General features: G+C 38.2%; 1 long non-coding RNA gene and 1 other non-coding gene across 2 annotated transcripts; both read right to left on the reverse strand.

Moving 5' to 3' along the window:
• Nucleotides 1–3,462: 3,462 nt before the first annotated feature.
• On the reverse strand, nt 3,463–31,719 carry LOC131280296 (uncharacterized). Its single transcript, XR_009187802.1, has 3 exons — nt 31,655–31,719; nt 5,308–5,454; nt 3,463–3,516 (listed from the first exon to the last, which is right to left on the reverse strand). It is a non-coding gene; the product is annotated as an uncharacterized lncRNA (long non-coding RNA).
• A 37,922-nt stretch (nt 31,720–69,641) lies between these two features.
• On the reverse strand, nt 69,642–69,775 carry LOC111761634 (small nucleolar RNA SNORA72). Its single transcript, XR_002794938.1, has one exon. It is a non-coding gene; the product is annotated as a small nucleolar RNA SNORA72 (small nucleolar RNA).
• Nucleotides 69,776–72,089: the final 2,314 nt, after the last annotated feature.

A 72,089-nucleotide genomic window follows, 5' to 3' on the forward strand; every position in this document is an offset into this window, starting at 1 on the left:
TTATACCAGTGTTGTTGTGTGCTTTCCATGTGCACTGGGAAAATAATGAAAATAGTCACTCAACGCCCTTGCTTTCATGAAGCTTACCTTGCATTCTGTGTCAATTGATTTCTCTTCTAACACATAGTAAAAAAAATATTAATTGTCATCAATGAATTTACAAACCAGTCAAAAAAGTAAAATATATCTGGGACCAAGTACAAATAAATAGGCGTATTTGTAAAATAACTTACTGTAAAACAAAATGTGCTAAGGGAAAAATGTAACAACAAGATGATAGAAGGGTAGAAATAACTGAGAAAGACTTCCTGTAGGAAATTAACTTTCCTCCTCCCCTCCCAGTCCCCTGCCCAAATCACTCTATACCTCCAAGCTCCAGGCAGATTGTTTTCATTTTTCAGGACTCACCATACATCCTGCCTTGCTACTGCAAGGTTTCCTTTCCTCCCTTTTTTTTTTTTTGTAACTTATTTGTCAAAGTTTTGTTCACTTTTTAAGGTCTAGTTCAAAAGTTCCCAAGACTGATATAATTATGGTTTAGGAGACTTCACCTGGAATCTGGGGCCTCCCGAGGATGTAAGGGACACTATGAAATATGAAGGAAAAGTCAGTTTATAATAATTTGGCAAATTTTTCATTCCTATGAAATCAAGATACTCTGTAAGAGAAACTGATCTGATATCTAAAATTCATTCACTAATTCAACAAAATTTTATTGAGCAACAACTGTTCTATTTTTCTAAGTAAAGATACATCACTGAAGAAGATGAATGCCCTACTCTTTGATGCTTTATTTATGGAGGGAAATCATAGACTACTTATATATATATATATATATACACACACACATACATATATCTAAAACTTAACATCAATAAATGTATAATGTAAATTTTTTGTAAGTATTAAATATTTTAAAAGATAATGGAATTGTGCCTGAGGGGAGTATATACATATGGTTGACTTACCAGGATCTATATCAGCTTGTAGTGACAAACAGCAGCAATGTATGGTTTGGAGAACAAACTTTGGCTCAAAGGTTGGTACTCTGATTATTATGAATATCCTATCTATGTTATCATTGATTGGCTTAAAAACAAGCATGTGAGACAAGTTTGCTGCAGACTTCTTAATGAGAAAGCTTTTCTCATTAAGAAAAAAGCCATGAGAAATCAATAGGTTATTAACAAGGAACCCTGTAGCTCAGATTGCTCCTGGAGCCATTTTACAACCAGAAGGGAAATAGCCTTTAGGAGGAAGCAGATTCTGTGGATGTTGGAGTGGAGAAAATGAAAGAACTTGTTGAGCTGCTAAGTCAATCACTGAAAACCTACCCATCCTCAGGACTTCCTCTTGTATGCAAAATAAATTTTCTTGCTATTTAAACAAATTTGAACCACATTTTCTTTTACTGATTCCTGAAAACAAATGATACAAAAGAGGATTGTCAGGGAAGACTTACTTGAAAAAGTGACATTTGAAATGAAATCTAAATGATAAGGAAGAGCTGATTGGCTGAAGATCTGGAGTCAATACAAAGACTAAGGAAGGAATAACTGTCTGGTTACTGCGGGAACTAAGGAAAGCTAGTAAGTCTGAAGAAGAGGAAAAAAGAGGATAATGATATAAGAAAATATTGAAAGAGTCATATGATGCAGGGTTTGGTAGACCAAGTAAGGGTCTTAGCCAAAATTTACAGAATCATAATATCTCTTCTTTGAAAGGTATAGCAGCAACAGAAGCCTTAGATATGCATTCTCTCTGAAGTTATAGATCCTCCAAATCATACATGGAAAACAGCATCTTCCAGTATTTTGTAACCACTTCAGCCTTCCCGAAACTGAGATCCACATCTTAGTTTTGAAGATCCTCATTTATCTGAGTTTGATGTAACACAGAGTTCTAAGGCTCCTTCTTGGGGTTATAAACACCCATAGGCAAAACTATGGGCCAAAAAAATCTGGGATTTTTAAGAATCTATTGAAAGACAAATTGAAAGTACGAAGAGAAAAGTCAATAGGCAGATTTCTGGGCATATAAACAATTCTATCTGAAGGTGATCTTCAAATATCCAGAGGTAACTGGAGAATGAGAGAGAATATTAAACTGTCATTACTTATCTTAATAGTTTATGTTTTATTATTGCCTCTAGATCCTTAACAATTTAGTTTCCTGGCTAGTGAAGCAAATCCCATGCAATGGGCTGACTGAAATAGGAATACATTGGCTTATAGTTTTGAGGCTAGGAGAAGTCCAAAACCAAGGTGTCATCTAGGTGATCCTTTCCCCAGAAGGCTCAGCATTCTGGGTCTGGCCTCCAGGGATCCTTGGTCCTTGGCTTTTCTGTCACTTGATAATGTACACGGTAGCCTCTCCTGGCTTTTCCTTTCCCTTCCAGGTTCTGCTGATTTTCAACTTCTCAGTGCTCCCTCTAACTTTCTCTCTGCTTATAAAGGACTCCAATAATCTGGATTAAAGCCCATTTGGGCCACACCTTAACCGAAGTAACATCTTGAAGATATCTTATTTACAATGAGTCCACACCCACAGGAATGGATTATATTTAAGAACATGTGTTTTGGGGGTACATAGCTCCCAGCCCCCACATTTTACATATGGTAAAATAATTGCTCCCTACTTTGTATAACCAGAATAACACAGACGTGTATTTATTTTGTTTTAAAACTAATGTTTATTTATGTATGAGTTTGTATTCTTCAATAGATTGTAAGTTCATGGATGATACAGACAATTTAGAATTCTCTTTTGCTTTCCCTCACCATCTGACAGTTCTTTCAATGTAGCGGCACAATATATTTTTGATAAGTTAATGGTTCCTTAATTGTTATTTGGCACCAAAGGACAGAAATGTGAAGATTTAATTTTTCAATAATTATATCATACAGAAAGCACATACTAGGTAAATACAATCTAGCAGTTGCTGATATTTTATATCAAGGAAGGATTCCCTTTGGGTTTTTTTAATAATTACACTTAAAGTTACCTACCATGGAGAGTTAATTGACAGTTTCAGAAACTGATAGTTCTTTCCTTTCATTTCATAGAAACAATTGTTTTACATTGAAAAGATCTGTCTAAAAATGTACCCCCCTCTCAGTATCCTTCAGATTTGTTTCCTTAAGGAATTATCCTGGTATCCAAAATTTTGTTTTCATGTCCTTCCTATGTGTTTCCAGAGCAACCTGGTTTATATGGCTTGGCATGTTGACTCAGTCTTACTCTGTTAGATATACACAATATATGCTTGGTTGATTAAGAAAAGTTGATAATATCCAACTTCATTCTCACCTCCAAGATCTTATCAGGGAATTAATAAAACAATGTCTGCATTTTGCCTTTGATACAATAAATAACTATATATACATATTGTTGACATTTGTAAAGTAGCATTTATTATGTCAAGAGCATTCACATATATTATTTCACTTCATTCTTGAATTTCTCTCTCCAAATCTAGTGATCATTTCCGCATTCTTTTTCCTTTTTATCTCCAGCCTGAGGCAAAGGAAACTGAAACTCAGAATGATAAATCTGTAGGGCATCAGGAACAAATATTCATTTAAAAATACTCACTGGTGTTCAATGTACTTTATTCACTAAATGTAAGAAATTCTTGAGTGCAAGGGGGATTATTGATGAATGATAGTCTGGTAAGCCTCCTACCATAGTGTCTAATGTGTACTATACATCCACTCAAAGGCTAATTGAATTCAAAGGATGAGAACCATCCTTTAGAAAGAGTTTCAAAAGTAATTCTAGATATAAAAGAAAAACTAGTTTATTCTCCAGGCAAATCAAAACTTCACTTTCTCATCTATTTCTTTTCTTCAACTCTTTTGCTTAATCAAGGTTTTACTTGGGGCAAAATCATACTAATTAAAATCAGGTTCTCTTGCAACTCTAACATTTTTAGTTTCTCTTTTGTTTCCTCATCAATACCTGTAAAGTGTGCTGTATTTTACAATTCAAAATATGGAATATATTACAATGTTTATGCTTCTATTTTTTGGATGTTTTAACGAGCAAATTTGATTTGTCTTCAAGCTTTTGACAGAAAATGTTGTAGTTGCTGAGTGAATCTTGGGTCAACCACAATTAGTTTGCACAATTAATTTTCTAGGCTTTATATCTGTCAAAGTGAAACTGCAAGTGACTTAATGTCTTGGGAGAATGTCAGTGTTACAATTATCATTCTAGTAGGTAAATTAACTGCCTTCCCTCATTTCCAACTGGTTAAAATCAAAGATTCTGTATCTACTTTTGAATATGACCCATTTTTAGAGAGGAAAATTACTAAATTTTTGGTGTTTCAATTGACTCATAATGGGTATATTTAAGTTTATGCTCCCTTTTATTTAAAATATTGCTTTTTCTTTACAAACAATACACTTTTAAAAATCCTTCACTGAATGTACATGTACAGGTTTAGATTTTTGTTATTATTGAGTTATTTGACATTTAATTAAATGGAATGAAAACATTTCTGTCCTAAGCTAACGGAGATAAAATATTGCTGTCATTTATTTCTTGACTAATTACATATTTGCTGTAACACAAAGAGAATTTGCCTTTAAGTGTCTGTAATTCCATGTTAATAGGCAGTTAGAAAGCAAATGGAACTGAACACATGATTCAAATAATGACTTGTGGATTTGGATCCTATGTTGAATCAATTTCTGGAATCCCTTCTAAAATTCGAGACAATTCTGGAAAAGGTCATTTGTGATCTAAATGATAAAAAATAGTAAGGCATGCAGAAACATTTCACACATTTTAAACACAGTTTAAATGTTTTATTGTTAGTTTAGTTTGTGTTTGCGTGGGGGGGGGGGGGAGAGTACATGTGTAGGGTATACTTGGGTTCCTGAGGAACACAAAAGTTGCTAACATTATTTTCACTTCGGCTGGAGCTCTTTAGCTCTAAAGTCAGCCTAAAGGCCAGGGATTGCTAGTATGCTCATTACCAGTGGTTTTCAATAAAGTAGCCATTTGTTTCCTTCAATGCCAGAGAGGTTGACATTGTTGCTGTCAGACATGATATCAAGAAAGCTATATTCTCTGCCTACCCTAAAACATCTCACTGTCTAAGGACAGAAAGCTCCCTGGCTGCCTTTCACCCTTCAAAATGACAGTTGCATGTCACATGAGAACTCAATCAAGTATAGACAGACAAGGAAAGGAAGGCTGTAACAACCTCTCTATCACAGGGAACTTTGGGGACCATATAGCACAATTTTTCATTTTACAGATGGAAACCCTGAGGACCAGGGTGGTGCAAGTTCTTACCCAAGACTCCAGAGATGACTAGTGGAATAGAAACCGTGTCTTCTGACTCCAAAATTTGTTGTTACTGTCAGATCCTCTTTGTGCCATTCATGTGCTCTTCTGTATAGGGCTGGCTTCTTTGCTAGCTGGGCTTCCACTGGTTTAGGCCTACGGGAGGCACCGGTAGAAGATGAGACATTGGAGAAAGGAAAAGAGGGTACTAGCAATCTTCATGAGTGACAATGCCATATTTCATCTTCCACTCATGAAAATGCTAATGAAAATCAGGATTTAAACTTTAGAATAAGGATGGAAAACTCCAAAGCTTTTAGGAGCTGGTAGATCACATAAATGAGTAAGGCAATACCAGTGGACACCATCTAAAAAAGTCAGTCTATCACACAACTGCAAACAATTGTTGCCATGTGAAAAAACTGACATATCATGCCAACTCCTCTGATATTTTAACTGAAATAAGATATCAAGAATTGAATGTAAAATGTCCTTATTTTTAAGTGATAGGGAACATTTAATTTTTTTATTCTATGTGGTCCAAACACAACCTAACTGTGCAATAAATCTGGCAAGCAACTTTAGAGCACCAGCTCACCTGGGGAAGAAACCTGTGCCTAAGTATTCACAGTGAGGTGGAGGGTTAAAGCAATCATCTGGGTAATTCCTCTCCTCCCATGCCCCCCCCACCCCAAATACAATACTAGGATATTTCAATAATCAAATTATTTTATTAAGGTATCTCTGCCCAGTTGCTTAAATATTCTACTTTATTGGTGTATTAAACAAAGAACAGGAGAGGATTGTGGGGTAATGGCAGAGTGGGAAGCTCCAGGATTCAGTCCTTTCACTGGAACAACTATTGAAAATCAGAAACTTTCTTAAACAAATATTTAGAAACTCCATAGGCCAGTAGAACACTGAAGAGCATCCAGGGAACAGCAAGAGGAAGAGGCTGGTAAATTATGGTATGGACCAGTGAACTGCTCTCTCTACATGGTGGTTACCAGCCTCCTTTCCCCTCTCTCATGGCAGTCTACTTTGGGGTCCAGCCCCAAGCTACTTCACTGGTAACAGAAAGGTTTGTAAAAATCCTCTTCCCCAAGGTCAGGGATGGGTATAGTCAATTGTTGTTCAGGACTTTTGATTACTATCTTCAAATATCTGGAGGCCCAGGTCTGAGGATGCCCACAACCATTTCAACTCACCCTAGGCAGAGGTTGTGGCAGAGGAGACTCAAAGATACTATGCTTCCTCAGGGCTGGGAGGGACAGTTAGCTGAAGGGCAGTGCCTACTGGGAAGACCAGAAAGCTCAGCTTTGGGGAGCCATGGAAGAAGCTCTCCTTGCCATTTCAGATGCCCCCTGCAGAGCACTTTGATGGCAGTCTGTGACCCTGTCAAGGATCCCTGGTCCTTTATCAGCTGGGAAAAATAGACTTGGGAAAGTGCTCTCCAGTGTTCTCCTTCTCCCAGAACTTGCCATCCAGGCAAAGGCAGTTTGAGAAAAACAAAAGACTGTAAGAAACTATAGAGATGGATAATCTGGGACAAAGCCTTGCCAGCTTCAAACACCTGGGAGAGGGAGGTCCATCTCTTGGAAAACAGAGGGGACAACCAAACTGTTGTAAATAGGGGAGCCCCAAAGTAACTAACAAGTAAAAATCTAGAACAAGACACAGGCACTTAAAGAAAGGGAAATGCCTGAACACTGCATACAACTTGGTAGCACTTCCTGATAGTAGGACTGAAGCTCAAGAAAATCTATCTTATCACCAGCTGGTTACAGAATCAAGACCCAAACATCTCAGGAAATAAATCCTACAGCTAATATTTTAAAAAATTAAAACAGGGTGCAAGAAGAGTAAAGACAAGGAAACTGGAAATAGTGGCCCATCAAAAGTAAGATGATAAAAATCCAGGAAATACCAATGGAGAATACCAGAAGGTAGACACATCAAACAAAGCCTTAAAAAAGTTTCTTAAAAATGCTCAAGAGGGAAGCAGACTTGGCCCAGTGGATAGGGCATCCGTCTACCACATGGGAGGTCCATGGTTCAAACCCCGGGTCTCCTTGACCCATGTGGAGCTGGCCCATGCACAGTGCTGATGCGTGCAAGGAGTGCCATGCCACCCAGGGGTGCCCCCCGCATAAGGGAGCCCCATGCGCAAGGAGTGCGCCCCATAAGGAGAGCCGCCCAGTGTGAAAGAAAGTGCAGCCTGCCCAGGAATGGCACCGCACACACGGAGAGCTGACACAACAAGATGATGCAACAAAAAAAGACAGAGATTCCCATGCCACTGACAACAACAGAAGCAACAAAAAAGAACACGCAGCAAATGGACACAGAGAACAGACAACTGGGATGTGTGTGGGGGGAGAGAGAAATAAATAAAATAAATCTTTAAAAAAAATGCTGAAGAAGAAAACAGAAAGCACAAAGAAAGAACTAAAGGATATCAGGAAAACAGTGAATAAGGACTATGAGAATGTTAGTAAAGAAACAAATTTTAAAAAGGAACCAAACAGAACTACTGAGTTGAAGACCCCAAAATCTGAAATGAAAATTCTCAAGAAGGTTTCAAGGGCAGATTGGAGCTGGCAGAAGAAATAACCAGTGAACTCAAAGACAAGATATTTGAAATGAGTCAGGCTGAGAAGCAGAAAGAAAAAAAACCATTATAAAAGTGAAAGTAGTCTGAAACTTCAATGGGACACCATCAGGCATATGAATATGTGCACAATGGGAATCCCAGAAGGAGAAATGGCAGAAGGAATAGTAAAAGAAATAATGAGAGAGAACTTCCCAAACTTAACACATCCAAGAAGCTCAGAGAACATCACACAGGATAAACATGAAGAAAAATATACTTAGTCATATTCTGGTCACATAATCAAAAGCAAAGGACAGGGAAGTGGCTGTGGCTCAATAAGTTGGGCTCCTGTCTACCATATGGGAGGCCCTGGGTTCACGTCCTAGGGCTTCCTTGTGAAGGCAGCCTTGCCCACATGCTACGGAACGCCGCCTGGCCCACAAGTGCCATGGAGAATCAACTCAGCAAGGTAATGCAACAACAACAAAAAAGGGAGACAAGCAAAAACACAGAAGAGTGCCCAGCGAATGGACACAGAGAGCAGACAGCACACAAAAAGCCACAAGGGTGGGGGTGGGGATTAAAAATTTTTTTAAATTAAAAATTTTTAAAAAAAGCAAAGGACAAAGAAAGAATTCTGAAAGTTGCAAGAGAAAAGTAACATGTTATGTATAAGGGAATCCTATTGGATTAAGTGTTGATTTCTCATCTGAAAACATTGGGGCAAGAAAGCAATGGGGTGGAAGGAGGGGCAAGATGGTGTCAGATTAAGTACATACTCATCTTCTCTCTTGCAAAAAAACAGCAGAGTAGAGGCAAGATTCTGCCAGAGTGAAATGTTTGGGCACCCACAGAGCAGGAGGCTTCAGGGCATTGATCAGGAGAGAGGTCGACAAAGAGATTAATTCTCAAGGTAAAACCGTGAGTTTCTGGCCTTTGAGTGGAACTGCCAGGCCTAAGTCCCACCCTGAAGGCAAAAAGCCAAGGTAAGCCCCAACTCCCAGCCAGGGGAGGCCTTATCAGAGAGTGGGAGGCTTCTGGCAAAGGGTGGAGAGGGGTTTCCATTCTGTGGGTTTGATTTGCCTGGACCCGCTTTTTGAGCTTTGAGGAGCATACCAGCTGGCTTGAGGTGGCACCAGGAAGAGGGGAGAAGTGAATCTGCTGAGGCAGCCTGATTTACCTAACAGCTTGGGATAGAGTAACTTGGCCTGGGAAAAGGCTGAGTCAGACAATTAACTAGTCCAGTACTGAAAACTCCCATAAGGGAGGCAGGAAGCAGGAAGTGCTTAATAAGCTTCCAAGAGACTATTTAGGGCTCCCTGGGAGGAGGGGGTGCTCTCAAAGAGGGTTGAGAGTCATTTTCTTCTGCAGTGAGTTAAGTCACCAGGGTCCCATTTGAATTTCAAAAGGGAACTCTCACACAGGCTGTTGTGTCCTGGCTGCCCTGGGGAAAAAAGCAATAAAAGTAGAAAGGGGGCAAGGACAGATTCCTAATCAGCAGGAATTTATCCAATTGCAAAGACTCAAACCTGCCCAGAGAAAGTGACTAGAAAGTTTTCTGAAAACTGACCCAAGGAGAAAGTTTAGCTCAGTTGAGGAGTTATCTGCCTTGAAAATAAAGGCCCCTAGTTTGATTCCTGGCTCCTCTTAGAGTAGAGATCCACCAGCATACTAAACATCCAGCTGATACTTTAGGACAGGGAAAACATAGACATTATTTTTGTATTAGATTCTCTTGGGTCTCTTAGTTTTCCTTTAAAAAAAGGAGGGGGTACTTTTGTCATAAAATTTAACTTAGTTTACTCACTAAAACATGCTTCAAAACCTGCAGATGGCTGCATAAGTAATTGACTGATGAACACCGGCAGCCTGAGAAGATCCACAGGGACCTAAGAGGGAAGACTGTTTTTCCTTAGATTTTGTCTGACTGCTTGCTTTTAGGGTTGTTTTTTGGTTTTCTTGTCTTTCTTTCCTCTCCCCCCCGACCCTGCCCCTTTTTAAAAAATTAGTTGCTGCTGGCTTCTTTCCTGTTTGCAGTGCTTCCTCTTCCATGATTTCCCCTTTAATGTGTATATTGATGTTGGCTACCAATGCTATCTCTTTTCCTTCCTACATCTTTCTAAATTCCACTTTCTGTTGTTGTTCTTACATTCTACCTCTCTTTGTTTAGAACTCAATTTTTCTGTTTTTTTATTTCTAACTCTTCTATTCTGTTTTCTTTATTTTGTTAACTGTTTTTCCTCTTGTCCTTTCTTTTCTCTTTCCTTCTCTCATCATTCTGGCCTTTTAATTCATTCTATATACTTCTCTATATTCAGTCTCCCATTTCATTGTGCGTACTCCACTTTTTAATTCCTATTACTCTACACTGCTTACATGAGTTAGATATTCATTTCCCTCTGTCTTATACAGTTCCTCTTCTAACTTTTACTATTATCATTACTATTACCCATTTTCTTTTCTTACTTCTTTTGCTTTTTCTGGCCCTAATCTTTTCCTTCAAGGGAACATAGACAACAACAAGGAAATAAAATAAGAAGAACAAAGTGTCAAAGAGAAAACTTAACACACACACAAACAGCAACTAAATAAAACCTTAGAGTAGAGAAAGAAGCCAATCAAGTGAATAAACCCATCAAGATAAAAAGATGACCAGACAGCAACAAAAAATTACAAACCATACCAAGAAACAGGAAGACAGGGCCCAGTCCAACGAACAAACTAAAAACCAGGAAGCTGTCCAAACAAATATCATTAACTAAATTAATGAAGTGATGGAAGAAATTAAGGATATCAAGAAAACACTAGAAGAACATACAGAAGAAATTGTGAAAATAAAAAGAAAACTGATATGATGGTGATGAATACCACAATCCAAGAAATCAAAAATACCTTTGCAGTTACATAACAGCAGATCTGAACAGGCAGAAGAAAGAATTAGGGATGTGAAAGATAGTACATCTGAAATTAAACAGTAGAACAGATAGATAAAAAGAAAAAATCCAACAGGGTCTTAGGAATTTGACTGACAACACAAAACACATAAAAATATGAATAATAGGTATCGCAGAGGGAGAAAAAAAGGAAAAGGGAACAGAAGGGGTGTTGGAGGAAATAACGGCTGAAAAGTTCCCAACCCTATTGAGGGAGATGGATGTACATGTCCAGGATGTGCAAACATTATAAATCCCAACAGGCCTATGCTAAGACATATACTTGTCAAACTGTCCAATACTCAAGGAAAAGAGAAAACCATGAAGGCAGCAAGAGAAAAGAGAACTATCATATACAAGGGAAGTTCAATAAGATTAAGTGCTGATTTCTCATCTGAAACCAAGGAGGCAAGAAGGCAGTAACATGACATAGTCAAGATACTAAAAGAAAAAAAAATTGCAGTCAAGAATTCTCTATCCAGCAAAGCTGGCTTTCAAAAGAGATGGAGAGTTCAAAGTATTCACAGATAAACAGAAACTGGTAGTACGCCAATAGAAACCTGCACTTCAAGAAATACTAAAGGGAGTTCTTCAAGTTGAAGGGAAAAAACAGGAGAGAGAGAGTTGGAGGAGAGTCTAAGAACAACTGGAAAGACAAAAAGAGAAATAAAAACAACATATGATGCACATAAACCTGAAGAAATTATCGCTAATGTAAGTAATCCCTTGAGAGTAATAACACTGAATGTTAATGGATAAAAGTCACCAATCAAGAGACACAGATTGGCAGAATGGATAAGGAAATATGACCCATCTATAAGCTACCTATATGAAACCCACCTTAGGGAAGCGGACTTGGCCTAGTGGTTAGGGCATCCGTCTACCACGTGTGAGGTCCACGGTTCAAACCCCGGGCCTCCTTGACCTGTGTGCAGCTGGCCCACATGCAGTGCTGATGCATGCAAGGAGTGCCCTGCCCCGCAGGAGTGTCCCCCATGTAGGGGAGCCCCATGTGCAAGGAGTGTGCCCCATAAGAAGAGCTGCCCAGTATGAAAGAAAGTGCAGTCTGCCCAGGAATGGTGCCGCACACACAGAGAGCTGACACAACAAGATGACGCAACAAAAAGAAACACAGATTCCCATGCCGCTGACAACAACAAAAGTGGACAAAGAAGAACATGCAGCAAATAGACACAGAGAACAGACAACTAGGGCAGGGGCAGGGGGAAGGAGAAAGAAATAAAATAAATAAAAAATCTGTAAAAAAAAAAAAGAAATCCACCTTAGTCACAGGAATTCAAGGAGGCTAAAAGTGAATGGCAGGAAAACAATCTTATAAGCAAACAATAACCAACAAAGGGTGGGAGTAGCTATACCAATATCAGACAAAATGCACTTTATTTGCAAAACTATTGTAAGAGACAAAGACAGACATTACAGATTAGTAAAAGGGCTAATCTTCCAAGAAGAAAGAACAATCATAAACATTTATGCACCTAACCAGGGTGCTTCAAAATACATGAGGCAAACACTGGAAAAATTAAGTGGAGAAATAGATGTCTCTACAATTATAGTGGGGGACTTTAATACACCATTATCACTATTAGACAGAATGTCTCAACAGAGAATCAATAAAAAAACAATGATTTAAATACTACATTAGAGGATCTGGACCTAATAGACCTATACAGAACACTACACCCAAATACAGCGGGATATACATTATTCGCAGGTACACATGGATCATTCTCCAAGATAGACCATATGCAAGGCCACAGAGAAAGTCTCAGTGAACTCAGAAAGACTGAAATCATACAAAGTAATTTCTCTGACTATAATGGAATAAAGCTGGAAGTCAGTAAGGGCCAGAGAATCAGATTAGGCACAAAGATGTGGAAGTTAAACAACAGACTCTTAGACAAACAATGGGTCAAGGAAGAAATTTCAAAAGAAATCAGTATCTTCCTTGAAACAACTGAAAATGACAGCGCAACATATCAAAACTTATGGGATGCAGCAAAAGCTGTTCTGAGAGGGACATTCATAGCCATAAATTCATATCTCAAAAAAGAAGGAGTGAAAATTGAAGAACTAATCACACATCTGGAGGAATTAGAAAAAGAACAACAAACTAACACCAAAGGAAGCAGAAAGAAAGAAATAACAAAGATCAGAGCAGAACTAAATGAAATAGAAAATAAGAAAGCACTAGAAAAAATGAAACTGAAAGCTGGTTCTTTGAGATGATCAATAAAATTAACAAACTCTTGGCTAGACTAACAAAGAAAAAAAGAAATAAGATGCAAATACACAAAATAAGAAATGAGGAAGGGGTTATCACCACTGACCCCCACAGAAATAAAGAGTATCATAAGAGGATACTTTGAAAAATTATATGTCAACAAGAATGACAATTTAGAGGAAATGGACAATTTAGAGGAAACACACAAGCAGTCCACATTAACGAAAGAAGAAATTGATGAACTCAACAGACTAATCACAAGTAAAGAGATAGAATCAGTCATTAAAAACCTCCCAACTAAGAACAGTCCAGGACCAGAAGGCTTCACAGGTGAATTCTACAAAACATTCCAGAAAGAACTAACACCTATCCTGCTAAAAATCTTCAAAAAAACTGAAGTAGAAGGAGCATTGCCTAATTCATTCTATGACGCCAACATTACCATAATACCAAAGCCAAACAAAGATGTCACAAGAAAGGAAAATTACAGACTACTCTCTAATGAACCTAGATGCTAAAATATTCAAAATAATACTTGCTAATCATATTCAATGACATAGAAAATGAATTATATACCAGGACCAAGTGGATTTCATCCCTGGTATGCAAGGATGGTTTGACATAAGAAAATCAATCAGTGTAATACACCACATAAACAGATTGAAAGAGAAAAATCATCTCTATAGATGCAGAAGAAGCATTTGACAAAATACAGCACCCTTTCCAGATAAAACACTGCAAAAGATAGGAATAAAAGGAAACTTTCTGTACATGGTAAAGAGTATATATGAAATTCTAAAAGCTTTCCCTCTAGGATCAGGAACAAGACAAGGTTGCCCACTATCACTGCTCCTATTTAACACTGTGTTAGAAGTACTTGCTCAAGCACTGAAGCAAGAAAAAGATATAAAAGATATCCAAATTGAAAAGGAAGAAGTAAAAATTTCACTATTTGCAGACATGATCCTATACATACAAAACCCTGATAAATCTACAACAAAGCTTCTAGAACTAATAAATGAGTTCAGTAAAGTCACAGGTTATTAGATCAATGTGCAAATATCAGTAGCATTTCTATATACCAATAATCAACAATCTGAGGAGGAAATCAAGGAAAAAATACCATTTACAATAGTAAATAAAAATAATCAAATACCTAGGAATAAATTTAACTAAAGATGTAAATGAATTATACACAGAAAACAACACAACACTGTTAATGGGAATCAAAGAGGACTTAAATAAATGGAAGAATATTCCCTGTTCATGGATAGGAAGACTAAATATCATTAAGATGTCTATCCTACCCAAACTAATTTACAGATTTAATGCAATACCTATAAAAGTCAATACAACATTTTTTTCTGAATTGGAAAAACTAACTATGAAATTTATTTGAAAGGGCATGAGGCCCTAAATAGCCAAATACATATTGAAAAAGAAAGATGAAATCAAAGGAAAAACACTCACGACTTTAAAACATACCTCAAAGCTACAGTGGTCAAAACTGCATGGTATTGGCACAAGGATAGACATACTGACCAATGGAACTGATTTAAGAGTTCTGACTAGATCCTTGCATATACAGTCATCTGGTATTTGACAAGGCCACCAAGCCACTCAACTGGGAGAGAATGACCTCTTTAACAAATGGTGCTTGAAGAATTGGATATCCATATCCAAAAGCAGAGAGAGGAACACCATCTCACACCTTACACAAAAATCAACTCAGGGTGGATCAAAGATCTAAATATAAGAGCCAAGAACTTAAAGACCTTGGACAATAATGTAGGGAAGCATCTACAGGGCCATTTAATAGGAAATGGCTTCATGACCTTCACACCCAAAGCAGGAGCAGCAGAAGAAAAAATAGATAATGGGGCTTCCTCAAAATTAAAACCTTTTGCACCTCAAAGAAGTTTGTCAAGAAAGTGAAAAGACAGCCTAGTCAATGGGAGAAAATGCTTGGTAACCATATATCTGATAGGAGCCTAATATCTAGCATATATAAAGAAAACCTATATCTCAAAAAGAAAAAGAAAAACAACTCATTTTAAAAACAGGCAAGGGATTTGAACAGACACTTCACCAAAGAAGAAATACAAATGGCTAAAGAGCACATGAAAAGATGCTCAATATCACTAGCTATTAGGGAAATGGAAATCAAAACTACAATGAGATACCATCTTATATCAACTAGACTGACAGCCATTAAAAAAACAGCAGACTGCAAGTTGGAGAGGATGTGGAGGAATGGGAAAACTCATCCACTGCTGGTCTATTAATAACCCCTGATATTGATGACTATGCTTGTGAGCCTTTTGCTCTTGAAATTGCAACTTAGCCTAGTGTTGTAGGGTGCCTAAAATTTGCCTCTTGAGAGCCTCCATGTTGCTGAATGTGACCTCTCTAAGCCAAACTCAGCATATAAATGCATTACCTTTCCCCCAATATTGGACATGACTTCCAGGGATTAGCCTCCCTTGCACCCAGGGATTACTACCAAGCACCAGGTGGTGATGCAACTGGAAAAAGACCTTGAATAAAAGGAGAAAATGATAAAGACAACTGAGTTTATATGGCTAAGGGACTTAAAAATGTGTCTGGAGGTCATCAGAGAGTTAACGCTTATGCACATCTCAGCAAGATCTCATAAGACAGCCAAAGTAGATACTACACCAAATAGTGGAGCCCCTGAGGGCTAAGAAGACACCCAGGTCCTGGCAGATAGCTCTGGAATTTGATGCCTTGCCAACTGGCCCTACTTTGGAGTCTGTGCTCCTGAGTGTGACAGAGTTGGACTCAGATGTGACTTCTCTACACATATCTCTTCTGTCCCTTTTATTTTTTATGTTTTACCTTTATTTTTTCCTTCTTTACTTTTAAATGTTACATTAAAAAAATATGAGGTCCCCATATACTCCCCCCCCCCACACTTCCACATCAACAACCTCTTCCATCATCGTGGCACATTCACTGCACCTGGTGAATACATTTTGGAGCACTGCTGCATCATATGGACATTGATCTACGTTGTAGTCTACGCTCTCCCCCATTCCACCCAGTGGGCCATGGCAGGGCACACAATGTCCAGCATCTGTCCCTGGTGCACCATCCAGGACAACTGCAAATCCTGAAAATGCATCCACACCATATCTCTTCTTCCCTCTCCCTACCATCAGCAGCTACCGTGGCCACTATCTCCACATCAATATTATAATTTCTTCCCTTACAAATCACAATAGTTCCCCAGCAGAACACCAGTCAATCCACTCCAGTCCATACTCTATTCCTCCATCCTGTGGACCCTGATAAAAATACAAAAAAAAGTTTTAAAAATGGAAAAGTAATGATAAATCTATACTTTTGGGTATATGATGAACAAAGATCTAAATGGTAATAAGTAGAAAAAATTGTGGGGGTATAGAGGGTATAGGAAAACTATATGTGATATTATTTAAGTTAGTATCAAACCAAACATGATTGTTATACATTTAGTATGTTAAATTTTAGCTCCATGGTAACAACCAGAAAATAGATTTAAAAATACATCCAAATGAATAGAGAATGTACTCACTATGGTACAATACAAAAAACAAGTAAATATAAAAGTAGGCATTAATGGAAGAATTTACGGACAAATAAGGTATAAGGCATACAAAGGCTAAAGAGCAAAATGACAGAAGTCCTACATCATCAGTAATGACTTTAAATGTAAATGGATTAACTCTCCAGTCAAAAGGCAAAGATTGGCAGAGACTCACCTTAAATGGGGAAAATATACAATATAAATCATCACCAAAAGAGAGCTGAAGTAGCTACACTAGTATCAGATAAACTAGACTTTGTCAAAAATAGTTACAAGGGACAAAGACATTCATTATATACTGATAAAGGAGATAATTCAACAAAAAAGATTTAACAATTATAAATATATATGCATCTAACAGCAGAGCTCCTGTATCAGTCAGGCAAAGGGTACTGATGCAAAGTACCAGAAATCAGTTGGCTTTTATAAAGGGTATTTATTTGGGGTAGAAGCTTAAAGTCACAAGGCCTTGAAGAGTCCAACTCAAGATACCATAAGAGGTACTTTCTCACCAAATGTCTGTTGCCACATGTTGAAACAAGATGGCTACTGATAGCTGTGATGGTTTTGTCATCCTCTTCCCTCTTAAGGCTCCATAGGTCCAGCTTCTTTCAATCTCAGTTGTAGGTTGGTATAAGGCTTGTCTATCTTCCTGGGGTTCATTTATTTCCAGGCTTAGCTGCTTGGTTCTCTTCAGAAGGTCAGCTATAAACTATCAGATGAATGACTCATATCTCTTCTTGGGGCCTCTGCTATGTCTATGGAGCTGTCTCTCTTCCTTTGTGTTGTTCTTCTCTGTACATCTACTTCTGTGTATTTCTTCTTCTACCTCCTTCTTGATTATCCACCTATATAGCTCACCAAGGGGACTGGGACTCAACTCTGCATGACTTAATGATATGGTCAAATCAAAGCCCTAATCTTGATTTAATCAAGTAAATGTAAAGCCTTTACATTTAAATCAATCAAAGGGTATCATGCCCAGAGGAACAGACTAGTTTACAAACATAATCTCTCTTTTTGGAATTCATAAATAATATCAAACTGCCACAGCTCCAAACTATATGAAATAAAAACTGACAGATTTGGAGATAGACAATTCTATATTAATAGTAGTTGACCTTAATGTACAATTTTTGATAATACATAGAGTATCTAGTCAGAAGGTCAATAAGGAAATACAAGACTTCAACAATACTCTAAACCAACTAGACCTAAGATATAAGTATAGGTATAGGTATAGGTATAGGTATAGGTATAGATATAGGTATAGGTATAGGTATAGGCATAGATACATAAAGAAAACTTCACCCAATGAAAACAGAATACACATTATTCTTGAGTGCACAGAGATCACAGGATAGACCATATGTTAGGTCACAAAACAAATCTCAATAATTTAAAGAATATTGAAATCATAAAATTTATATTCTCTGACCACAACAAAATGAAGAAATCAATAATAGAGGGGGAAATGGAAAAATCATAAATATGTTTATCTGTGAATATCTTATACTCTTAAGCATCCAATGATTAAAAAGGAAATCACATGTGAAATTAGGAGATGTATTGAGGCAAATGAAAATACAATATACCAAAACTTACGGGATGCAGTAAAGGCAGTGATGAGAGGGCAATTTATATGCTGACTTTTAAAAAAAAGAAAAACTTTAAATTGTAAACCTAAACCTAAGCTAGTAGAAGGAAAGAAATAAAGGATAAAGGAATATTCAGTAATTCATTTTATTATGACAACCTCACTCTCATACCAAATCCAGATAAAGATACCAACAGAAAAGAAAACTTAGACCAATATCTCTTATAAATATAGGTGCAAAAGTCCTCAACAAAATACTAGCAAACAAAATCTACATCATAGTAGAAAAACTATACACCATTATCAAGCGGGGTTTATCCCTGGTATGCAAGGGTGAAACAACAATTACAAAAATAACAATCAATGCCATATATCACATTAACACAAAGAAGTGAAAAACAACACATGAGCATATCAATTGATGAAAAAATATCATTCGATAAAATCCAGCATTCCTTCTTGATAAAAACACTTATAACACTAAGAATAGAAGGAAATTTCCCAACATGATAATGGACATATTTGAAGAACCCATAGCAAACATCATGCTCGATGGTGAAAGACTGAAAGCTTTCCCTCTAAGATCAGGAGCAAAACAAGGATGCTCACTGACACCATTGTTATTCAACTCTGTACTGGAAGTTCTTGCCTGAGCAATAAGGCAAGAATTGGAATTGAAGAAGTAAACTCTCCTATTTGCAGATGTCATGGTGCTATATACAGAAAACCATGAAAAACCCACAGCAAAGTTCCTAGTTCTAATAAATGAATTCATCATAGTGACAGGGTAGAAGATCAACAACCCCAAATCAGTAGTGTTTCCATACAGTATGCCAGTTTGAAGATTTTGAGGACCAGAGAAAATTGTGTCCTTGGGATTAATCCATTCCTGTGCATGTAAACTACTGTAGGTGGGTACTTTTGATTAAATTACTTCAGTTAAGGGCCTTTAATTAGATTGTATGACCCATGGTGGGTCTTATTCCTCTTACCAGAGTCCTTTATAAACAGGAATAAAAGCCACAGATACAGAAAAAAGCAGCAGAGACAGATAGGAATCCAGAAGCTAAAAGAGAAAGCCCTGGAAGCCAGAAGCTGAAATCAATATGACACAGAAGCTGAGAAGACACCTTATCCAGAAGCTGAAAGCAACGAGGCCCAGAGGAGAGGGGAGAAACAAGCAGATGTTGCCATGTACCTTATCACCTACAGCTGCAGCTTGTGAAGAAAACATCTCCTGATGATACTTTCATGGCCTAACTGTTAGCTTTTAGCCTAATAAATCATTATTGTAAAAGCAAATAAATTTCTGGTATAATGTCCCAGCATCTTTTAGCAAACTAAATATAGAAATTGGTACCAGAAGTGAGGTGTTGTTATGCAAATATCAAAAATATTGCAACATTTTTATAAATGCGTAAGGGGAACTTTCTGGAAGAACTGTGAGATGCTTGATAGAAAAGGTCTAGATTGCTTTGAAGAGACTGTTGGTAGAAATGTGGACACTAAAGATGCTTCCAATAAGGCCTTAGGCAGAAGTGATGAATGTGTTGTTGAAATCTGGGAGGAAGGTAATCACAGTAAAGTGGCATAGAACTTGGTGAAATTAACTCCAGATGTCAAATGGAAGGCAAAATTTGAAAGCTATTAGCTTAGATATTTAATTGAGATTTCCAAATTAAATGTGGACAATGCAGCTTAGGTTTTACTTGCAAGCTTTAAACAACATGTAAAAGGAAAGGGATAAGCTGAGAACTGGACACTGGGCACAAAGAAACAGAAATTGGTAGTTTCAGAAATTCTGAGCTTATAGAAAGTGAGTCCCCAGAGAACAGAGCCCCATGTAAGGATTTAACTGAACATGCAACCATCTAATCATTTCAGTGTAACTCAGGATTAGAAATGCAGTTATCCAGGAAGAATCTGTGAAAAGTCTTACTATCTCATAGGATTTCAAAGGCAGAAAGTGGGACAAAAGTGGGACACCATCCATGTGTGTGAAAAGGGTGAGTTTGCCCTGGTACTTGAAGAGAGTGGGTATTCCTCCCCAGTGTTCAGAGGGAGTGTTACCACCTCAGGCTTCAGAGAGGGTGGGACAAAATCCCCATGGATTGAGGAGACTTTGGTCATGAACTTAATGTTCTTAGGTGGTTGAGCCTGTGCTCCAGAGATTGGGCAGAGTGTGGCCACCACCTCAGTGTTCTAAGAGGGTGGGGCATGGTGTTAGGCCACCATCCTGATGATTGATGAGGGTGGAGTGAAGATCATATCCCCTGGGAGAGCCGTTGGACAGAGTGGGACTGCTGCTCCATTGGGTTCTGAGGATAAGAAATGATCATTCTATAGATAACTCTCAGAGCTTGAAATCTAAAGGAGTATGCCTTGCAGTTTTTTTAATGGTTTGGGACCTGTGATCCCTGTTTTCCTCCCAATTTATTCCTTTGGCAATGAGAATGTTTATACTGTGACCTTTGTACATTGTCCCTCCTTTGTACATTGGAAGCAGATAACTTATTTTCTAAGTTTTCCAGGTCCACAGCCTGAGGGGAATTTTGTCCCAAGACAGATGTACTTAAAACCTATTTTAATGGGATTTGTACTCAATACTGTTACTAAAATGATTTGAGGCTTTTTATAATATTGTGATAGAATGAATGCATTTTGCATATGGAAAGAACTTATAATTTGGGGGACCAGAGGGTGGAATGTAGTAGTTTGAGACTCTCATGGATCCCAAAAAGTTATGTTCTTAAATTAACCAGTTCTGGTGGGTATAAAACCTACTGTAGGGGGAACCTTTTAAATAGATTCAGTTAAGGGACCTTCCTTTTGATTAGTTCTCGTCAGTAAGGCATGACCCAGGGTGGGTCTTAATCCTCGTATTGGGGGTAATACAAAGAGAGAAGGCCACAGAGACATAGAAAAAGCCACAGATGCAGAGAAAACAGCCCTAGAGCAAGAAGCTGAAATCAGCAAAACTTGGGAGAAGGTGAAAGCTATACAGCCCAGAGGAAAAGGCAGAGACCATTAGGCACCATTATGTGTCTGATTGCTCATGGGCTCAGGTAGAAAGAATCTCTTGATGATGCCTTGATTTGGATACTTTCATAGCCTCAGAACAGTAAGTTTATAAGTGAATAAATCCTTTCTTGTAAAAAGTCAACCTGTTTCTGGTATATTGCCTTGGCAGCTTTTAGCAAACTGAAAGAACAATCAGTGAACAATTGGAAGAAGAAATGAAGAAATCAAGAAAAAAAATCCATTCACAATAGCAATTTAAAAAACCAGAAAACTAGCAATAAATCCAATCAAGGACATAAATGAATTGTGTACAGAAAGCTACAAAACATTGTTAAAATAAATCAAAGAAGACCTAAATAAATGGAAGAAAATTCCATGTTCATGGATTAGAAGATTAGATAGTGTTAAGATGTCAGTATGACCAAAAGATTCAACAAAATCCCAATGCAAATTTCTACCATCTTCTTTGTATAAATAGAAAAGCCAATCATCAAATATATATGGAAGGGTAATGGTCCCCAAATAGCCAAAGCTATCCTGAAAAAGAAGAACGAAGTTGAAGAACTTATACTTCCCAATTGTGAAACTTATTACAAAACCACAGTAATCAAAACAGCATTGTACTGGCACGAAGACAGATATATAGACCAAGGGAATTGAATTGAGAATTCAGAAATCAACCCTCACATTTACGGCCAAATGATTTTTTATAAGGGTGCAAAGGATTTTCGACTGTAAAATAATAGTTCTTCAACAAATGATGCTGGGAAAACTGGATCTTCATTTGAAAAACAAATTAAAGAGGACCTGAACCTCTCAGTGTATTAAAAAAATCAACTCAAAATGGATCAAAGACCTTAATAGCTAGAACTATCAAATTCCTAGAAGAAAATGTGGGAAAGCATCTTCAGGGCTTTGTGTTAGGCAATGATTTCTTAGACTTTATACCTAAAGCACAAGCAACAAAAGAAAAAATAGATAAATGGGACCTCATTAAAATTTAAAACTTTTATTCTTCTAAGGACTTTATCATGAAAATAAAATAACAACGTACACAATAAGAGAAAATTTGGAAACCACCTATTGATAAAGGATTTATATCCAGACTATATAAAGAAACCCATCAAGTTAACAAAAAGACAAACAACTCAATTTAAAAATGGAAAAATACTTTAACAGATATCTCCCCAAAGAAGATATACAAATAGCCATAAAGCAAATGAAAAGATGCTCAACATCCTCAGGCAACAGAGAAATACAAATCAAAAGCACAATGAAATATCATTTTACAACCATTAGAATGACTACTATTTAAAAAATGGAAAATTACAAACGTTAAAGAGGCTGTGGAGAAACAAAGACACTCATTCATTGCTGGTGGCAATGTAAAATGTTGCAGCTGCTGTGAAGGACAGTTTGGCAGTTCCTCAGAAAGTTAAGTATAGAACTACCATATGGCCCGGCAATTCCACAATAGATATACTCAAAAGAATTGAAAGCAGGAACTGGAACAGATATTTGCGCATCAATGTTCATAGCAGCATTATTCATAATTGCAAAAGATAGAAGCAACCCAAGCATCCAGCAACTGATAAATGGATAAATAAAATGTGGTATATACACATAATGGAATATTATTCAGTTGTTAAAAGGAATGGAGTTTCTGATACATATGACAACATGGATCAACCTTGAAGACATAATGTTGAATTAAATAAGTGAGATGCAAAAGGACAAATATTGTATGATCTCTCTGATATGAAATATTTAGCATAAGAAAACTCATAGAGTCAGAATCTAAAATATATTTCTCTATAGGAAATAGAGAGTTAAGGCTTAAAATGTGGAAAGCTTCTAATTGGGATGATGGAAAAGTTTTGGTAAAGGTTGGGGGTGATAGTAGCACAGCACTGTGGATGTAATTAACAGCACTGAATAATATATTTGAAAGTTGTTAAAAGGGGAAATGTCAGGTTATATATATATTACTAGAATGTTTTTTAAAACTCCATGAACTGCACCATGCAAACAATGAACCCCATGTTAAACCATGGGCTACAGTTAATCACACAATTATGAAAATGTGCTTTCATCATTATAGCAAATGTTTTGCACCAATACAAGGTCTTAATAATAGGGTGGTATATGGGAATCCTGTATATTTGCAGGATTGTTCTGCAAAACCACAAGTTCTCTAATAAAGAAAAAAGAAAAAAGGAAGTGCTTCAAAAGGTAAAAGAAAAAAACAAAAAAACAGAGACCAAGTATGAATGCAGAGTTTGTGGGAGTAAACAGAGCAGCATTTGATAAAGAACATGGAACTGAGTTGCTAAAAAAGCAGACAAATCCTGTTGTAAGTACATGGTATACCTTCAGTTATTATCTACAAATAAACCCTGGTAATAAGGTTTGGGGTCCCTCTTGGTTGCATGTTGATGATAAATTCTCTGTGGAACTGACTCTGACCCATTAAGCAAGCTTGCTCCTGCCATCATGGTTGTTAATTTGACAGGACACTGTCACATTAACTAGAACAAACATGTTTTCGCCCAGTCGGCCATCCGGAACCGACATGGCTGTTACTCTAACAACTAGATATTGATTGGACTCACTCACCCCTTCTGACCCTCCACTGGCAGGTGGAAACTGAGTTCGGGCTGATTGAGGATTTGCCTCTTTGGCACACATGGCCAGCACGTTAAGGATAGCCACAAATTTTAAACCATTTAGCTCCTTGTCATGTTTATCCTTTGGACTCTGTCTGGTTTTTCTTTGGTCAGTGGGGAATAGGCTCTAAATAAATCATTGTTTTCATTCATTTCATAGATCTGCACATTAATCTCGGAGGACTGTTGTTTTCAGCATTTACAACTTCAGGAAAACAAAACATCAAAGAGATTCTGTAAGAAGTCCTAAAGAGACTCAGAAAATAAAAGTCCCTAAAATTTTAAAAGGGAGAATGGAATCAGGCTCTCTTTTTAATCTGTGGAATGGAGAGACATCTCCTTAGTTTTCCAAGTGATAAACACATTTGCCTGGAAATAACATTAAATTGTATATAAATCAAACTCACTGGGAACAAAACTGATATTTAACAACCAAACCCCCACCCCTGCTTTTTTTTGGAGGTACCAGGGCCAGGGATTGAACCCTGGACCTTGTATGTGGGAACCCAGCACTCAACCACTGAGCTACACTGACTTCCTTAACCTAAGTTTTATTAATTGGTTCTTTTTTAACCTGCTTATCCCCTTTTCCTCTTGCCACTAATGTAACTAACATTTAGCAGAGTTGTTTTTCCCACAATAACTGGTTTACTATGGATATCATTTAACATGTGAAATTGCTGGGCTCTCATTTAGATACTCTATGTCAACCTGAGCTTCTATTTTGCCCTACTCTGTGTATTAAATTCCATATTAATCATGGAATCTCATGGTTGGAAGGGATCTCAAAGAACATTGATTAGATTGTTCATCAGAATCTTTTATCTGCTCTGGAATGTTCCAGGGAAGTAGGCATCTGGTCTTTGCTTGAACATCTCTAGTGATGGCAAACTCATAAAATTATTACCACTTCTAAGGAATTCTGTTTTTAAAATTATTGTTTTATTTAGCTAAAATATGTTGGCATAAAGCTTTCATTCATTGTAATTTTTCCTTTGGCCATATAGTATACTTCAGATCTCTTTTCTGCATGGAATATTTGAAAACAGTGATAGCATTCTTCTGTCTCCTCTAAGCTAAAGGTCTCAGTTCCTTTCAACTGTTTCTTTTAGAGTGGTTGAAAGCTGCCTGTTTTATATTTTTATTGGAGCATGTACATTTGTTTATGTATTACCTATGGCTGTTCCATGCTACAATGGCCTGAAATGGAAAGTATTTAATTATCTAGTCCTTTATTTTTAAAAAGTTTGCCTGCCCCTGACCTATACCTTGGCATGTCAGCATCCTTCATCATATTTATTCTTTCCCAGATGCCTTTCAGGTTTTACTATCTTTCTGAGACTGTGACTCCTAAAATTGGAGAGGCCTGTGTCACTTGCTCTTGATACACTCTATTAACTGGAGAGCATTTCCAACAGTGTTTAAAAAATCTTCCATCATACAGCACAAAGAAATCCTTAGTTAAACCATTGAGGTTAGCTTGATTTCTAGTGGATAATTTTAAATTTTTAATAGTTTTTCTCGAAGTCCTTTTTTTTTTTTAAAAAAAAGCCATTGCTATTTTAAATTGCACTTTTATTGATTATTGCATAGCATAGTTCTAGGCATTGTACGAAATGAAAATAAGACAATCTTCTCCCAAAAGAATTCACATCTGGTTGTATAGTGGAAACGTTTTTAAATCAACGTATTTGTTTCTTTTCTACCTCCCTTCACTAGAATATATGTTCCACATGGGCAGTAGGTTTTGCCTGCTTTGTTCTCTAGTGTTTTCCCAGTGGCAAACAGCAGGTGTTCAATAAATATTTGTTAAATGGTGGAAATATTTAGAGAGGAAGACAAAATATAATCAAGTATTAAATTATATGATGATGACTGTATGAAAAGTAGGCACTCTGCTTAGCACTAGATCACCATTGTCTAGACATAGAGCTGAATAGAAACTTTGTCATGTAATCAAACTTCCATCCTAAAAGTAGAAATCCCTTTTATAGAGTTCAGGTTAACACTTCTCACAGCTTCAGAATCCTCTAGTTCATTTACTAAAACAGAAATTCAATAAGTCAATACTGACTTATTGAATCAGAATCAGAATCTCTGGCCACTTATCAGTTGTGTACCCTCTTGGCCTCAATTTGTCTGATCTTTAAAATAGAGATGATAGTACTACCTTATATATTTCTTAGAATTAAATTTGCTAATATATGTATAGCATTTTAACATAGTACTTTGTACATGGAGAGCTTTCAATAAATGTTGGCTATTACTGCTATCTTCCTGGTAAGATGAGACCATTACTCCCCTGTGATATTGCAAGTGTGATAACTTTAAATTTATGTTCCCATCTTCTCTTGCAGTTGGTGAACTTCTTAAGGCAGGAACCACATCTGATTTATTTCTAGCTCCAACTACAAAGAGTCACCAGGGAGAGATCAGTCATATAATCCAATACTCAAGTAAGTTATCAGCCTCTCCAGTAATTTGCATATGGCCAGTTCCCCTCTTTGGGCTTCAAAATCAGGCCAACCTGAACAGCACCCTACTCTGTGGGCAGCTATTTATTTAAAAAGCCACCACCACACCAGCTTGACTCTAGATAATTGCTTTAAATCTAATGTCTCTACCCCTGCCCCTGCCCCTGCCTTTGTCCTTATGCTAAATCTATCTCCCTATCCTATCCCTGATCCTCCAGTTTATTCATACAGTTTTAGTTCTGCACTCACCTTTTGAACTGGGTTTGAGCTTGCTCTCTGACTTTCCCTACTTCTGACCTTTGTGAGTAATCCACCCTGCCTGCCTCAGCTGCCATTCCTAGAGTTGCACCCTGTCAGGCTGCTGGCCAGCACTCCAGCCATGCCTGCCCTATCACTCAAGAGAAGAGCAAAGCAAGGCAATTAGAAAGACGCCGTGCTAAAAATGCAGACTGCTTATCGGTCTGATCTGGCTGCACCATGTCATGTTGCTTTTAACTGTTCTGAAATACAGAGTATATCAGATATTTAGGTTAAGAGTAACTCATCATTAATATTGTATTACATTATTGGTGATGAAGTATTGATAAGGCTGGTTCAACAAGACATGGGGTTAAACAGGTAAACCCCAGAACATTTCACCAGTGTTAGCAATCTAAGTCAAAAGGGATGATGATGCTATCAGGTCTTAGCAAACCACAGGTGCTGAGTTTGACCTCCTTTGTCTTTGTGGTGGTGGCCCAACACCCAATCAATCTTAGAAAGGCAGTGTGACACTTTGCACAGAAGAAGCTGGCGCAATTCAGCTGAGTGAGTGGGTTGATGGAAAATGACTCTGGCGTTGCTGAGTTCAAATGGAATTAAGGATTCATGAGAGTGCTTCACAAGCAGGCAGGCAGGCACAGAGCTGCAGATGAATACTGAATGAGTCACAAGGGACACCAGGTTGAGCTTCGAATCCCAAATAAGCAAAGAACTGCTTTTTGATGATGCCCAACTATAAATATCATCACCTCAGAAAACCAAGTTCTCCTTTTACAGCATCAGGAATCAGCAAAGAAGATGATGAAATCAAATGTGTATTTTATAGAACAACATAATGCTTTGCATAAATAACACTGTTATTCTGAAACCATTCTTGAAACAATTATGAAGGAGCATAATTTTTCTTAAAAATATTATATTAATTTTCCTAAAAATTGTGGATAGAATTCAAACAAATTCCATTTCTCTGGGCTACTTACCAGGCTATATAAAGAATAACATATTCTCCAGTCCTAATCTGGGTCTAATTATGGAATTACTGATGTTTATAAGTATCACATTGTCATTTTAAAAAATGACTGTATATTTCACCTTTGCTTGCAATGCTTATCCCTCTAACCCCTTACACTCTTTCAAATTTCATTCTTTCAAACTGAGGACAGAAAGCAGGAAAACAGCAATTGGTGTTTTTGATAGAATTTTGTCAACAGCACTGGAAAGAATGTGTCTGAAATCCTCGGGTTTTAAATCTTTCTCTCTGCAGCACTTGTCATGGGCAGCTCTTGCAGGATCCATCACTGTGGGACTTAACAATCAATGATAGAACTTGCTCACAACCGAGGAAGGCAGTAAATGCTGTATCCTCCTGCTCTGCCCAATCCTGCAAACGGACAGTGGGCTCTATTCTCAGCAAAGCAGTGCTAACATAATTTTCCAAAATATAGGAAGCTGAAATCTTGCTTATAATCCAATACTGTTTGGCATTCATCGTATGTCAGGGAGGGAGTAACATGACTTAACACTGGAGCTATGTGTAGAAATGCTTTCAGTGCATACATCGACACATGCATACATTATTAAGCTGTTACAATACTGTATTCACACCACCTCAGCTTTCAATATAATGTGTCAAATAAAGGGAAATAAACGAGACCTAATTTAGGGGAAATAAATTATGTATGTAGAAGCCTGGATCAACATGGCTGTACTCAACTGTAATGTTCACAAGCTGATTAAACCAAAGCAGGTCTGAGCTTTGGATTACGTGACCAGAATTCTATTAAAGTAGACCCTGTACCTACTGCAAAGAACCCATCCGCTTTCTCTGATCTCTTCCAATTTCTGACTGTTCTCTCTGTAGTTATTTGTTGGCTTAAGGGAAAGAAGCAAAGCTGCTGATTATTTTTTGTTCCTATCTTTAAAAATATCTACTAAAAGATTCCTGGACCTTGCCAAGCAAATGCACATAAAATATTATCTATTTGATTAATCACAGCAATATCAGAGAACATTCATCTTTTACTAAAAAGAATCTTTGGCTTTCTAGAATTTTCTGGGTGTTTTCATTATTTTCTTCCATTTTTACGATATTGTAAAGGAAGGCAATGTTGTAGAAACCTAACACTTCTCTTTTCCCCATGTAATTTACACCCTTCAATACTTTAAAATTATACTGTAGGATGGTCATCTGGGAATTTGATTATATAAATAAAACATAGTCTGCTTTTAACCCTCAGTGTGTATATATATATATATATATATATATATATAAATAAATCCTTTTTTTAGAAGAGCATATATAAAAACATTTTAAAAAACCAAGCCTATAAAGAAAAAAAACTGCAGATGATATGGAGTTGGGCAGAAGCAGTGGGGGTAGTGCAAAGCTGCTGGGTTCCATTTATAATTTGAAAGTAGACCTGACAGGATTTGCCATAGATTAGACATGTAGTGTGGGAGAAAGAGGAGTTAAAGACTGCAGTGTTTGTGGCTTGAGCAAGTGGAAGGATGGAGTTGGCACTTACAGCAAAGAGGAAGATTGTAGGAGGAACAAGAGAAGCATATTTAAGCAGGTAGGAGTACTCAGGAGTTTGTTTTTTTACAAGGTAAGTTTGCAATGCCTTTTAAACGTCCAGGAAGAGATGCCAAGCAGACAATTTTCTAAGAGACTGGAATTCAGGAATGACTTCTGGGATGGAGATATATATTAATATTTTGGAATGGTCAGGGTAGAGATTGTTTTAAAACCATGGGAATGTATGAGATCACCCAGGGAGTGAATGTAAATGGAGAAGAAAAGAAGAGACCCAAATACCAAGTCCTGGGGCCACTCTAAGACTGAGAGATTGAGATGATGATGAGAAACTAGCAAAGAGATTGAAGAGGAGTCATCAATGAGGTAGGAAGAGAACCAAGAGAAAGCAAGTCCCAGAAGCCAAGGAAAGAAAGTATTCCAAGAGTGAATGAAAGACTATATCAAATGCTGCTGATAGATCAAATGTGGTAAGAACTTGAGTCAACTCTCAATCAATCCCCAACAAATTTCTGGAATCTGTGTCTAATTGTGTTCATTTAAGACCCTGTGTCAACCAGAGTCACCATATTATCATCATGGTTTCTGTGAATTAGTGTGCCCTGGAGTTACAGTGTACAAAGCTTGAGAAGACGTACACAACAGCCTGGGTCAACTATAAAGAGCCACCAGAGCCTTTCTACTTGCCCCCTTGAATCAGCATTAGGAAGGTGATTGGATAATAGTCAGCAGAGTCTGTTTCAAAGGCACACAGCATCACCTCCACTCCCAGCCACTGTTCACACAGACAATCTTGGCATTTGTCATGCAAAATACAAAGAATGACCTGTTTACCCTGTTATTTTTCTATAAGGCAAGTGGGCTTTAAAACCAGGAAATTTGTTTATAATACCATTTTTATATTACCATTACTTTATTTATTATTAACTGCTTACATTTATTGAGTGCTTAACACATACTAGGCATTATTTTAATCATATTGCATATAAAATTTTGTTAAATCCTCATGACACTGATTTTCAGATGAGAATATGCAGACTTAAGTGAAGTGGGTTTTCAAAGGTTACACAGCAAGTAACAGGCAGAATCTGTTTTCAAAAGTCTTCATCTAGGGCTCTCATACAATGAATAATGATAAATGTTCACATCTCCTGAATTTCCTTTTCCTTGAACAACACATCTACTATTAACTGTTACCAACTGCTTCTCTTTGTCCCTCCCAACAGAGTTTGGTCATCTGGAACCAAAACAGAATCTTTCTTATGCTTGAAATCTAAGCAAGAGCTGACTTTGCCATCCCTTTTTCAGACTGTTAGCCATTGCTGAAACAACAGGTTCCCATGATCAGACAGCCAAAGAGGGTCCAGGAGCCCTTTGAGTGGCAGCCTTCCATTCCTGTGGGACTGGAAAACTGTCCTTAATAAGGTTATTAGCTAGTATTTCTGAAATCACATCACCACATGATTGCCAACCTCTGTATTATTACGCTAAAAGTCAGATACCAGACCTCCAATGACTGGGCAGTGTTGGAACTTTGCCATCATCTTTGTTATAACAAGTATTGATTTGGTAAGAAATATTATAATTCTTTTTGTTTAAGTGACTGGTGGCTGAGATGGCTGCTTTAAAAAAAATAATAAATCCATAAAGTAGAAATGTCAAGCCATTTGTTAGAGAATGGAGGGAATCAATCAAATTCTTTAGTAGAAAGAACTTAAGGAGGTCTGTGCTGTTAAAAAACAACCCATTTAAACCCCTCTTCCCCCAAACCAAAGAACACATGCATAGAATTTGAGGCTACACACATGTGTAGGTTATTTTTTTTCCTTGTTCACTGAAAAACTACTGGAAAATCTTACTTCATGGAGAATACAGCAAAATGACACCAAATAGTCATGCTAAATGAATACCAGAATACTTTTATACTCTCCTTGTACTGTTTTCCTTATTTTTTACAACTTTTCATTCCCTGTGACAACATTGACCACTTCAGGTCAATCAGTGACATGTTAGGAAAGAAAAGAAATAACTGATTCATTCTCAGCCACCTATTTCTTACCTTCCTTTGGAAGGAGTCTCAGTGGATGAAGCCTGTGGTCTCTAACTGTGATCTATTGGCTTTCTGTGCAGAACCACTAGCCCCCACAGGGAAGAAGCCTAGAGTTCCTACTAAGTTAACCAAACAGTCTACCTGAATGAGCTGCCTAACGAGTTAAACCTGGGCTCTGATGCCCTCTTTCCTTTCTCAATGGCATAAAATAACAAAAACACGTTGTTTGGAATCAGATATACCAGCTGCAATTCTCATTCTATATTCTCATTCCTAAACCATTTTAGGATATCATTTACACTCTTTCAGCTTTAGGGTTTATCACCTGGTCAAGCATAATAAATATACTTATAACAAGAAAAATGTTTCTATGTATATTAAGTGCATACATGCTTACCCATTTATTCTGGGCATCAGTGAAGCTTGAACAGGAGAATCTTTTGTCATTTTCTTTAAAATTATGCTCCTGCTCTGGAAAATAAAGTTATTAAACTGCTCTTTTAAAAATATTGTGGTAATGTTTATTTGTATGACTGTATCTACGTATATTTATATCACAAACTATCCCATTTTTACTACCATTACAATTTGTGTACAATTTGATGGTATTAATTACATTCACAGTGTTGTGCTACCATCACCACTGCTCATTAACAAAATATTTTCATCATCCCAAATGGAAATGCTGTATGCTTTAAGCAATAAATATGCATTCTCCTTCCCTTTCACCCCTGTCCCCAGTAACCTCTAATCAACTTTCCATCTTTGTGAATTTGTTTATTCTAAATATCTCATATAAGTGAAATCATAAACCATTTGTCCTTTTGTGTCTGTCTTAACTCACTTGACATGTTTTTAATGTTGATCCATAATAATTGCCATTTTATGTAAAATACTATATTTTGTTAATCTATTCATCTGTTTATGGGCACTTAGATTGCTTTTACCTTTGGATTATTTTAAATAAGGCTGCTATGAAATTGGTGTACAAGTATCTGAGTCTCAATTTTCAATACTTTTGTGTATATAGTAAAACCTAGAAGTGGAATTTCTGGGTGATATGGTAATTCTATGTTTAACTTTCTGAGGAACTGCCACACTGTTTCCACAACTGCTACACCGTTTTACCTTTCCACCAGCAATGAATGAGGGTTCTAATTTCTCTGCATCCTTGCCAAAACTTTGTTATTTTCTGTTTTGTTTTGTTTTGTTTTTTTAAATAATATCAAGGTGCTCTTTTTAGGGTGAAATTATTTAACATTTAACTCACAGCTAGTTCTGTAATTAGAAACAGCTTCAAAACCAGGTTAAAGCAGTACATGAAAGATTTTGTCCATCTTTCGCAAACTATAATTTTATAAAACTAATTAAAAAGACTCACGTGCTCAGGTCCCTCAAAACAACTTTCACAACTACTAAGAATGAATGAGTAATAAGAGCAGCTCCCATTTCTTGAGTGTTTACTGTATTACTTATCTACTGCTGCATAATGAATGATCCTAAAACTTAATTTAAAATAGCAAATATTTATTATCTTGCATAATCTCCGAGGGTCAGGAGTACAGAAGAAGCTATCTGGGTAATTCTGGTTTACCGTCTTTCATAAGGTTGCCCTCAAGATGTTGGTCAAGGTTCAGTCTTCTGAAGGCTGGAGTATCTACTTACAAGCTTCCTCACATGGCTCACTTGCTGGCTGGCTAGTAAGTCACCACATGGACTTGTTCCTAGGGTAGCTTAATTGTCCAAGCAAAATGGCTTCCCCCAGAAAGAGTGATCCAATAAAGTGACCAAGACACAATGCCTTTTATGACACAGTATCAGAAATGACATACTGCCACTTCTGCCATATTCTATTTATCAGAAGTGAGTCATTAAGTCCAGCCCACTTTTAAGAGAATAGGAATTGAGCTCTACTCCTTAAAGAGAGGAGTATCAGTGAATTTGTGGACATATTTGAAATCCACCACACTTATTATATGCTACAAAATATTCTATTATGTAAATTATTCTTATTTTGTTCCTACCCTAACCCTATGATATTAGGAATTATTATATTTCCCCATTTTATAGATTAGATAACTGACAAAATTTAAGACACTAAAGGAAGTGGTAGAGCTGGGATTCAAGATCAGACAGTCTGAATCCAGCAACAAAATATTCTAATTGTCAAAAAAGATTGCTTTCCTCCAGTAAATATTTTAACATTTTTCTTTGAAATTGAAATTTAGGTCTAGAATATTTGGCAAAGCTTCAATAAATGTAAAATTGGATTAATCAGAATATAAGTTTCTCTGACAAGGCTAAATACTTAAAGATTTACTCCTTATGTATTAGGATCAATTGCAACATTAGGTAACCATAATGTCTATAGTATTTTGCTGTGTGGCTTATACTTCATTCTCAAACAACAGCAATCATGGAGGGATATTTTAAATTATTTAAATTTCAGAAATTTCAGAAATTTGGCTATTTATTCAGTCAGGATGATTAAAAGTTCTGAGATTCCAAGAGTCTGGTGTAAAATTATTTTAGTATCATTTTTACACTCTCTATTTTTTATGCTTTTAGTTTTATTTCCAATTATCTCAAACACGAGGAGGGGAAATGTGTCCCATTGAGAAATAACATACATTGTCATTTAGGAACTGCTTTTCTGCCAACAATGGCTTTAATTTATTAATGAGTAAAATTGCAGTTATTGAGCAAGTCAAAGCAGAAGGAGTAGAGTCAATGATCCAGATCAGGACTTCAGCAACAAACAAGATACAATGTCAATGAGATGTTAATAAAATAAATAGATGGGAGGAAGAGAGAGGAAGAGAGGGAGGAAGAGTGGGTGAGAGGAAGGAAAGGAGGTCTGAATATAAAAGAGGGGAAAGAATGGTGCAGACAAAATGCCCTGCTGTGGCAGAGAGAATAATGGTCTCACAGTTGGGGGCAAAAGCCTTCAGTGGCTCTCCATTTTCCAGAGCAGACATGGGCACATTGCTGCCTGCTGCCTGCCCCCAAGAGGGCTAAGAGCTGAGGGTTGAAAGCAGAGCTACCAGCAGCTTGCCAAGTAAGTTCTTCAGGTCTGACCAGGGATTCCGGTGGCATTGCACAGAATCCTTCCCAATCATCCTTTGCTGCTTTATGTAGTACTGGTTTTATGCTGCTATGTCTATAAAGGACCATGTTCTCATTGATGCAAGACAGTGACAAAACTCAGTCACTTAACTGAAAGTTGAAGATAATATAAATGTCCATCAAAATTATTATAATTAGGGTTAAAAGAAATAAAGCAAGTTAAGTATTTCACACATTATCAGACACAATGTCAATTGCAATTATTGTTATTATTGTTTTTATTAACTATATTATAGGCTTTTGGGGCTCATTATTCCAGGGAATGCTCCAAAATTAAAAATGAAGAGATATTTAAACAAGCACAATAAATGGCACCTCTGTAATCACTCCAGAATCTGAACAAATACAAAAATAAGGCCAAGAAGTGGCAGATGGAGGCCCAAATATTGTATTTTGACAGATGAAAGTTGAGCTGGGCCAGCTAATATATGCATCACAGTCACATTGAATTGGGACAGGCTGCCTCTTACCCTGCCCCTCAAAGGGGCAGAGCCAGCCCCTGGAGGAGCAGCGCAGGAAACCCACTTCCAAATAAGAAGGTATTGGCTGAACCAAGTATAACTCTGCCCAGTTAACTCTGTCCAGATAAATCACTCCTTCTCTAGATCAGAGTAAAGAAAAGAACAAAGGACAATGAGGAAATACACTTACTGAGCTCCTTTCAGAATGGTAGAAAAGTGTTTCCCCAGAGCACTGGTTTTACACCCCCACACCCAGATCAAGTCTTAATTAGCCAGAACATTGGACTTAGGAACAGAGACACCAAAAAGCAATGCAAAAGTTCTTAAATTCTCTCTTGGTGTGATATAGTATACTCTAGAACAAATTTTTTGGTTTTAGTGATGTGTTTCATTTTTTGCAATATGTTTTAGGGGGGGATATATTTCTTAAAGTCTGATAAATCACTCTATAAACAAATAATTCATAAAACACATAATATAATTAACAATTGCCACATTCAGGGAAAACCCTAGGCTTGTACTTTGAAGATCAGATTTTCAGTCCCATTTCAACCACTTGCTAGCTAAATATGCTTGACTAGTCATTTAAACTCTAAATATCGGTTATCACATCTTTAAAATGGGACGGACCAGAGCGAGTGTAGCTCAGTGGTTGAGCAACTGCATTGCACATACAAGGTCCCAGGTTCAATTCCCGGGACCTCCCCCGCCCAAAAAATTGGAAGGCTGATAGAGATTGCTTAAGAAACTCCACACAATGCTGGAAAGATCAAAGAAAGTATGTAAAAGCATTCTGAAGGTGCTGTCCATGGAGGTATGGCATCTTCAAGAGCTTCAAATATATTTTGATTTGACAGAAAAATAAAAGTTCTTAAATCTTAGAAACACAGGCAAATGAAAAGGAACCATCCACGTTTTAACAATATGTGACAGCAAAACACAAAGAGAAAAGAAGAGATTCTGATTTCTCCCACTTGTAAATCCATTAATTAATTTTTCATGATGAAACTAGCCTTGGAGAGATTTTACATATAAAAGGAAATTTTCATTATGTACTCTAAGGGCCAAGTATTTGGGAATCAGTAAGTTGCCAAATAATTGGATATTTCACATAGATGCAAAGCCACAATACCTATAAAAAAAATTGAAAAAAAGCCAGGCCGAATCTACCACTTGTGTATTGTTGTAAATGTTTTCCATTCAAAAATGAAACAAAGAATGTGCTGCTGCTAAGAGCTTCAAGGTCTAAAATGCCTATGTGCTCCTTATTATAATTCCTTTCTGCAAAATAGGCACTTGTATCCCTGAAGGACAAGCCTTATGTTCACTCAGCTCTAGGAATTGATTAATGCCTCGAGATGTGATGTATATTTAAGCAAGATCCATGGTCTATTAGCAATTCACAAACCATGACTGTGTACAGTGCTATGCTCAAGTCCATTTTGCATTGCAAAATGTTTATAAATCTGCCTCTATTCCCAGACTGTTATATAAACACATCAAGAAATTGTGTGTATATGTAGGAAAAGGAGGTAGAAGGTTATGAATTTATCATAGCCTCAGGTTGTTCTGTGACAAATTAAATACCACCTCAGCCACTGAGGTCCCTACCAGGCAGCTGGTCAGATAGATTGAACCTTTCTTATTGGAGACAGGTCAGTGCTCACCAAACATTATAAATTGTACCTCCCACACAAGAAGGAAAATTATACCATGCTAAAGGAAAGCCTCTCTTATTTCTAAAAGATAGCAGGCTTATGATTTCCTTAGAAAACAAAGAGGTTTCATGGCAAAGAAAAGTCATGAAAATAGGTGGAGAGAAAGGATGAAGCACTGTGGGGATATTACCTTAATTGTAACCTTAGCACCTGAGAAGTTTGTGGGAATAGGGAGGGAGTTCAGATTAAGTATACATTCTGTCTCAAGAGGGTAAATTCTCTTCCCTCTTCTCTTTGGGGCACTTAGTGGACATCAGTAAATGGGCAGAAGAGGGTCCCCCAAGCAGAGCACCCAAGCTGCCCTGAATACACCCAAAAGAGGACTACCTAGATTTTAATTTTCAACAAAATTTAGTCACAGGCAAACCCCATTTCCCCCCCTTCAATCTAAAGGTATACACTTGGGCTCAAAATATGAGTGATCTTTATTATTCATGATAGGTATGAAGATATGCTTTGGTATGAACCAGATCCCACAGTTAGTTAAAAAGTTCATGTCTTAAACCTTTACCTTATAAAATAGAGTGTTTTCTGATAGAGAAGCATGCATGCTGACTACAAAGAGGAAGGTTTTTGGTAGTTATATCATAAACTTATAGGCATTGAGAGTTGGAAGGACTCTTAAAAATCTCATCCATAACAGAGTTATCCAGAATGTAACTCTATGAGACGTTTACAGATTTTACAATAAGAAAAGGTTCCAAAGTTGCTGTCAGTTCTGCTTACCACTATCTTGTTTTCCTCTCCTTCTGGCCACTTTGGGCTCTACTGGGGACTGAATCATATTGCCCACAAAAGATATGTTTAAGTCTTAAACTGCATTACTGTGGGTGTGAACCCATTTGCAAACAGGACCTTCTGAAGTTGTTATAATTAGTTAAGTTGTGGCAAAATTGAATCAGGGTAACTCTTAATCCATTAAGAGAAGAAATTCAGATGCAGTCTGCTAGAGTAAACCGCAGGAAGAAGTCAGAAGCCAGAGGACAGGGAGAGATAACCATGTGATGGAGAACTGCCACCACCAGAATGCTAATGACTCTGGGAGAAAAAGCATGGACTTGTCGACATCTTGATCTTGGACTTCCAGCCTTCAAAACTGTGAGACAAATTCCCGTTCTTAACCCAACCAGTGTGGTATTTTTCATAGCAACCCTGGCAAATGTGACAGCCTCCTTGTGGTTGACTTGAGCAATGTTACTAATTCTGAGTGGTCAAATGGAAATGCTATGTATCATATCTGGGCTGGAGCTGGCTGGTTGAGAACCTCGTTAGCTTACTCTTTTCCTTCTGGCAAAAAACAACCTAGCATTTTCATGATGGTATCCCTGAGCAACTAAGAAGAAAAGTGCATCCCTCCGTTACCATCTGCTATCAAACCACTGGGCCACAGGTGACTCTCAAACATATAACGGGAGAGAATGGGGGGAACTTTCTTGTTTTATGCTGATGAGATTTGGATGTATTTTGTTATTGCAGCATAGCCCAGTCTGTCTTGACGATGCTATGATCAGTAAAGCTTGAGGAATAACAATTTATACAGGTTTCATTACAGAAAGGAATTTCTGCACAGAATTTTCAAAACCTTTAAAATGCTAAAAGAAAATGCGAACTTTCACAAGAAAAACATATTAGGAAGCACTTGTCACAGCTCTTTGACCATGGAAGTGTGCGCTTTGTTTTGTTTTAACTTTTGTGTGTTGCTGTTTGGTAAACCTATCAGCATGTGAAAGATCACAGTGTTCCACAGAGCAATTAGGCAAACAACTTTGGTCCAATTCCTGCAGCTTACAAAATAGGCAAATAAAGTCCTATGGATGAATGACCTTGCTAAGGACATACTCAGTGGTCAGTTAGTGGCAGAAATGAGAGTTGATGTCTGATGTCCAGGTCCTTGATCTGGAAACCTGGTATAGATATAACAATGGATCAAGTGTTTGTTAACATTTATAGAATGGTTACTAATGATCAAATCAAATGGAATCACCCATCCCACTTTACTATGCAAATTAAAATCAACACAAAGTTACCCTTTGCTCACAAAATAAAGAAAATACCCATAGAAAATGCTCAACAACTTTTCCACCAACACAAAAGCAGACTTGACAGGGTTAACATTTCTTGAAGTTGTGGGGGAAAATAACCTCTCAACTGGATATTCTGAAGCAGGGCTCTATAACTGTCTGCCAAAGATTAGTTCTCTTGCTAGAAATCTGGCAGTGAGACATATTGAGGACATATTGGACTCCTCGCTTGGGGAAGGAAGCTTTGGCCAAAATGAGATTTCAGTCTGATATGAGAGGGAAGATAGCAGATTCACTGAGCTAGATGTAAGCCACTAAAGACACCTCTTTCCTTTAAAATAATTTATTTTAAATGGTGCTAGAGGGCATAATAGAATTTCCTTTTTCTTCACAAAAATCACAGTAGTCAGAATGATAGGGAGTAAAGATCTACTGAAACATGATTAGGGTTTAATCACAATATTGGAGGAAAGAAGTAAAAGCTGTGGGAGAGGGAAAAAGGCAAACCGCTGCATGGATATTACTAGAAGATGATGGATCACTAAAAGCTTCAAGAAAAAAACATTATCTTCCATGGCAACTCCAGACTTGATCTCTGAGCTTCACTCAATCCAAATCACTTAGGAGAATTTTATCTTGCAGATCCTACATGGTATGCTTTGTCTTTCCTGAAATATGGCCCTGAAATGCAAGTTTCCTTTGGCTCCTTTGAAATTCCTCAAATTGCTCTAGGCTCTTTACCTGGATGAAATGAGATCTTTCTTTCCATAAAAAAGAATGAAGTGTAATTAAAGCATAAATACTTGAAAAATTTGGTCTAGGTCTGAAAACTGAAAAGTGAATAATTTTGTCATGGGGTGATAGACATACGTGGGGAGCATGAACCCAAGTGCCACCTTGAGAGCTCCTTATGTAATGGATAGGGCAGACAAATCTGCTTTTTCAGTCAAGGAGCCTCCACAGAACGCTTGCTGTTGGGTTGCCTACCCCCATGAAGTGCAGAGACCTCTATAACCTCTTCTACTCAGGGCTGCAAGGGTAAGGAGGGCTCAGTTGGTCACAGTTCTCTTTGCCTCAGCAAATACCAATGGCTGCAGTACATAGCCTGAGAGCTTCTTCCCCATTAAAAAAAGACATAAAATGAGGATAAAGAGGATTTGAGAAAGTAATTGAATTTGAAAGAGTATGGCTGCCGTAACCAGCGGTGCCCTTGAAGGAGGGAAGTACAGAGGCAGTACTAACAAAAATGCACAAATGCAGAAGGAAGTATTAATAGTTGACCCTGAAATGACTGATTTGCTTAGCTCCTCCTCTTCTGTGATAGGACGGCCCACACGCAGCAGAGACCACTAGTTATGTAGCAGCAACTACTCAGGAATTAAGCTCATTTTCTTCTTGCCAAATACAAATGTGATTTACGGGGGGTAGGATCTGACAGAAGTCTCTTTGAAGGCTCCTCAGTTGTGTCTAAAACTTAAAAAGAGGTTCAGCCCAAAGTAATATTTCAAACAGAAAATATATGGCATATATTTTCATGCCATCATCTGCTTTATGATCCTTTTCTTTTATTGTTTCTATGTCTGTGATTGAGAAATACATTCATGGGAAAACGTTCTGGATTTAACAACTTAGCCTTTCCAAAGTTGTAGCTTCTAAAGAGATAGCAAGAACCATGATAACAAGAAACCATGAATCTCTAATGGTGACTTTCTAGATTCACTGCTAGTGATTGATAGGGGGCAGGAAGCATAGAGAGTGCTTAAACAGAGATCAGTTGGTATTCACCAGTTTCATTCCTTTGTTCACTCGTTCAATTAACAGACATGTTATGAACTCTGATAAAGAGAGCACTGTACTCATTATTTACACGGATACAGAGATCACCCAAGCAGCCTCTGGTTTACAGTTTAGTGAAAGAGACCAGGGTCTAAATACATATCTGTAACATAAAGCAGAAAGGCATAAGATATAAGATAGAGCTAACAGCAATGTAGTGTAGAAAGGAACAAATAATTGTGATTAGGAAGACTCAAAAGTTTCATGGAGGAAGAAGACTTGATTCATGCTTGAATTATGAGTGGTGTTTTCATGCATGAGGAGAGAGGAAAGTGCAGGCACACAGGGCTGAGAGGACAGTATGGATGGTGGACAAAAGGCCTGGACATAAAAGCAGAATCTGGCCAGAGCACAAAAGACCAGATCATGGAGGTCACTGAATTCTATGCTAAGGAATCAGAAAAAATCTATTGGTAACCAATGTCATTGACCAGTTCTGAGACAAGGGTCAGGGATAGGTCAAGCAAGTAGGCTCAATACCTCTAACTAGAAACATCTTGGTAAAGATAAGTGCAGTGGCTACTTCAGAAGTATCATATACTGAACAGTCAGTCAGAAGTGGAGGGACGAAGACGGAGGGGTCGATGATGACTCAGATTTCAGTGGAAGGAAGAGGATGATGGTGATCATGGTGGCTAGCATTTGTTGAGTGCTTCCTACATGCTGGGAAATTTCTAGCTGCTGGAAATTAATAATCACAAGAACTCTAATGAGAAAGACTTATCATTTTGCAGATGGCAAAACATTGACCATTTTGCTGGTCATAAACTGAAGCACAGGGAGATTAACTACCATGCCCAAGGTCACAGAGCTAAACAGTGTGAGAGCTTGAAAAGTGAGGCCAGATCATCTAACTCCAGAGTCTGTGACTTTAACCAGTGCACTAGAGCTGCCTCTCTAAGAGATAGAGTGGTGCTACCTTTAATGAGGAGAAATAAACTTGACTGGAAACATATTCAAAGAAATGTGCTTCCTAGTGCTTACTTCAGCATCTTGAATTACGTGAGATGCATTAGGATGAGAATTGACTCCCTAACAAATATCTCATATAAAATATCCAAATGTACAGGATAAATGTTGCCATACATCACAGCTATATAATGCCTCAGGACACTGTAAAAATTATATGGAGGGAGTGGAGAAATAAATGATAGGAAACACTTTCCTTCATTTCCCTTTGGACTTGTTTTTCAAATCTTTATCTCCACATTATTATGGTATAAACTCTTTTCTCTGCTCCTCTGCAGCTGAGGCAGGTGATCGTAGAAGCATTGTTCACTGGGATGAAGCATTGAGGGATCATGCCCTAAACTGCTTTATTTCCCTCTTCCTAATTAACCACCTAAACATCAAAAAGGATTTCTCAAGGTGCATCACCATTTGAAAAACATCTCTATTTTAAGCATAGATCACCTTTATTTAGAACACACTCTCGTTCCTTCACAATCTTTAAAAGGTAGCCTAGTCTCATTTTCACTCATTGACTTCACTCTTCTATCCACAATCATCTGCCTTCCACTCCAACAATATACTGCAGTTGCTACTTCCTAGGTTACCAATGATATATCCAAGGATGACTTCTGCTATTAGTATAGTGTTTGACATTGTTCATCCCTCCTGCTGTTTTGAAACTCACTGTTTTGTTGGTTTGAGGACTTCACCCTCTGCTGGTTTCCCTCTTAACTCTATAGTTCCTTTTGTTCCAGTTTTCTGCTCCCCATCACTTAAACCAGTGATTTTCAAACAGGACATTATAGATTCCTAAGAAGGGAATGCATAGGGATAAGGATTCTAATAGGCAGCCTCAAAGATGGTCCCCAATGATTGATGCTTCCTGATATTCATAGCCTTGTATAAACTCCTCTCCTTGAGTGTGAACTGGATTTACTAATTGACCTCTAAAGAACAGAATACCACAGAGATGATGGGAGGTCATTTCTGAGATTAGGCCATAAATTGACTGTGACATCCATTTTGGGAGAGTTCCCTTTTGCTTTCTCTTGAATTACTCATCCTGGGGAAGTTAGATGCCATGTTGTAAAGCAGCCACACATAGAGGTGCATGTAACAAGGGACAGAGGTCTGCCAAAATCATATGAGTGAGCTTGAAAGAGGATTCCCCTCCAGTAGAGTCTTCAGATGAGACCACAGCCAGGGCCAATAAGTAGATGGCAACCTAATGAGAGACCTTGAACTGGAAGCACCTACCTAAGCTGCTCCCATATTTTGACCCACAGAAACGGTGATATAATAAATGTTAGCTGTAAAACAAACTCACTGCCCCCACCACTCTAGTCCTTACCTGCAGCATCCTGTCTACCCCAGAGCCCCTGTCATCACCACTTCCAGAACCACTCAATCAGAGCATTCTGTTTACATCACTCCCATAAATTGGCATTCATCATACAATTTCATTTGCACAACTATTCCACAAATAAAAATTTGTTTGAAAAACAATTTCCTAAATGTTGTTAGTTTCAGGGTTCTATCCTTGGCCTATTTATTTGCTCACTTTAGCCATTTTCCCTTAGAAATCATACTGATTTCAATATCACTTCTACCATTCCTATATTTTATTATGCCCAAAGGCATATCCCCAGGCTTAACTCAAAATGTAACTGATTGGGGAGCAGATATAGCACAAGCAGTTGAGCACCTCCTTCCCATGTATGAGATCCCAGGTTCGATCTCCAGTACCTCCTAAAAAACCCAAACAAATGAAAAATCTAACTCTCACTAGGGAGTAGATGTAGCTCAGTATTTGAGTGCCTGCTTTCCATGTGTGAGGGCCTGAGTTCAATCCCTGGTACCTCCTTAAAAAAAAAAAAAGTAACTGATCATAGGCCATCCCCATTTGAATGTTCCATAGGCACTTGAAAGTGAGTATGCCCAAAACTGAACTTATAAACTTGCAAAATCTGTTTCTCTCCTATATTTCCATCATTAGGTACCTTAATTTCTCTCTTTTACTTCCCACTGTTCTTCCAATCATCTTTTAAAATCCCATAAATTGCATCTCTTTAAATGCCTTAGATCTATGTTCCATAAGTTGACTCTTACTCTCTTGGTTAGGCCCACCATTATTTCTGCCTTGATATTTCAAAGTCTCCTAACTTGTCTACCCATATCCACACAGCATAGAAGTAGAGAATACTGAGGAGATCTTTTGATTTCAGACTAATTTGAAGATGTGTGTAGACAGAACTTTGAGTAAGCAAAAATCATGAAGATATTTGTGTCCCATATGAATGCCCACCAGAGGGTAACTTAAGTACAGGAAGATTTTTAAAAACACCTGTTCTATGCATACCAACCAGCCTCTTTCCCCAGGCACTCCTGCCATTGGCCAATGGGGTCATGAACAAAGTGCCACTGTGATAGGGATGGAGACTATGCATTGGCTCAATAACATGAACTTCCACTCACCAAAGTCATTCTGGATACAGCCACTGCTCAGTGACCAATCTGCCAGCAGCAGAGATCCACACTCAGCCCCCTAAATGGCACCATTCCCTGAAGTGTTCAGCCTGCTATTAATACCTGATTGCAGGCTCCACTTTTATCAGGGAATGGGTAGCAATTTGTTCTAACTGGAATAAACACATGTTCCAAATATAGGTCTGCCTTGCCTGCATGCAATGCTTCTGCCAAAACTACCATCCATGGACTTATAGAATGCCATCATGGTATTTCACACAGAATTGCTTCTGATTAAGAAAGCACTTCACAGCAAATGAAGTGTGGGAATAGGCATATGCTCATGAAATTCACTGGCCTTAGCATGTTTCCCATCATCCCGAAGCAGCTGGAATGATATAACAGTAGAATGGCTTTTTGACTATTCAATTATAGTGCAAACTATGTGGCAGAACGTTCAGGGACTGGGGCAATGTTTTCCAGGAGATTGTGTATGCCCTAAATCATCATCTACTCCATGGTGCTGCTTCTCCCATGGCTAGGATTCAAGAGTCCAGAAATCAATGGGTTTAGAGGTCTTCATTCCAAAAAAGAGGAATGCTTCCACCAGGAAACACAACAATGATTCCATTGAACTGGAAGTTAGGACCGCCACCTGGCCACTTTGGTCTCCTCATGACTCTGAATAAACAGGCAAAGAAGAGAATTACCATATAGTGTGGGGTGATTGCTCCTGACTATCAGGGGAAAACAGTTCTGTAACTACACAATGGAGATAAAAAAGAATTTACCTGGGGCACAGGAGATCCTTTATACCAACTCTTAATATACCCTGCCTTGTGATTAAAGTCAATAGAAAACTGTAAAAACCAATCCAGGCAGGACTTCAATGACCCAGAAACTTCAGGAATGAAGGTGTGAGTCACCCCATAGGCAAAGAAACATGACCAACTGAGGTACTTGCTAAGGGCAAAGGGAATATGGAATGGGTATTGGAAGAAGGTAGTTACAAATACAAGCTACAACCATGTAAGGAGTTACAGAAACAAGGACTGTAACAGTTATGAATATTTCTTCCTTATTTTGTTATATGTTTGTATATGTACATAAAACAAAAAAATCTTTGTTTTCTTCTGTCTTATCCCCTTATCACATGACATAAGTGTATTAGCTTCATGTTGTAGTATTTAAGATATAGGATATCAAGTTTAAGACTGAATATTACCCAAGGACTTGCACCCTATTCTGGGGAGATTTGGTGTGTTTCAAGTTGTACAAGGACAGTTGAGTATTGAAAGGTAAAAATATGGCAGTTATTGTTTTTATTGTCTGCCAAGTTGACAAGGGGTGAACTGTAATAGTTAAGTTCATGTGTCAACTTGGCCAGTTGTTGGTCAAGCAAACACTGGTCTGATTGCTACAGTGAAGACATTCTGTGGACTTAAATCATCAGTAAGTTGGCTGCATCTACGGCATATTGCATCTACAATCAACTGAGGAGATTGCCTTCGACAATGAGAGAAGTCTTCTCCAATCAGTTGAAGGCTTTAAAAGGAGAAATGACGATTTCAGCCATCAGGAGACAGCATTTCCATCTCTACTTCAGCCAGCCAGCTTCTTCTAGAGAATTCATCAAAAACCTTCACTGGATCTCCCAACTTGCAACCTGCCCTACAGAATTTGGACTTGTCCATCCCCACTGTTGTATGAGATAATTCTTACAAAAATCTCATAATATATCTGTAGATATCTCCCGTCATTTCTGTTTCCCTAGAGAACCCTGACTAATGTACATTCCTATCACTGTAAGGGCTCTCCCTTCTGTGAGAAACACCCTTTCTACCCTACTGACCTGGCTAATTCCCATCGCTCCTTTCAAAATTTAGATAGTGATATCATGGTCTCCAGAAAACTTCCCTAAGACCACTGAAATCAATGCTACACCATCACACTCAGACATACAGGCAGATCCTTCTTTAAGAGTCCCTAGTTCTCTATGTACATCTCTATACCTAATATCTAAAAGACTGTAAATAACCATGTATATATCTTTCTTGTCCACTAGACATGAGCTGTATGCACCATCAATGAGTAGAAGTATCTGGAAATTTATAGGCATTTGATAAATATTTAATCAATGAATAAATGAGGGCTCTAATCTACCATCTCCCTTTTTAGTCGAGAGGGTATGTGAACTTTCTGTATTCTGTATCTACAGTTGACTACTGTGTGCTGCCTTGATATAGTGATCGCAGCAACTGGAGGGATTCTCAGTCAAGATCAAACAAGCACATTGACTCTTGACAATGAGGAATCTTGAGAGGCTCCAGACTTTACATTGATGTGTCCAACCTGGTTCAAGCGAATGAAGTCATAAAACTCTCTCCAAGACTATTACATAGCTTCAAGCAGGAGCATACCAGATTACAGTTTACCATTTTAATTACCCACTCCCACCAAATACCTTAATTTTTAAAACTTGAAAGCTTTCAGGCACTTCCAGTGAGAACTTCAGACCAACAAGTTCAATAAGATAGATTTGTGTCTCATTGTCCAGAAACTCTCTAAGCAGTCCAGTGCCTTGAATTAGGGCTCCATTAGCCAGTTAGTATATTGATTTCCAACTGGGGAAGGTCAACGTCTGAATCCTTCAGTAAGAACAAAGAAAGGTGAGTGAGGAGACAAAGAGTTTCCTGTCTTTCAGATTTAATCAAGGAACTGCTAAGTTCCTGGTTCTTAAAACAACAAAAGAATGAGGAAGCTATGGGTTTTTTTTCTTCCTAATATAACTTGCTCTATCAATCAGAAGAAGAAAAATAACTGTTTAGAATTACCGTGTACTGCAGATAGAAATGGAAGATACTGTCTCCAGGCCTCACCAAAAAAAAAGTGAGCAGAGTCAGTATTGCTAACAGGATCTTCTATTGAACCCACTCATTCTGGTAAAGATTCTAAATATAATATGAGTGGTGAGCAAAGACAGTTTTCTCAAAGAGAACCTATGTTCGGTAGCTGGAAAAGAGAAGTGAAGGGAGAAGTATACCTATAAAATTGATTAAGAGTTGATAAAGGAAGTGCTCTTTTTACATTTCTAACACAGAGAAATGGAATTGCTTTTCAATAATGTATTTTCATGGCTAGGGTAAGTTAGCAATGATCACAGTAAGAGTGAAAGATAGTCTTTTTATTCCTTGCAGTTTTTATGGAGTGTGATCTTTGGTATTTCCTTTGGTACAAATAATTTTGTCATAGATACTAGCAGGAAGTTTCTATGATGCTGCAGAAATAGGAAATAGAAGCAATGAACAAGTGATTAGAATATTTTTTGTAAGAAAAGACAACTCATAAAAATTGATAGTGGCAGAATAACAGACTAAAGAGTTGACCTTATTAAGAAAAGAGATGTCAGTTTAAGTAAATAACAATTGAGAAAGATATGTCCTGCAAATGTGAAACCAATAAAGTATACACAGGGCTGCACACTGCTATTTAACTCATCCTGCATTAGAAAGCCACTCAAGATTTTAGGGGGAAAAGACTTAATGCTTAAAAAAACTACAGTCTTATTTTCAAATCTTTGATAAACCCTTGCTGCATGATCTCATATTAAAAGACAGTGACATTACCAGTACTCAAATGAGATATTGTTAAAAGATGGTCTCAGAAGAGGCTATTCTCAGATACAAATCAGGCAAAGGGTTATTATCCAGGATGATAAAACCAATTTCTGTAGTCCAGTGGTGTGGAGACTTGCAACACAGAGGAGGAGTTGACAGGGATTTTAAACAGACATTTCACGAAGGAGGCTATATCAGTGACAATTAGGCACATGAAGGAGTGAGATATCAGGGAAACACAATTAAACAAGATGCTACTGTCTACCCACCAGAATGTTCAAAATCAAAAGGACTGACCATACAAAGTGTTGGTAAGGATGTGGAACAATTAGAACTCTCATACGTTGTTGGTGGTGATAAAAAATGATACTGTCTTATAGTTTTATGTAACATTTTATGTAAACTAAGTATCTTTTAAAAATAAATTAAATTTTTTTTAAATTAAAAAAAATAAAATGATACTATCACTTTGGGGAAAAAGTTCTGATACCTTCTTATAAAATTGAACATAAATTCATGCTATGACCCATCAGTTCCACAGCTAGATAGTTACTTGATTGAAAACATATGTACATAACATACCTTTCTAAAGATAGTTCATAGGAGCTTTATTAATAATAGCCAAAACCTGGAAATAGCCCAGGTGTCTATCAATAGGAGAAGTAATAAACAAATGATACATTCATACAATGGAATACTACTTAGTAACATAAGTGCAGCAACACACATGAATCTCGAAAACATGGTGAGTAGAAGAAGCCTTAAATAAAAGACTATATTGTCTAAATCCATTTAGAGAGGATATCTCTTGGGAGTGGGGTGGAGTGATGGGGAAGGGATAGGAGGGAATTTTCTGAGGTGATGATATGTTCATAAGATTTTGTATATGTCCATAGAGTTTTGAGTTACATGGATGTATGCATTTGTCAAAAGTCAATGGATGTACACTTGGGATTTATGCATTCTATTTGCTCAAATTTTCTATCAAAAGAAAATGTCTGTAAGCAAATATTGAACTCTATTCAATTATATGCATGCTGAAGTATTTAGGGAGAAGTGTATCGATATCTGCAATTTACTTTTAAATGTTTTGAAAAATGGAATTGATGGATGGACAGTTAGAGGGATGGAAAGGTCAATAGATATGTAATAGAGCAAGTATGGCAGAGTGTTAATTGCAGAGTGTATGCAAAGAGTATAAAATTCTTTTGGCTTTGCTGCACGTTTGAAGTTGTTACAGCAAAGCATTGGGAAAATAAGTCTTTCCCTCAAAATAGATCACATGTATTTCAGAGAAGGTGACTCTGATCCTAAGAGCTCATTAAATATTCTCAGAGGAGGAGTGTTGCCACAACTTTAAATACTAGCTTGTTTTTCTTCCCAACCCCCAGAAGTATTAATTCTCACTTATTCAGTTAATGCCCCTAAGCAGAAAACTATCATCAACTTTTTCGGCTTTACTATGTCCTGAAGCTTTGCTAATCAAAGAGTGAATCAGTAATAATGGTATAATAGGAAGTTTGTTAGAAATGCAGAATCTCAGGCCCACTCCTGACCATGAACGAGAATCTATATTTTAACAAGGTGGTGATACATATGCATATTAAAGAATGGGGAGCACTAGTGTCTAGCTAAGTTGTTTCAAGACACCTCTCTTTCCTAATTTTCCATCTACCTCCCTGGACCCTCCTTCCAAAACTCCATCATAGGCTCCTTTTCTTCCCTCCACCCTGAATAAGTTGGAGTTCTGTCTTTGATGCTCTGACATCTTCGACCCTTGCACTACAAATCTTCCCTTTGGCAATCTTCTCTAACTATATGATGAAGACTCCCATTCCTGTATCTCTAGACACTTTCTTGAAATTCAGGACTGTATATTCAATCACCTATGGCAATTTCCCTTTCAGTGTCTCAGACTCACTATATCAGAAACTGAGTTCATCTTTCCTCTTTTAAAGGTGTCATATTCCATCCAGGTATCCAAAGGGGAAGTCATGTCAGGCTCCTCTCTCCTCTACATTGTACAGTAACCAAGTGCTGTTCGCCCACCTTTATAAATATCTCTGAGGCTGGTTCCCACCTCCTCCTACCCATTGCCATTGATGAAGCTTTCCCTGCACACATTGGCTATAGGAGGCCTTCCTAACAGCATTCCCTGCCTTAGGTTAAGCATTTCTCTATCCAATGGCTGCCAAAGTAGTTCAGCCAAAGTGAAATCTCATCTTAACTCTCCTTTGATTTTCACATCTTTCAAAATTGAGCCTCACTTTCAGCATAAAGGTCAAACTTCTTGATCCAGCAAGTATCCAGTCTGTCCTTCACCTTACTCTAAGCCACATATTCTGCCACTTGCACACTTGCATTGCATATCCTAAGTGATGGGAAAGATCTACAGCAGCTTAATTGCTCTCTCTTAACCCAGTACCTTGGCACGCTACTTCCTCTTCCTGGACGGCAGTATTTTAAGAGAGGTTAAGACCACCCCATCTGGAGCTAGGTGACCAGGGCTCAAATCCCAGTTCTGTGGTATTATCAGTTGAAGAGTATAGCTCCTGGACAGTCTTATTTTTGTGATTTTTTTCAGGCTTAACCATAGGCAATTAGGCTTTGCCTGACAGGCAGCAGCAGGGAATCCTGCCCTCCCTACACAGAGTGTAGACCAAGTACATTGTAGTCTCTAGTGGGAGTTGTAGTCAAGGACTTCAAGGACCCCTGGCTGGTCCTGCTCTTACCCACCTTTGCATTTCTAGCCCAAGACCTTCCACAGGCTCTACTGATGAGGCCTCACTGTCAGGGATAGGAAGGGGAGAACCTGAAGACACTTTATTCACAATATTCAGGATTTTCCCACACCTAATTCCCCCATCCAAACCTTCAGGTCCATAAAACTGCAGGGGTCATTTGTTCAGGGCTCCCTCAGCAGGAAGATATCTGTCTTTCTCCAGGTTAACCTTCTGCTAATATCACGGCAGTAAGTGATTAAAGTCTTCACTCTTACTTCCATTAGAATTTTTTTTTCTTATTATTTCTCTCCCCCTCCCCCTCATTGTCTGCTCTTTGTGTGCATTTGCTGTGTGTTCTTCTGTGGTGGCTCCAGGAACCCATTCTGGGCCCTTCCAGAGTGGGAAAGAGGTGAGCATTCTCTTGCTCCACCTCAGCTCCCTAGTTCGCTGCATCTCATATTGTCTCTTCTCTATGTTTCTTTTTTGTTGCATCATCTTGCTGTGTCAGCTCTCCCTGTGGGCACCACCACTCCTGCGTGGGCTGCACGCCTGTGCAGGGCTGCACTCCTTGCACGGGGATCACCCCTGTGCGGTGCAGCATTCCTTGCGTTCGGCAGCACTCCACGTGGGCCAGCTCGCCACATGGCCAGGAGGCCCTGGGAATCGAACCCTGGACCTCCTATATGGTATGCAGAAACTCTATCAGTTGAGCCCCATCTGCTTCCCTAGAACTTTTTTAATTGCTACTTTTAACACCTGGCAGCTTAGCTCAACTCTTGACACTAGTTATGTAAGCTTGATTATGTTACTCAATCTCTATGAGACCCAGCTTACTCGTAAAATGAGAACAGCAAATGTCACTTGTGCATGTGAGGGTGGGTGAACAAAGTATTTAAGCAAGTGATCAATGTGCTTTGTGGTATGGTTATCACTATATTGCCTGGAATGCTTCCCCCACCCTCCCATACTCTTCCTGGGTAACAGTTACTCATCCTTTTAAGAGTCAGCTTCAATACTGCATTTTTCAGGTATTTTTTTTAGAACCTCCACACTCCTTTTCCATGCAAAGATATGGTTGTCTTTCTTCTGAACTTCCACAACCTTTGGTAGACACCTCGATTAACATCGTTTCTAGTTTATCTGTCTCTTCTCTCATACTTGGAATTCCTTGATAGGCAAATATACCTTTCACCTCTGTATCTACATCTTCTAGAAAAGTTTTTAGTCCATATGGACATCAATTATTGGTGGTTGAATGAATGAATAATCAAATGAGGAATGATATCAGGCACATTCTGTGTCATAACATGATGCGGAGCAAAGCATGAACTACAGCTTACTTAATGGTTAATGTCTGAAGGATTGAGGCAGTCATGGAGAGGATGTCATCTGAAAAATGTGACACACAAAATCCCTGTGTGTGTAAGCAGGAATAGAATGCCTCTCCTCCTTTCCTGGAATTACATCGCAAATTTCTGACCTCTGCTTCTAACATTTTTAGATCTCATATATCTCCTTACTAAGCTACAAATTTAGTTTGACAAACTTAGATATATGCTCAATATATTTTTTTCTTTTGGAATAAGAAAATGTCTTATTCCTTAGGTCAGTTGTTTAAACTGTAAGTTGGATGAGGTGAAGGTAAGAGTACAATGAGTTTTTCTAAAAAGAACAACTGCAACCATGCTCTTTTTTGCCTCAAGGATTATACTGCCAGGAACAGACTTCAAGGCTGATAGAACACACTGATTTCACCACATACATAAGGAATGCTGGTTACCCTGTAATGGGTGCTAATTAGGGACAAAGCATTGAGCTAAACACTTTGCAGGCATTATTGTATTGAAATCTTCATATCAATCCTGTGAGGTATTGTACTTCTCCTTACAGACCAACCTCATTTTTTTTTGAAGTTTTCCTTCCTTCACTTTTTCTCAGCCACAAGGCCCTCTTTCCATTCTGTCAATTTACCAACTCAGAGCCTTTGCGCTAGCTATTTTCTGCCATCTGAACTATTTTCCCTGCAATTCTTAACTTGCCTGGTACCGTCTCATCCTTCAGGTCTCAATTTATGTCTCACCTTCTCAGAGAAGCTTCCCCTGACTGCCCAAGTTAAAGTCACTGCCCACACCTGCCAAGCCACTCTCTAGCCCTTACCCTTGTTTTAGCCTCTTTATAGTAATGGTTCTCAAAGTATGCTCTGCAGCCCTGTGGAGATCTCTGAGATCCTTTTAGGAGCTCCATGAGGACAACAATATTTTCATATTAATACTACAATATTACTTGCCTTTTCACTGTATTGATATTTGCCCTAATGGTGCAAACGCAATGGTAGATAAGACCTTTGGCACCTTAGCATGGATTAAGGCATTGGCACCAAGCTGCTCTAGTGGTCACTGTATTCTTCATAACCATGCAATCACAGGAAAAGAAGTACCAAACCAATAAAAAATATCACTTAAGAATATCCTTGATGAAGCAGTGAAATGTATTAATTTTATTAAACTTCACCTCTTATATATTCCATATGTTAAAAACATCTCTGCTGCATGCCCAAGTACAATGATTGTCTTGAGAAAAACACTTGTACAATTGAGATGCAAATCTAATAAATCTTCCCCCCCTCCAAGGAACAGCATCTTTATTCAAAAGAACAAGTGAAAAACTTGTGTATTTGGCAGACATTTTCTCAACAACCAAAAAAAGGGAGGCTGTCACTTTAAGGAAAAAATTGACAACGTTTGTCACCAGTGATAAACTTTGAGCTTTCCAGCAAAAATTAGAATTTTGGAAATGTGCTTGAAAACTTCCCAATACTCAAAGAGAATGCTAATGAGATTAGTGGTGATGTTAACAAATACGACTTTTTATATTGTATCATGAAATACGTCAATATTTAGAAAATGTGCACAACTCAGTGAACCAATAGTTTTCAAATGCCTGATGAATTGTGTTACAAAATCATGAAAAAATGAAGATCCATTCAGAGTACTAGATAGACTGATGGTTTTTAATGTAACAAGGTATGAAAAGTTCATTGATGGGATTTTAGATTCTACTTTTCAATTGACATTTAAGAAATTACTTGTCAATTTTTGGTAGAGTCAAAGAATCACCACAATTATCTGAAAATGTTAAAATAGTCCTTCGTTTTCCAGCTAGTTTATCTGTGTGAGGTTGAATATTTTTCTTGTGTTTCATTTAAAACAGTATCACAAGAGACTCGATACAAAAGCATATATGAGAATCCAGTTCTCTTCTATGAAGCCAGACATTAAAGAGATTTGCAAAATATAAAAAATGACCTTTGTTCCATTATATTTTTAATTTAGAAAATAGTTTTTTTTTAATAAAATATGTTTTTGTGTTAACACATAACAGGATAATAAGTGTTATATTTAGAGGAATTAATAATCATTTTTTAAAATTTCTAGGTTCTAGCTTCTAATATGATAAATTTTGATAGATATAACCAAAAGATCTTTAAGATCCTTCATAGTTAAGATTGGAAAGTTTCCTGACAAAATTTAAGAACCTCTGTATTATAGCCCTTATCACTAGTTTACATTCTATTCTCTTTTAAAAACCTGTTTACTTGTTTATTGTTTATCTTCATCCATCAGATTGCTAGCCATAAGAAGAGGGATCTAGACAAGCCTTATTCACTGACATATCTTGCCCCTAAAAGAGTGACTGGCACATACTAGGATGTTCAATAATTATTCAGTAGTATGAGTGAATCCCAATTTTTAAAATGAAAAAAAAATTCTTAAAGAGGTTAAGTTATGTGCCCAAGGTCACATGGCTAACAAATGGCAGAGCAAGAATTCAAATTCAGCTCTGTCCTTACAAAGCTCATGTTTTTCATTAAAATGCTCCACCAAACTTCTTTGGAGTGAAGATTTAGAGGTGGACTTGAAACAACAACATCTAGCTTTAATATCAACCAACTTCCAGCCCTTGAAAACTTTTATTTTATAGCATCTTATGTTTGACATAAAATTATTTTAGTATTGGAGAGAAATTTCAAGGGCTTTAGGTCCAAAACTTGCAGGTTATAATGGACTGAATTATATACTCCCGTTTGGACATGTTCTTGATTTTGGTCTGCATTCTGGTGGATGTGGACACATTGTAGATAAGATCTCTTCAAGATGTTACTTCAGGGAAGCGGACTTGACCCAGTGGTTAGGGCGTCTGTCTACCACATGGGAGGTCTGCAGTTCAAACCCCGGGCCTCCTTGACCCATGTGGAGCTGGCCCATGCGTAGTGCTGATGCGTGCAAGGAGTGCCCTGCCATGCAGGGGTGTCCCCCGCGTAGGGGAGCCCCATGTGCAAGGAGTGCACCCCATAAGGAGATCCGCCCAGCGCAAAAGAAAGTGCAGCCTGCCCAAGAATGGCGCCGCCCACACGGAGAGCTGACACAACAAGATGACGCAACAAAAAGAAACACAGATTCCCGAGCCGCTGACAACAACAGAAGCGGACAAAGAAGAAGACGCAGCAAATAGACACAGACAACAGACAACTGGGGTGGGGGGGAAGGGGAGATGAATAAATAAATAAATAAATAAATAAATCTTTTTTTTTAAAAAAGATGTTACTTCATTTAAGGTGTGGCCCCATTGAATCAGGTTGAGTTTATTCCAAATTTCTTTAATTCTTTATAGGCAGAGTGAAAGTCAAATGGTGAGAAAAACAAAGAGAGGCTGCCATGTGCACTGCCATGTGACATAAAACCCATGGATCAAGGATTGTGGGTGGCCAGCCAGCCCCAGAAGGCCATGGAGTTCAGGAAGAAAGCACTGCCTTGCCAATGCCTTGATTTTAGACTTTTCCTAGCCTCAAAACTGTGAGTCAAATACATTTCTGTTGTTTAAACCAACCCACTGTTTGCTATTTGTTTTGGCAGCCAGGAAACTAAAACACATACCTAATCAGGGTCACAGAGTCAATTATTCATACAGCTGAGGACCTGAGTCCCTGATCTTCCAACCATTTCCATTAGGGCGATATGTGAGGAACCCAGGCATAGAAATAACATGAAGTGGTTTTCGTTACTTTTCCTCGCCCCCAGCTTTTTCTTTTCTGGAACCCCAGATGATGAAGAAAGGAAAGAAAGAGATGGAACCTAGCATGTCAAGTTGAAAGCTTTGGCTTTCTGACCACAGCAGAACAATTTTTTCATAGCGGACACTTTGACTTGATAGCCTGTTTTCAAAGTTTGGTTTGATGAATGACACGTGGTGTAGCAGTTTCATATGGTTCATGAATTCCAAAAATTCCAAAAAATTGGGTTATGCTTATCAACTAGTTTGTACTAGGGTGTGATTAAGTTATGATTAGGGCTTTGATTGGGCCATGTCAGTAGGGTGTTGAGTCCCGCCTCTTGGTGGGTGGGGACTCACAGATAAATGACATGACAAAGGACAGAGTTGGAGTTCTTGATGCTGGAGTCTTGAGCTAGAGCTCCAGGAAGTAAGCACACAGAGGACCTTGGTCATGAGGAAAGAGAGAAGACCCTGGGAAGAGAAACAAGCCATTCACCTAATAGTCTACAGCTGTCCTTGTGGAAAGATGCAAAGCCTAGAGAGCCTCATAGTCTACAGCTGACCTTGTAGAGAAAACAGAGTAGCTGAGCCTGGAGAGAAATGAGCCCCGGGAAGAGAGGAACCCAGGAAGCCTGAACCCTGGCAGATATTGGCAGCCATCTTGCTCTAATACATGGCAGAAGACTTTGGTAAGGGAAGTAACTTATGCTTTATGGGCTGGTAACTGCAAGCTTCTACTCCAAATAAATACGTTTTATAAAAACCAACCAATTTCTGGTATCTTGCATCAGCACCCAGCTAATATACACGGCTTCACAAAGCAGGCTCTGCCTGAGCAGAGGCTACAGCTTATGAAGTAGGAGCACATTCTGACAATTCCAGTATGTGGCAGAGGCAGAGATTGCAAGCTCTTAGAAAGCAAGGCCCTTTCCAAATCTTTCTTATAATTTAATTACTTTTCCTTTGACATTCAAACCAACAAACAGAAATTCTTACCAACATTTTGAATGCTGCAAGGCAGAAATCAAAAGCAAACGTGATGTAGGCTGTCACTATGGGATATGTTCATAAGTGTTCACAGGTAATTTAAGTGGGGAATAGAATGAAAAGGCACATCATGTCTCCTACACTGTGCCCTATCAGTGCTCAGGGCAATACCAGTTTCACACCATTTCCAATATCCAGGGAAATACTTCTGATCAGTGTTGGTCTTAAGTGCTTAGCGGCTACTTAAGAGTGGTAAGCTCCCCAAGTTCTCACACAAAGAAAATGATCAATAAATACTTGTCGAATGACTAATTTTCTGCCATGCCAACATGCTACGTGCATTTACCATGAGCATGCTTCCTCTAGTTTGAAAACTCTATGGATGTACAGGAGACCAAACAAATAGCTATCTTTAGCAGAAAAGGTTACATTTATAAATCAGGATGGTTTATGTACTTGTTGGTAGAAATGATATCATACCTTTAGAGAGATCTTATGTTCAGATTACAGCTGTCAGATGAAAATATTGACTTAGCCTACAGCCCTACTACAAAATATAAAATAGTAACATCTACCTCTTCCAAAGGAAATTCAAATATATTATCTTTACTTGTGGGTGGGGAAAGAATGGCATTTAAAAAGCCAGGGACTTAAGGTTGAATTACGTGAGTTAATAAGAGAAGGTATAAAATTATCCTAATTAATTCCTTTGCTCAATATACTACTGCGCAATAGGGACAGAAGTCAATGCCATGATACCATGATTTCAAGGAAAGAAAGAGTTTTATTGCGAGGCTGCCAAACAAGAAGGCAGGAAGAAAAACACAATCCTGTCTCCCAGAATTGAGGAAGTTTATGGTTTTTAATGGTGGTGATACAGGGTTTGGGTTTAGAGGACTAGGTAACATGAACAGGGTGCACGTAGAGATGAGGAGTAGGCTCAGATGCGTGTCATGCTAAACCATACATCACATGATCAGAAAATGGCATCCTAGTATAATGAGTGGATGGAGATTTAACTTGCTGCACTTGGCAGCAAGTGCACATGTGTCTGGCTAGGAATTTCAGTAGACCAGTTGGGGCTGGTTCCTTCCCATGTCAGTTTTGTGGGAAGGGGTTGTGGTAATTTATTGGAGAGGGGAGGTTAAAGCAGCTTGTGATAGGGCAGAGAAAAGAGGGGAGTTTCCAAAGTTTCAAATATTTTTCCCTATTCCTGATATTTCTCATTTCTGTATTTCAATCTATGTAATATCCATAAACCAGCATGAACTAAGTGCTTAATTAATTTCTGTTGAATTAATTTAATATAATGGTTCTCAGAGTCAGGTCTGAGCAACCCTGGGGGCAGTGACCTGCTGGAGCTGGCTTCTTTCATCTTGCAAGGGCAAGTTATCAATTTTCCAAGAATTTTGCAAGCCATTTGTTAAATATAAGCATTATTAAAAATTGAATTATAAAAACTTACAATTAAATTGTATTAAAAAATGAAATACATACTGAAAACCCATCACTTCCTAATTATTTTATGGCATTTTACTATTATCTATGCTCTTGAAATCATAAAATCTATATTGGTATGCCACTGTGCATCTCTTCCCAATTTTTCTTTATTGGTTGTGATCAGAGTATTTACACCAGGGAAATCAGTAGTACTACAAATCAGGTGCTTCCCACCCCCAGTGAGCTGGTTATTAAAACATTTACCAGCATACCACTTCCTTGGGGTTCCTGAGACCTTTCAGGAGCACCAGGTCCTTCCTTTTCAACTATATTATCTATGAGCTAAGATTTTCTTCATATTTGTTAGCCAAAACAACATACTGAAATAGATTGCATGCAGAAGCAGACTCCCACTGTCAGATATTAAAGTAGTTTTCAAAACTGTGAAACTACGTCCCTCTTCTCACTTCTTTTTTCCTTTTACATACAAATGTGTCGTGGTGACATGTAATGTTTTTTATTAACTTTAAATGACAAGAATTTTTAAAAATTTCTTAGTTTTAAATTCTAATGCAGTAAATATTGATAAATAGAAGTCTCATAGATGAAATTCTTTGGTTCATTCAACATTTTTAAGAGAGTATAGGGCTCCTGAGAGCAAAAGGTTGAGAACTTGAGAACGACTGATTTAATAATGAGTAAATCCCACATCATGCTTTTCATACCAACGTACAGATTCACATCTCTATTTTTATGTTGTGTACACAAACATAAACACAATGCATACACATGACTGTAGTGAAACTAGAAGAGCAGGTTTGTATTCCTATGTGTGGGTGACCTGGGGATTTAATTCACTTACCCTTTTCAAATCTCTTTCCTCTATTTGCAAAAAAACCATGCTAGACAAGATGATCTCAATGAACCTTTTCTTTTTTTAGCTCCTTAGATTCTGTAACTATGAGAATTATTAATGAGCTTTGCTCCTAGTTTGAAGGCGTAGAAATGCTTTTGCTTTGTCACCTTTTTCCTACCTCCAAACCACATCGTCACTGTTTTTAAAAATCTTTTCCTTCTGAGTTCCTGTCCCCCAAAGGACTTAACATATGATTACATCACTACGATTACAGAAGTCACTATTTCCAGCGTCAAAAACTCAGACCAGTTCTTAACTAAACTATATGGCATTTAGCAGATCCAAGAACCCAGTACAAACCAAGAAAATGCCACTTTAGGGTCATTCCATCCATCAGGTGGAAAATGAAATGCCTAAAGCAGGCACTGCAACTGAATTTAATAAAACAGCCCGATCCCTGCTTTGCATCTCCCCACAGCCACAGGGTTAGACGGGAGGCATGTGCTGCCAGAATATTTTCTCTTTCCTGAGCAAACAACGCGAAATAGTGTCTGCTTGGCGTCCTTAAGTGTGTGTGAATTATCAGTCTTGATCCCAGGCAAGTCCGCATGTGCTGTGCCTCGGAAATCACTGCGGCAAAATGCAAATGATGTATGAAATAAAAGGTCTTTGCCAAGTGCGCCAAGACTGCAGCCCTCAAATCACATCTGCTGCTCTTCTTTCTTCGCGCCCAGAGCCACAGCGAGAGGTGCAATCTATCCCAGTCTGCTAGGAATTCAATTTCCATATCCCTTCCCAAAACCGAACAAACGACCGTGGAAAACCAACCCAGCGGCCAGCGAAGCAGCACGGGGACGAGAAGGGCTTAGGGAGAGCGTGAGCGAGCCTCGCGTTGCTGGTCCCGGGCTGAGCTGAGCTGAGCCCCGCCGAGGCCCGGCCCAGGCAGCGGCCCAGGAGCCCGAGCTGCGCCAAGATGGCTGCCAGCAGCACAGCCGCCGGGCGGCGGCCGCTTGGTGCCGGCGCAGGCTGCCTCCCGAGCGCAGCACGGTGCTGGGGCGCGTCCGCCTCCCGGCAGGAGGCGTTCGCAGTTGGGGGCACTTCCCAAGGACAAGGCGAAGCGACCGCCGCGCCTTCATTTAACTCTGTAGAAAGCCATCTCCGCACTGCCCTCCCCTGCAAGGCACGTGCGGCAAGGCATCGCCATGGCAACCTCCTTTCTCCCGCTCTCTCAGTATTGAACAGCTGAGACACCGAGCGTCCCTGAACTTGTTACTGCACAAGTTAATGCGGTCCTCGGAGGGCTTGGTTTCCTATTGTGTTTTGTTTTTTGTGTTTTTTTTTTTTTCCTGCACAGCCGACTGCTCCTTGAAGCTAGAAAAATCTACCCGTGTGTTTCAAATGTTCTCCCCACGGTTACTGGGCCAGCGCGTTTACGTGCATGTTAGTGAATCTGATAATTCTCCTACAAGGCAGTGCAGCAGAATAAACTGGAAGGAAGCACGGATTCACCTCCAACCCTGATTCCCTCACTCCAGCTGGAACCATTTAGACATTTACAGGCTTCAGTTTCTCAATATATAAACCATACAGAGTTCTATAGCTATCTTCTCTGCTTCTCCCACCTGTAATTAATGGTGGAAGGTTTTATTTACAGCTACAGTATTCTCTTTAGCTGTGGCCTAAAAGCACACCCAAGGACATGGCATTTGAGTTAGTAAATTGACCAATAATTATTTCTTTTAATTATGACTAATTTTTTAAAACCCTCCAAAAGACAAGATTGTGTAAGCTTGTTAATCAAAGAAATTCAAATTAAAATGACAGAAGTATGGTATGTGGTAAACATTTTTGTTCCTGTTGCCTTGTAATAATAGCCAATGCTGTCAAAGGTGTGGCAAATACTCATGTAGTTGGAGAGGTGGTGAATTGATACATTAGAGTCTTGAACAAAATATAGTTACAAAGATGCTCATAGCGTTTTATTAATGTCAAATATAGAGGCTTGGTTAAATAAATCCATACAACGGGATATTGTGCATCTTTTAAAAATGAAATGATAGGCTACATAATTCCTTGAAAGATTTTTAAAATGATTCTTCGCTAAGGGAAAAATGAGTCTAAACTCGTGATTAATTTGATCCCATTTTTATTTTTATTTAAATGTCTATATCAAGAAAAGTGTCGACAGTGCTTATTTCTGGATAGTGGGATTATAGATGACTTTTTCTTTATGTTCCTTACTCTTTCATTGACTGTTACAAGCATTATTTTACATAACAATAAAAAGCGAAAAATGTATTTTGTTTTTGGTTGTGCCAACAGAATATTTTACATACTGTGTGTATTTTATAACTAAATATATTTATTTATAATCATATAACCTGTTCTTAATAGACTATAATTAAATATTTTTTTCTTCAAAGGAAAGCGTGAAGATTTTAATAGAGAAAAAATTTCTCGTTCCCTTGGATCATTTGTTTTTCCTCTGATATTCACATACTTGTGTTTCATCTGGAAAAAGAAGTATTTCTTTAATTCTTTACATTCTACCAAAGGTAACAAAAATGAGTTTCCATTGAAAACAATGATATCAAGAAATATTCAAAAAAGGAATATTCAAAAAACCCCTTAGAGTGGAAAACCTCCATTCAGGATTCAGACTTTTTATTTTTGTCTCGTTCTCTGCCTAGAGACTTTCGTCTTGAGAAGCAGTTGTTGATTAAAATGGAAATCCATGCGTGATGCAAGTGCTGGCTCCAGTGCCAGACTGTGCGCAAAGTGGAATCTTTTAAAACCTCCATCTCTGTGCTCCCTGCACCCAGGCCTCAGAACTGCGGGGAATGTCCTGTCATCTCAGTCACTGCAGGTGACTGAATCCTTCAGGGAAACCACTCTCTTCCCAGCCTGGGCGACAGTGAACCTGATTGTTGTCCTGTAGCTTAAGAGAAACCTTACTCTCAGGCCCCTCATTCTGAGAAGGCTCGGTAAAAAGCCAGTCCTGGCCAAGGGTGACCATTAAATCGGGGCCTTTCAAGGCTTGACACCTGCTGGTTGTGAGATATCCTGAAGAAAAAATTTACAGACCTAGGCAAAAAGATAGCTAAAGAATGTTTGTTTTTACACTATTTTATAACAGTAAAATTTTAGAGTACACCTAAGTGCTCAGGAGTTAAAAAAAAATTCTTACGGCTAGAAGATAAAATTTCATGCAATCTTTAAAAATGAAGATATAGAAGACTAATGATACAGAAAAGTGCTCACAATACAGTGTTCAATGAAAACAAAGGAACATTAAAATAGAATGTATAGTCTGATCCTATTTTATAAAAATTCTTTTTACACACAATAGATACACATAACTAGCAACTTAAACTCCAAAATGATGTATTGCTGTTTATTTCTATTTTCTCTTAGTTTCACTAACAAGGCAATTAATAATAAACTATTAATGATGAATAATTATAAATAAGATAATAATGGGAAAGAGTATATTCTATTGGAAGCCAGGGAAAGACACTGCACACTCTGATGACTTTTCATGTCTGCATTTTCAGGCACCTGGAAACTCTGTCATTAAAGCTCACATTTTATAAGCTCAGCAAATAAGCAATGTTAGATCACCTAAGTCACATTACCCACATTACATATCCTTTATCTGGACAAAAGTTCTAGGACCCTGTCTTTCTTTCCAACCTAATTTTTAGAGCAGATATGACAACATTCACCTGAGAATATCTGCTGAAAAGATTAAATCAGGCTAAAGTTTCTCCAGGTCCCAAATAAGCAAATTCTATGCGTTCTCTGAGTGCATGCTCTGGATTCTGATCTGATTTTCCATAAACCACTAATTTACAAAAGGACTCTCTAATTGAAAATCCACATGGGCTCCCCTCTCAGGGTGCATTCCTAAGCTTTTCAGCACAGCCCTGTGGGTTCTTTATTACCTGGTTCCTGCCAACCACTCCAGCCTTCTGTGCTCAACCATGGTGAGACCATAATAGCTCACACAAATTCAGCCTTACTATGTGCTAGACATTGTTCTAATTCTCCCTCCCAACAAACCTATGGAGTATTACTCTTCCCATTTTACTGATGAGTAAATTGACACACAGAAAGTTTAAACAATTCCCATCATCCATGGTTAGTAGTAAGTAGTAGGGTCAGGACCCAGGAAGCTGCCTCCAGTTCTAAACTCTTGTTCCACTGCCAAGATATGTGGTTTCCCAAATAAATCCTTAGCTTCCACGATGCTTGGCCCTGGCTCTTCCACCTGTGTTGAAGTTCCTTCCACTTTGCCTGTCAAACGCTGACTCTTCTATTAAAACGTAGATAGATAGATAGATATAGTATCTCCTTTGAAAAATCTTCCTCATTCATCCTAGGCACGATTAAGGGTTTTCCTCTATGCTCCCATATGTACCTCAGATATGATACTTATAACATTACCATAAGTGATATTTACTTATATGCCTCCACCAATAATCTGTGAATTCTTCAAAGCTAAGTTTCAAATATCTATTAATATTTATATCTCCAGGATCCTGAACATACACTACACACAGCCTGGCACATAAAAGGTAATTAATAATGAATGTATGTATGAATGATTGTGAGGACTATCATGTAACCCCCAAACATGGTAATGTCCTCCTTTGACAGCCCCTGTCCCACATTAATGTAGGTGCTATGTAGACAAACACTGGACTAGGAGCCAAAGACTGGTGCAATGCCAACTTTGTCCCTAAAGTGCAATCTTTGCCTTGCTGGGATCTGGGAAAACATGGACTTGTTATTAGGGATGGGGGAAAATGTTAAGTGGGCCCATTAAGAATATTATCAGGGGTCATTTAGCCAATTTGCCAGCTATTCTATTAGGAAGAAGACCCCCAGAAGAGTGGGCAGAGTATGACTAAGTCTGATAAGGGTTTAGAACTCAGCATGCTGCCAAGCAAGGGCATACTTTGACAATGCCCTGCAGTTGGCAGCTTGAAAATAGCACCAGCACTCTGGGTATTTCTGGCAGTCTACCTGTCTCCTAACTCATCAGTTACATCAAGACAGGCCTGAACGTCATGGACTTGTCTATGTCAACATTCTTGAATAGTCAAAGTTTATTTTTTCTGGTTTCATGCAGATCACTAGTGAAGTGGTAGAAGATAACTAATATGTATGCAGTAAAATTTTCCCTAATGAATATTTAACACAAAGATGTTTCTGTTAGCATCATTTTTACTATTCGTATCAACTTGCTGTTGTTCCTGCATTTTTATTAAGCTGCCTCAAATTCCTTTTTGAACAAACCTGGGAATGAATGCATGCATGAGATTAAAATAAACATGTTGATTTACCTGAGGATTTGGTTTGAAATTTATGTAGGACTTCTAGGTTTATTTGTGGGGGAATCTAGGGCATCCTCACAGATATCAAAACAAATAATTTGAAAGGGTCAAAATACTAGTGGGTATCATGTGCACTCTTGGAGGAAATAAACCAATTTACCCCCAAAATATTTTCTGCACTCAATTAGGAAAAAAAAAAAAAGAGGTTTGGCTGTTTAAAGGTCTCACTGACCATCATTTAGAATCTTTTGTGCATAGTCCTATTGTACATTTAACTAAGGGTTGTTTTTTTCAAGTTTTCCAAAGTTCTTATAGGCATCTAGTGACTCCTTGTGGAGTTTTCTCTCTACATGTAACAATTCACTGAAAAGCTAGGAACATAGAATCTCAAGCTAAAGGGACCATAGAAATACTTAATGCCTACATCCACCCATTTAGGAACCTATTTCACAATAGCTTCAAAAGAGGCTTGAAAATCTCTAGTGACAAGAAGGCATATTTTGGATTACTGCCTTCTTCTCTCCCCCTCTATTGGTCAGCTAGACTTAAAAACCATGTTGTAATTTTTCTGAGATTTTGCCATGGAGGTATTCATTTTAACAGGACTCAGAATGAAAGAAAAAGAGGAAGAGAAGGGGATTTTACATTGGCCAAAGTTTGTGATGTCCACTGGAATTCTGTATCTAGAACTAGAGCCGCATGACAGAGTTGCTCTTACTTGGAGGCCAAATATTCAGTGTTCCAAGTATGGTGAAGTGGGTCTAAAATACTGCACCCCCCCCAAAAAAAAACCAACCAAAACAACTTAATCTCTCTTACTTTGTAATCTCACAATTTGTAATTTTATTTAGATATGCCATATTCAATAGTCTTGCCAGTTGTGGTAGTATAGAACTGTATGTACCCCCAGAAAAATGTGTTCTTACAGCCGATCCATTCATGTGAGTGTAAACGTATTGTACATAGGACCTTTTGATGAGGCTACTTCAGTTAAGGCATGGCCCAATGTGGGTCTTAATCCTCTTACTTGGAGTCCTTTAGAAGAGAACAAAATTCAGACACTAGAGAGAAAGCCACAGAAGCAAGATGCTGAAACCAATGGAAACTGGAAGAAGGGAGAAGACCAGCAGATGCCGCCATGTGACTGACCATATGGCAGAGGAGCCAAGGATCGCTGGCATCCAGTCTTTGGAAAGAAAGCATCACCTTGATGATGCCTTGATTTGGGCATTTTTCTCAGCCTCAAAATCATAAGCTAATAAATTCCTGTTGTTAAGCCAAACCATTTCATGATATCTGCATTCAGCAGCCTAGCAAAAAAACCAGCAGTAGACATTTGTTATTTGGGGCCCGGTACCTACTTTCTTGCCCTGATTGTATCCCAACAGCCTTTTGTGGAACTACCCTCCCTTACGTTGTGTGTGGTTTATGTGGGATGGTAAAACTAGTTGCCCAATTCCTGCTCTTGAAGTTTTAGTACAGTCAGTTGGTTAGCAAAGTCAACTAGATATTTTCTCTCAGGACATTGAAACTTATATAATAATCAAGAACCTGAGAGGCTCCTTTGAGACTGCCATTGCAGCAATGGTGCCCTACCAGACTTTTGTGGTAGGAGACTATCTCCTCAATCTACAGAGCAGCCTTGAATCTTGCCTGATTTCAAGTCTCATTCTTCAGGTTTTCTGTCATTTCTCGGCATTCCTAATATCTTTCAAATATATTCTCTTTTTAAAAAGGTTAGCTAGATTCTAAAATTGATGATGGTGATGGTTGCACAACTCTGTGAATATATATTTTAAAAAACCACTGAGTTATATAATTTAAATGAGTAAATTGTTTGGCATGTGAATTATATCTCAAAACCATTACGAAGAAAGCATTAGCCAGGGTTGTTTTATATTGCTTGAAGCAAAACAAGATATAATTGATACAATCTTTCAGTCAGAATACAAATATCTAAACTGCAAAGGTTTACATATTCTCTACCTTTTACTTTGAGCTTACCAGGAAATAAGAAATGGGGCAAAAGCTTTAATGGGGTTTGCATAAGTCTGGAAAATACAGTGGTATTCTGAGAGGGCAGGCAAGAATGAGGGTACCACTTGGGAGGTGATTTTAGATGTCCATGCTGGCATAAGGACCCTTTGGCTTAAGATTTTGGAGATAGACATGTGAAAATGTTTTGTGGTAGATCCAAAGGTGAGGAAATTTTTCTTGCCATTGGTTTAAAATCCAAGTAAACCCAAAGTAAAACACCTAGTACCAATTTATCTCTCTTCTCCAGCAAATCATTTGGAATCCACCCCATTACTTCTAATAACAAGTGTAGTGGTTGAAGGTGAAGGACACATGGGAAAATGTTTAATTAACAATTAACATACAACAAATCTTGGAGTAAAATCTTCCTGTGCCTTATTTTATTGACAACCTACAGCAACCCTGTATTTCACTTTGGAAAAGATTTAGTAATTTCCTCAAGGTTACAAACCAGGAAGTAAAGGAGATGACATTCAAAATCAGGTCCATCTGAGTCCAAAGGTCATGCTTTCTCTTAATGTCCCTCATTGAGCTTGATCTTTCATTGTTCTGAGATGTAATCCCTCAATCATTTCAACTGAGGACAGAAAAAAATAGATGAAAATATTTAGTAATAAAATACTAATTTTTCAATCAAACCAACATCATGAGGAACATTTTGTACGTTTTCACACACACACACAATGAATTTTCCGTGAATATAAAATGTATTTAGGGAAGCGGACTTGGCCCAGTGGTTAGGGTGTCTGTCTACCACATGGGAGGTCCGCGGTTCGAACGGCCTCCTTGACCCATGTGGAGCTGGCTCATGTGCAGTGCTGATGCATGCAAGGAGTGCCCTGCCACGCAGGGGTGTCCCCCATGTAGGGGAGCCCTACGCGCAAAGAGTGTGCCCCGTAAGAAGAGCTGCCCAGCGCAAAAGAAAGTGCAGCCTGCCCAGGAGTGGCACCACTCACACGGAGAGCTGACACAAGATGACGCAACAAAAAGAAACACAGATTCCGGTGCCGCTGACAACAGAAGCGGAAAAAGAAGACGCAGCAAATAGACACAGAGAACAGACAAGTGGAGGGCGGGGCGGGGAAAGGGGATAGAAATAAATAAAATAAATAAATTAAAAAAAATAAAATGTATTTAATCTGGCTCAAGTCTACATTTTAGTTTCATCTCTTCTTACCTGTACCCCCTTATTTTCCATATACCAGGAGTTATATGCCATGCTTATTAGAATTTGCTTATGCTTTTCTCTCTGCTCAGAATATCGTTCCTGATATGCCCCCAAGTTTTTTGCTCAATTATATCAAGGAGAATGTGCTCAATTCAACCTTGCCTTAGCATACACATAGTAGATAGACCCACACCCCTTACCCTCCTACAGAGCTCTAAGGCATCCTATGTCTGCAGCACATTTCAATCTGTATTATACTTTTGGCTTGCCTCTTTCTGGCAATAAGGAACAGATTACTTGAGTCTATAAACTGCATCCAATTAAATTGTCTTTATGCCATACCTGGAATCTGTGAGGCACACATCAAATGTGTGTTGGTGAATTAAACAATTACTCAATAGTTGGAAAGTTAAAACTTATTTTCTGAAGTCTAATAAACTCAGTTTAGTTAATGATAGGCTGTTCTAGTTAAACAAATAATCCAAGTTTGTGGTTTGAAGCTGTATGTATCCAAGGAAAAAATATGTTCTTAAAGTTAATCCGTTCTTGTGGGTGTGAACTCATTGTAAGTAGGACCTTTTGATGAGGTTACTTCACTTAGGTGTGACTCACTTCTTTCTGAATGGGTCTTAATCCTATTCCTGGAGTCTTTTAAAAACAGAATGGATTCATATACATGAGAATAAAGCCTCAAACAAGAAGCTAAAATCAATGAAACCCAAAAGAGAAGGGAGAGACCAGCAGACACCACCATTCCACCATGTGCCTTATAACGCGACAATGGGTCAAGGATTACCAGTAACTGGTCTTTGGGAAGAAAAACATCAACTTGATGATGCCTTGATTGGGCTGTTTTCCCTGTCTCAAAATTGTGAGTGCATAAATTCCCATTGTTTAGACTGACCCATATCACAATATTGTTTAGAGGAACCTAAGTAACTAAAACACCATTTATTTATTTATTTTTTAAAGATTTATTTTTATTTATTTAATTCCCCCCCCCCCCCAGTTGTCTGTTTTCTGTGTCTTTTTGCTGCGTCTTTGTTTCTTTGTCCGCTTCTGTTGTCCTCAGCGGCACGGGAAGTGTGGGCGGCGCCATTCCTCGGCAGGCTGCTCCCTCCTTCGCGCTGGGCGGCTCTCCTTATGGGGGACTCCTTGCGCGTGGGACACCCCTGTGTGGCACAGCACTCCTTGCGCGCATCAGCACTGCGCATGGGCCAGCTCCACACGGTCAAGGAGGCCCGGGGCTTGAACCACGGACCTCCCATGTGGTAGACGGACGCCCTAACCACTGGGCCAAAGTCCGTTTCCCTAAAACACCATTTAAAAAATTATTTATGCCTTACCTGTTATCAAAGAACCATCATATAAAAAGTATGAAAAATAAGAAAACCCCACTACACACAATTTACTTTCCCCTTGATTAAATAAGTTTTGATATTTTAATGATCGGGGACATCATAGGCTTTCATTGATTGTCATCAGTAGGTATAATTCAGCACAATTCAGTAAATAGTTCTGGCTAACTGTGTGTAAAATGCCAGAGTACTTATTATAAAAGGATATACATGGTGGTATCATTGTTTTTCCAAATATTGATCCAACAGGATTTCTACACCTTAGGGAAAATATCTATTTTGGAAGAGCATATAGATATTATATTCAGTAATTTGGGGGGAGATACTGTCACCTGTCATACTGCCCTTGACAAGCCTGTCACCAAAACTAAGATTGTTCTAGGCAAAAGTTGATTTTTGGAGGCTAACACAAGGACTTCCTGTCTGTTTATTCCCAATTTACTTTATCATATTTTTTATCCATATTCCAACTTCTGGTTCCATATCCTGGTTTGATACCACCTTTGCCTCCCTCACATTTTAGGACCATTCACACTCTGTTTCTGGCATTTAGAACTTCAGTAATCAGGAAGGATTTGGCTCCTTGTTGCCTCTGGTGGGGACACTGTTTCAGCTCCCAGGAGACTTTCCCCCTTGCCTGTACCATGCTCCAGATTCCTCCACGGTGAGTGGGAAGACAGAGGGATTAGACAGGCAAAGTTGTTATTCCTCTTTGCCCCACTGAATAATGAGCAGTTCCCTAATACCAAGAACCCAAACCCAGTTGACTCTTGACCAAATTTGAATGGTCAGCAAGTTACAGTGAACTTTGCATGGGGAGAAGCGTGGTCTCAGCATTTCCTGGATTATAATCCTTACTTATACTCATGAGTGAACCCAGGCAAGTCAGTTACATTTTGTGTCCTTTAAAAAAAAGGAAAAAGAAGAAGAAAAAGTTCTGGCCAGTTTTGTTAAAGAAAAATTTTTTCTGTTCTTGTATTCTTTTAATGATATCAGCATCATCTAAAAAATAAAACAAAGTAATTTTAATTTTACAATTCATGTAATGGCAACTGGTAATCACAAAATTTCCCTTCATTAGTTATGCTTTCTTTAAGACACAACTCTGCAAAATTAACACTGGTTATTTTCAAAGTTATTGCAGTTGCCACATCTCCTGAGGTTGACCAAAGTACCTAGATTTACAGTCATTTCCCATACAGGAAAGTCATATAATAAACCAGAATTGGTTTATCACCAGCATTTTAAAAATCAGACCTAGAGGGAAAAGACTAGGTCTGTGGATACATACACAGCTCTAATACAGTGAATGTTTAGCCTGCCGTGATTATCACAAAACCAGGATAGTGAGAATATTTGCAACTTTTTTTTGTCTTAATATCACATCTGTAAAATGATTGTAAGAACAGCTGCCTCCTAAAGAAGAAGGAGTCTAGATTAACTTGTTTGTAGAGCTACAGTAGAATTATAAAGACCTCTTAATGCTAAGATTGTAGTTCTCTTCTATCTTCATTTACTGAGACTCCAGGAAAATTTGATGGGGCTTTAATATGTGTGTGTGTGTGTGCGTGTGTGTGTGTTTATGTAATGCCATGAAATGTTTATATATTAATGATATTATATGAACTAGAACCATTTTCAGTAGAAAATATGACTATTCTAGGTCTACTGTAATTTACTGTCATGAGTATCCTGAGTGGTTGGGAGGCAGAAGGGAGGAAGCAAGCAAAAACGGAAAAAAGGAAAGCCTGAATGGAAAAGCAAGCATGGATTTCCATTTCTGAGTTACCTACATGTTTGTTCTTCAATCATTCCCCACTCCCACTTGTTAAAAAACAAGTTTAAAATATCAAGAAATATAAGTATGTAGAAGAAATTTTAAAATTCGAGACATTATTAGTGTCAAAAAATCAGTTTTTGCTTTTGAAAGCAGACTACTCTAGCCTAATCCAAGGAGCTTCAAAGTTTCATACAACTGTAGTTTTGGAACTGCTGTGCTCATATTCCATGACTATCCTCTAAACAATTATTTCCCCTACTTTTTTCCTTTAAAGTGAACTGCAAGTTAGTGGTTTTACTTAGATGGGGATTTGGATGCTAATATTTCCAAAGAGAATGAATCCAGAGTTTAGCATAAATACATAAAAAGTACATTTCTCATTTATAACAGTCTTTTATATGTTGACATAGAGCATTCACACTGTACTCATTCGTGGAATAGATGCCTAATTTAAAACATATTTTCCATTAGAAAGATGATTTGTATATGGAAAATGAAATAACTTCCTTAGTCCCTGTGTGTATATAGAAAGAGAAATTTGGAGCCATTATATAGTTTATGCTTAAGTTTTTGATTAAAAGATATCATGAAAATCCCATGAGAGCTCTGCCCAAGGTAGAGGATTTCAACTGAGCACATTGAAAAAAGATCAAGTGCCCAAATACCAGTTTTAAGTATCTTTTCTAACTGAACTATATAATAAATGGTGCACATGAATGTAAAAACCAGCAACTTCCTGAATAATGGTTCCATCTGTTTTCCAGTCAAACTTAAATCCCCTACCTTTAAATTTGATGAATAATTCAATTTTAGATCTGGAATGGAACTTAGTCCAATTCTGTTATATAGATGAGGAAATTGAGGCACAGAGAGACTGCTCCCTAATAACCCCTCCTAATCCTTTAGTCTTGGCCTAAGGGAGGCCTTCCCTGATTTTACTGCCAACAAATGAGGTTCCCCTGTTATATACTCACAAATCCCCCTGCATTTATTCTTTCATAATACTTAATATAATTTGAAATTATAAAAGTGATTGTCATGACTTTTTAGTGTTAGAGTCTATTAACACCAATAAAAGGTGCTATGACCTGGGTCCCCTCTGCCCAGCACATACCAGGCATAAGGAGGGTACTCAATAGGCATTTAATAAATGAACATGAACATATATAGTGCTTCATTTAGAAAAGGAGAGGTTAGACTAGATGATCTTTAAAATTTCTACTAACTAAAAAAATTGTGATTGCTTGGTCAATCTGATGTTCTTTTCACTATGCCATGAGTTTCAAACAAGACTTTTCTTGTTGCTAGTTTATTTCCTCCATTTACCCTTTGTATGACTTTGGCCAAATTTATTCTTTACATTGAGGTAAAAATTCTTGAACTTATAATAACAGTAATAATCTCTCTTCCATCCCACTTGATTTTATTCTACCACTAATCCTGCCCTCTCCCGCAGACCTCCAATTCATTTACCCCTTCTCACCATTCACCATATGCCTTCTATCAGTTATCTGCTGCTGTGTAACAAAGTCATTTCTTGAGCTCACAATTCTGGATGGTTCTTCTGGTCTCATCCATGATAAGATGATCTGGGCTGGGCTTGTTCAAGAGTCTTAAGTCAGTTGGTGGCTGGCTGGGACTTGGCTCTTCTCAAATGGCCTCACTCACATGTTTCAGAGTAGGCTAGCTATTGGCAGAGATGACAAGAGTGACTGGGTAATGTGTCTTTCATCCTCTCAGTAGGATAACCCAGGCTTAGTCATAAGGTGGTGAGGGCAGGTTCTGAGAGCTCCAAGACGAAAACCCCAATGCACAAATGCTTTTTACATTTGCTAATGTCTCAGTTGCTAATGTCTCATTGAGTTGAATAGTCAGTTCAGAATCAGAGTGGGAGGT

This window comes from Dasypus novemcinctus, chromosome 10 (assembly GCF_030445035.2).
Source record: "Dasypus novemcinctus isolate mDasNov1 chromosome 10, mDasNov1.1.hap2, whole genome shotgun sequence".
Classification (NCBI taxonomy): domain Eukaryota; kingdom Metazoa; phylum Chordata; class Mammalia; order Cingulata; family Dasypodidae; genus Dasypus; species Dasypus novemcinctus.